Source organism: Bos mutus, chromosome 5 (assembly GCF_027580195.1).
Source record: "Bos mutus isolate GX-2022 chromosome 5, NWIPB_WYAK_1.1, whole genome shotgun sequence".
Taxonomy (NCBI): domain Eukaryota; kingdom Metazoa; phylum Chordata; class Mammalia; order Artiodactyla; family Bovidae; genus Bos; species Bos mutus.
In genome coordinates, this window is record NC_091621.1 from 93916197 (window position 1) to 93988285 (window position 72089).

The window sequence follows — 72089 nt, forward strand, 5'->3', positions numbered from 1 at the left end:
ATACAATATTTTAAAGTTTAAAAATAAAATAAAATTAAAAAAAAAGAAAAGCTATCTTTTCCCCAAATAAGAGGGAATTTCTCCTGCCCTCTTGACTTTAGACTTGAACTGGGACATCAGGTGCAGACTTTGGACTTGCAGCCTCCATAATTACAAAGGTCAATTCCTTATAACAAATCTCTTTCTATATATATTCTTTTTGTTTTGTTTATTTTCTGGTCCTCAGAAAGAATCTTTTTTAATAGAACACATCTTAGTTGATGTTTTCCTATTTATTGAGATATTATATCTAGTGTGTAAGTGGTGGCACTTTGGATTTTAAATAGAGATTATACTATATATCCCCTGGAGAAGGGAATGGCAACCCACTCCAGTATTCTTGCCTGGAGAACCCCATGGACAGAGGAGCCTGGTGGGCTGTCATCCATGGTATTGCAAAGAGTCAGATATGTCTAAAGCGACTTAGCACATGCTACATATACAGAACAGAATTGTTTTCAATGTTTTTTTTCACTTTACATTAGATCATGTTTTTTTTTCTTGTATAGTAGTTATTAGAAAAGAATTTTAAATGTCATGTATTATTTTATAATATAGATATGATTTTTCTATTATTGGACTTCAGATTATTTTTGCTAACATATACAAAACTCTAATGAAACTCTTTGAATACAAAACTCCCTCATCATTTCTGATTCTTTCCTTGTGGTAGATTCCTTGGAAAGGAATTATTTTGTCTGGTCCAGATTCTAGCTAGCAGTGTCTAGAAGTATTTGGGTCACCTGAACAATATATCAGGCTCTAGTAAAAGAATAACACTTCTAATAAAGAGGAAGATTAATTTAGATATAGTGAAGTGGCTTAAGCAAAGATGCTCTCCATCTTCAGAATCTGCTAAAAATAGAGCCCAGGTATCTGTATTTATGAGACCTCTGCAAGGGTTTTATGGTTGAACATGCCTGAGGACCTTCTGAAAGCCTCATACATGTTTTCGAAGTCTAGACAATATACATACTTGTCTTTTCTCATCAATTACAGCCAGCTACAATCAAATCCTTCAGTGACTCAGCTCTAAGATGGCTTCAGTCTGCCATTCATATTAAGCTTGCTTCTCTGACACTCCTGAACTCCAATACGCTCATTCTCTTCAACCTTTACTTTCCTTATAACCATGACCTTGATACTATTTTGCTCTGCCGGCTTATCCTTTTGGTGTTCATTCAGTGTCAAGTTGGTGACAGCATCCCACTGTCCAAAATCCTTTGGAGCCATATTGGACATGCCTTGCCACTCTGCTCAGAGGTTGAGTCTGTCTGTCTTAAAGAAAGACTCTGAGTCAAGACTCCCTTCTTTCTAAACTAACATGCCTTTCTTCTCCTTTCCTGTCCTATAATTTCCACTGTTGTGGTCATTGTATCATGTAAGACTACTCCAGTCCTTGTCTTGAGCAACATCTATTTAAGAACCTGTATCCTTCTCTTTACATTCTTATGAAAACAACTAATGGTCAGTATCTTTCTAGAGTCTTAATGAAGATTATGTCTTTTATTAATCAACAATAAAGTTATCTATTATAGTTAGAATTATTCTTTCCTCTCTCTTAGAGGTATTTGCATTTCAAAGAGGTGTTACTAGGGAAACACATCTTAAATCTAAGGAAATAAATCTTTACAGATGCTGTTTCACAAACTGTGTGGTGGTCTGGTAGGGATTTGGGGGAGATTTTTGATAAGAGTAACCCATGATATGTCATCAAAGAAATGGAAGCATTATGCAGTAATGGGTGAGAGGGTCTTGAATTACAGTCATACTATTCACATTTCTCTAAGCAACTTTCAACATTTGAATGCTATGCTTTCATGTAGTATGCAACTGAAAATTCAACAGCCCACCACATGACTGCAAGATACTAGGAATGGGAAACTGAGGGCAGTGGAACTTCAGATTTTTTTTTTTTTTTTGGTAAGGCTAAAACTGCCTTAAAAATAAATTCTATTAATTAATAAAAGTTCAATGATACTATGAGACAGAAAATTTCAACTGTATTTACAGAATCCCAGATCTGTGACTCAAAGCCTGAGGTGATAATAGCCACTGGGACTGCTTCATTTCCTCCCCTGTGGAAGGACAACCCCGAGCTTGCCTGTGTACACTTTTGCTTCATGTTCATCTTCAAGGACCTTGGACAAACTTGTCCCTCTTTTAGGAAAAAACAACAACAATAACAACTACCCAACCAAGAAACAAAACCAGGAAAAAAGTGGCCCCGTGAACCTGCAGAGGAAAATGCACAAGCTGCTAGAACCCGAATCTCCTTATATTTATTCTTTTCCTTCAAGGGCAAGAGCATGACAATGTTTTAGAGACTCTTATAACCCTGAGTTAGTTCTAAACTACTGAAATCTTGGTTTGAGACATTTTCTTATGCCAAGAATAAAGAAAACCATTTTTCTCAGAACCCAAAGGTGTAATCAGTGAAGAAGGCGCCAGCATCTGTGTTGAAAGATCCACCATTTGTGTTTGTGATGGCATGGGAGGCATAGAAAGCTTCTGAGAGCCTGTGATACTTTTAGCAGGCGCCTGGCATTTGAGGCAAGACCATTTACCCAGAAAACTGCCTGCTCTTTCAGCTTGGTAACCATGGACTCTAGCCAGAAGTGATTTTGGCTCATACTTGTTCTTTCTGAATTCCTCTAAAGAATGAGGAAGAGAAAGGAGAGATTTTTCCCCCCCCTTTTCAGCAAATTAAATTAGAGTAAATAGAAACATCTACTTATATAGTACAAAGCTCTGACTGTATGGATAGAAAGCTAGCTATTTGATAAATGCAAACACACACACGGAAAAACTTTTTTTTACTTTTTAAAATGGATTGCGACCTCATAGTTCTGAAGCCAGGGCACACAGACTTTCGCTTACCTTCTCTGGTCTGGCAACTTCCTTCTGCTGGCAATAAGTTTGGCTTGTACAGTGAGATTTTGAAGAGAGGTCTGAGTTTGATTAACTGTGCCTTTATGAATAACATCCTCAGAGAATTCCAGGCTATGTTCAGACTCTTAGCTACAGCAGCCATGGAGCACTGGTGTATGGTTAAGCTGTTTCTTGCAACAGAGGATTCTGACAGACCATAATTCTTCCAACCTATGGTAGTCATCACCTTTATGGTAGGATGATATTCCTAACATTTTCATTTTACTCACACTCTTCAGCTGATTTGTCAGTTTACTGGTAAGAGTCAAATCCATTTTGATATGCAGTTTGCTCCCTGCTGGGAAGTGGCTACTCAGAGATAGACTTAGGATGGTCTCAAAAGATGAAGAGATACCTCACAGGAGGGATAAGACAGATAATACAGAAGGGGAAAACTTCTAAATTTGTTTATAGCTAATGTATTTCCTATAGCTGTAAATAGTCTCCAGATAACACAATTTAGCCCTGGAGTCTGTGGACTCTTCAGATCATGGGGAATCAGAAGTGGTAGTAACATGCCAGGGCCATGTCTATGGTGAATAAGCTACTGGATGGAGGACCTTGACAGGTTGGTCTGTCTACTGGTTGGTAAATGCCACTGAGTGGAAAATCAACTGGCAACTAATGTTTTTCCTCCTTAACAGAGACCACCAAAGGAAGGGAAAAAGCCATTAATCTTTCCTGTGTTAATTGAGAACACTGGATGCCATTATGAAACCATTTCCTTTGGAGTCACACTGCTCATCTGAATCTTGGTTTGAGTTTGTTGAAACTGTAACGGTAGTAGGCGTTATCATGTCACAGGGTACCATATTACAGCATGATTGTTTTTCATTCTCTGTGGTCCATAAAGCAAAATAAATTTTGAATAATCAATGGTGAAGGTTTTAATTGGTATATGAGCATATATTTTCAGGAGAAGAAAATGTTCCAATTATACTATATTGCATTGGCAATTCAGTAAGTATTCTCTTCACTGTGCTAGTAAAGATGCAAGATATTCATGTTCTGATTTTCTACCTCTTTTCTGCAGAAAAGCGAAATGGTTCAATACTCTCATATATCACATGTGTTTTAGAGACTGAAGAGAATTTTGTCTTACTGATTAAAAAAATTCAACAATATCTCTATGAGAATCATTTCTAGGAAAAGAGCCATCTTTACATAGTTCAATATAGTGTGGGAATCCAGAGTGACTAAGGAATCATTGAACAAACCAGTTTATTTATAATTCCTACTCACTCTTCTTTCCTTTTAGAAATTTCTCTCCTCCTACCCTTCTATGCTACCTTCTGCACTAGTACAATATCTCCTGTCAGCTTTTTTTTAGACAGTATCTCTTGCTCTGAACCTTATTCTCTACCCCTTCATCAAACTGTATAAATTATAACAGGTATTAGTTACTTCAGAAACAGTAACCAGAAGAAAAAAACAAACAAACAAAAAACCCAGGATTCCATTAAGCAACAAACACCACACTAACAACAATGGATAAAGACTTCAGACTACTTATGAAATATTATCAACTCAGAATTTCATATTTTGCCAAGCTATCAATCAAATGGAAGGATATTTTAAAAGTCTTTTTCAGAAAGGCAAGGCCAGGACCCCAAATGTTTATCTTCCAGAGACCCTTTCTTTGAAATTTAGTTGGACATGTATATATATTGAAACAATTTTGTACCAAATTCCCAATTTGGGGGAGTAGGGTGCAATTTCTCATGCCACCAAGCACTTCTCAAACACAAATTGGGTACCCTACAACTCAACTCAATTCTGACACTTTCTACCAGGAGATGGCATCTGATTCCACCACACACACATACACACTTCAGATGCCTATCAGTTCAGTTCAGTTCAGTTCAGTTACTCAGTCATGTACGACTCTTTGTGACCCCATGGCCTGTAGCACACCAGGCTTCCCTGTTCATCACCAAATTCTGGAGCTTGCTCAAACTCATGTCCATCGAGTTGGTGAGGCCATCCAACCATCTCATCCTCTGTTGTTCCCTTCTCCCCCTACTTTCAATCTTTCCTAGCATCAGGCTCTTCTCCAATGAGTCAGTTCTTCCCATCGGGTTGTCAAAGTACTGGAGCTTCAGCTTCAGCATCGGTCTTTCCAATGAATATTCAGGACTGACTTCCTTTAGGATGGACTGGTTGGACCTCCTTGCAGTCCAAGGGACTCTCAAGAGTCTTCTCCAACACCACAGTTCAGAAGCATCAGTTCTTCAGCACTCAGCTTTCTTTATGGTTCAACTCTCACACCCATACATGACTACTGGAAAAACCATAGCTTTGACTAGACAGACCTTTGTCAGCAAAGTAATGTCTCTGATTTTTAATAAGCTGTCTAGGTTGGTCATAGCTTTTCTTCCAAGGAGCAAGCATCTTTTAATTTCATGGCTGAAGTCACCATCTGCAGTGCTTTTTGAGCCCAAGAAAATAAAGTCTGTCACTGTTTCCATTGTTTCCCCATCTATTTGCCATGAAGTGATGGGACTGGATGCCATGATATTTATTTTTTTAATGTTTAGTTTTAAGCCAACTTTTTCACTCTCCTCTCTCACTTTCATCAAGAGGCTCATTAGTTATTCTTCACTTTCTGCCACAAGGTTGGTGTCATCTGCATGTCTGAGGTTATTGATATTTCTCCTGGCAATCTTGATTCCAGCTTGTGCTTCATCCTGCTCAACATTTCACATGATGTACTCTGCATATAACTTAAATAAGCAGGGTGATAATATACAGCAAGTAAACAATATACTTGCTTTTTTGATGATCCAACGGATGTTGGCAATTTGATTTCTGGTTCCTCTGCCTTTTCTAAATCCAGCTTGAACATCTGGAAGTTCTACTGTTGAAGCCTAGCTTGATGAGATGCCTATGGAAAACTCAGATTGTTACTTGTAGTTCTGACTGACACATCATAAATCAGAGGGTTGGGTTTGAGACAGGAAGGAAGAGGACAAAACATAACCATTGAAAAAATGGCAGAGTCATTGAGAAAAACAGGATATAACAAAAAGTGATTAAAACCTACTAGGCCCAAGATGGTGGAAGATTCATCTTCCAGTAGACCTTGAGCCCTGGTACCTGTCTCTAATATGTTAGCATAAGCTGAGTGACATGCCCACCAGTGCCATGACAGTTCCTTCCAAAACTGACCATGAAAGGTCAAAAAGCAGGAAGTAGCCCAATTCCTGGAAATCCCTTCCCCTTCCCCCAAATATTTGGACTGGTCCTCCCACTCAACAGTGTGTAAAATTACCCAGCCCATAAAAACTTACCAGCTCATAACCCAAGGTTGCTCTAGTTGGACTGCATTTGGCTTGTGGAATGTATATCTCTCTCTTGAGTTCTTTCCTGTGCTAAACCAGGAATCCTCACTTGGCAGCCTGTCCTAGGAGCTCACCTGAGACCTGGGATGTGATCATTCTCTCACTGTCCCCTTCTCCTGCAACAGGTTATCTTGCTGATTTTCTCACAGGACTCACTAGATTTCTGGTTTATTACAAAGGATAAGAATCAATAGGCAAATGAAGTGATACATAGGGCAAAGTCTTGAACAAAGTGACTTCTGTCCTCAGGGAGTTTGTATTCCAGTACTGTGGTACATGGAAGCCTTCTGCTTTCCTAATCTGAAAGCTCTCTAACTCACTTCCTTAGGATTTTTGTGGAGGCTTCATTACATTGACTAATGGTAATAGATTCAATCCCTAGGCTCTCTCTCCTCCTTGGAAATTACCAGGTAGGAATGAAAGTTCCAAGTCTCTATTCAAGGTTTGTTCCTCTGGAAACTAGTTCCCATCCTTAGGTGCTTTCCAAAAGTCACTTCATTAACATAAACTGAGGTATGATGAAAAGAGGCTTGCTATGAACAACAAGACACCCATCTCACTTTTATGGCTCTGAACTGATCTCAGGAACCAAGGATTAGAGACCAAGTATTAAAACAGATGCTCTCATTGCTCCTATATCTTATAAATTAAAATACCACACCTATAAAACAAGGGAGCAAATCAAGAAAAACAAACTGTGGGTTCCAGGAACCATTGGCTCAAAAGCAGGAAAGGTGGCATCTTATCCTTTTGACTCATTGATTTGTAGCAGCTCTAGAAAATCCATGTTGGAACAAAAGTATAGAGCCCTCTAGCTATAGTAGGAAAAATCTGAGGTTCTCTTAAAGGCAAAAACATATTGTAAAAACAAAGACAATTCATTTCAATTGGGCTGCACCATCATGTTTGAGTGGTGAAGGATTATGATATTGGATTAGCTAGTTAAACGAAAGTGGGTCCCATCACATTCTGGTGGGGGAGGGGGTCATCTTTCCCTTCCCTACTTGGACACTGGTAATTAGAGCATGCCCAGAGATCCTTCTTCTTCTAGTCAAGTGAAAGTGAAAGTGTTAGTTGTTCAGTCATGTCTAACTCTTTGTGACCCCATGGACTGTAGCCTGCCAGGTTTCTCTGTCCATGGGATTTTCCAGGCAAGAATACTGGAGTAGATTGTCATTTCCTTCTCCAGGGGATCTTCCTGACTCAGAGATCGAACTCAAGTTTCCCACATTGTAGGCAGATTCTCTGCCATCCAAGCCAACAGGTCCTTCTAGTCAAGGACCACCACTAAATTGACAGCCTTAACAGTACTAAGTAGGATAAAACCAACAACACAGATTTGGCACAGGTGCACAAAGATAAGATCTAAAAGTGATTCAATGTAACCAGGACCCTTTCAGTTCAGTTCAGTTCAGTTGCTCAGTCGTGTCCGACTCTTTGCGACCCCATGAATCGCAGCATGCCAGGCCTCCCTGTCCATCACCAACTCCCGGAGTTCACTCAAACTCACGTCCATCGAGTCGATGATGCCATCCAGCCATCTCATCCTCTGTCTTCCCCTTTTCCTCCTGCCTCCAATCCCTCCCAGCATCAGTCTTTTCCAATGAGTCAGCTCTTCCCATGAGGTAGCCAAAGTACTGGAGTTTCAGCTTTAGCATCATTCCTTCCAAAGAACACCCGGGGCTGATTTCCTTTAGAATGGACTGGTTGGATCTCCTTGCAGTCCAAGGGACTCTCAAGAGTCTTCTCCAACACCACGGTTCAAAAGCATCAATTCTTCTGCGCTCAGCTTTCTTTATAGTCCAACTCTCACATCCATACATGACCACTGGAAAAATCATAGCCTTGACTAGACAGACCTTTGTTGGCAAAGTAATGTCTCTGCTTTTCAATATGCTATCTATATTTTTCAGTAATTATAATAAATTGGCATTAATTTTTTTGCTCCTCCCTCCCCCCCACCACCATGGGTTTCAATTGGGTGCTTATGGGTAAGTGCCTGCCTAGTAAGGGAAAGGTTATATAACCCAAACTAAAACTGTCAATCAACTTGTCGGTCAAATGACATAGGATACAGGGAAGGAAGGCCGCCACTGTTAAGAAACCCAACTCTACCCTCACTGCAGGATTGTTTCTGGTTTCCAGACCACTTAATTCTCATTCTTTTCTTGAGAGTGCAATTTCACTTTGCTTAATAAAACTGTCATACTAAAAACTGCTCTATGTGTCTTGACTAAATTCTTGCTCTTAAGAGGGCAAAAACTGAGGAATTGCCCTTTTGCTGGTAGCATATATAAGGCATATAAAAAAGAAATGTAAACATAGCACACTATGCTCTCAGAGCCAACTATTTTATATATGGGCACAATATAAAGACTGTTCATTGATTTCCAACTTCTAGAATCAACTTATAAACAAAACACAGAAGAGAGATATAATTATAGAATGAGATAGAAATATTTTTATTTTAGAAGGGAGGCAACATGGAAGCAAGTCCTGGAGTACTAATATCTTTACTTCACAAAATGGAAACTTGATGCACTTTTTGTGGGGGATAAAGACATGCTTAAACATGCTTCTTAAAGTTAAAAATAACCAGCAGAGAATCTGAGAGCAGTAGCGTTCTCTGTCTGGATTAGATAGTTTATCAATCAGGATTCTTATTTGTTAGCAACAGAAACCACCTTTGACTGACTGGAGAAGAAAAAGAAAGCCTCCTTTAGGGGACTGGCTTAGTGGCCAGGAGCAGTTTTAAAAATTCACAGAGAAAAAGTTATCTAGTGGCAGAATTCATTTGTTGGCTGAGCAAAGCATGACAGTTTGTACTTTAAACACAGCTGGCATGGGAGGCTGGTTGTCCTGATTAACACTGATGCCACTGCTACCCAGGAATTTAGTCTTACCATGAATGTGCCTCTGGGGCCTCATCTTACTTTCTGAGAACAACAGAAGATCTGGACTTTCTGAATGCTGATGTTTCTTGGTAGAGTACTGGCACCCTTGTGCCTGGCAGGGATGGGTGGAGCAGGTGAAGTCATCCTTGTGTTGATTGGGTGACGGATCTCAGGGGTGGAAGGAACTGCCAGTGCCATGCTTATGCTTTTCCAGTTTGGACCCCAGGGCTATGACTTTAGCTTTCTAACCTATCACTAGGGAACACTTCTCTCTTCTGTCACTCACCATGAGCTGAGCCATAGCCTGGGAGGGGAAGGTGCAAACTCTCTTTCATTAGAGCTAGGATTATGTAACCTCTTTTATCACCACAAGGGTGTGTCTCCTGAAGCTGGAAAGGAAGGCAATAAATAACTTTCAAGTGTTTCATTTTAAAAATCTCAAATAAATATTTTTTCTTTTATTTCTTTTGTGAGGCTTTTGAGATAGTTTTCTAACTTGGAAGCAGAACATTTAAACCCATAAGCACCAGACATCAGGAGAGACACATGATCTCATGTAAGTCATCTAATTTTTTTCTGGAACTCAGTTTTTCTTACTTGTAAAATGGAAAATTAATTGTATTTAGCATTCTATGATTCTATGATTGAATGCAGTAAATCAACTTTTATATTCCTGTGTATTGTCTGCATTTTTTTCTATCTTCATGAGAGATGTTATCAACAGCTTCAGGTTTTTGGTAAAAACAAAATTTTTAATTTTATGATTATCACCTCCCAACCTATAAAAGAATCTCTTGATTACATACATTTATGAGTCAGGGAGAAGGATGAAGAGAAAACTTGTTATGTTTTTAGTGGCTTAAAAATAAGCCTGAACATTATTCACAATAGCCCCAAAGTGAAATCAGTTCAGTTCAGTTCACTCAGTCAGTCGTGTCTGACTCGTTGCGACCCCATGGATTGCAGCATGACATGCTTCCTTGTCCATCATCAAGTCCCAGAGATTACTCAACCTCATGTCCATAGAGTCGGTGATGCCATCCAACCATCTCATCCTCTGCTGCCCCCTTCTTTTGCCTTCAATCTTTCCCAGCATCAGGGTCTTTTCCAATGAGTCAGTTCTTCACATCAGGTGGCCAAAGTATTGGAGTTTCAGCTTCAGCATCAGTCCTTCCAGTGACTATTCAGGACTGATTTCCTTTAGGATGGACTGGTTGGATCTCCTTGCTGTCCAGGGGACTCTCAAGAGTCTTCTCCAACACCATACTTCAAAAGCAGCAATTCTTTGGTTCTCAGCTTTCTTTATAGGCCAGCTCTCACATTCATACATGACTACTGGAAAAATCATAGCTTTGACTATACGGACCTTTGTCGGCAAAGTAATGTCTCTGCTTTTTAATACTTTGTCTAGGTAGGTCATAGCTTTTCTTCCAAGGAGCAAGCATCTTTTAATTTCATGGCTACAGTCACCATCTGCAGTGATTTTGGAGCCCAAAAAAGTAAAGTCTCTCACTATTTCCAATTTTTTCCCCATTTGTTTGCCATGAAGTGATGGGATGGGATGCCATGATCTTTGTTTTCTGAATGTTGAGTTTTAAGCCAGGTTTTTCACTCTCCTCTTTCACTTTCATCAAGAGGCTCTTTAGTTTTTCTTCACTTTCTGCCATAAGGGTGGTGTCATCTGCATATCTTTGGTTCTCAGCTTTCTTTATAGGCCAACTCTCACATTCATACATGACTACTGGAAATTGAAGTTTCCATCAATTGATTATTAATGGAAATTATTGATGTTTCTCCTGGCATTCTTGATTCCAGCTTGTGCTTCATCCAGCCCAGCATTTTTCATGATGTACCCTGCATGTAAGTTAAATAAGCAGGGTGGAAACATACAACCTTGACTTAACCCTTTCCCAATTTGGAAACAATCTGTTGATCCAAGTCCAGTTCTAACAGTTGCTTCTTGACTTGCATACAGATTTCTCAGAAGGCAGGTAAGGTGGTCTGGTATTCCCATCTCTGGAAGAATTTTCCACAGTTTGTTGTGATCCTCATAGTCAAAGGCTTTGGTGTAGTCAATAAACAGAAGTAGATGTTTTCCTGGAACTCTCTTGCTTTTTCAATGATCCAATGGATATTGGTAGTTTGATCTCTGGTTCCTCTGCCTTTTCCAAATCCAGCTTGAACATCCAGAAGTTCACTGTTCACGTACTGTTGAAGCCGGGCTTGGACAATTTTGAGCATTACTTTGCTAGTGTGTGAGATGAGTGCAATTGTGCAGTAGTTTGAACATTCTTTGGCATTGCCTTTCTTTGGGATTGGAATGAAAACTGACCTTTTCCAGTCTTGTGGCCACTGCTGAGTTTTCCAAATTTGCTGGCATATTTAGTGCAGCACTTTTAGGATTTGAAATACCTCTACTGGAATTCTATCACCTCCACTAGCTTTGTTCATAGTGATGCTTCCTAAGGCCCCCTTGACTTCGCATTCCAGGATGTTTGGGTCTAGGTAAGTGATCACACCATCGTGGTTATCTGGGTCATGAAAATCTTTTTTGTATAGTTCTGTGTATTCTTGCCACCTTTTCTTAGTATCTTATGCTTCTGTTAGATCCATACCATTTCTGTCCTTTATTGTGTCCATCTGTGCATGAAATGTTCGCTTTGTATCTCTAATTTTCTTGAAGAGATCTCTGGAGTGGGTTGCCATTTCCTTCTCCAATGCATGAAAGTGAAAAGTGAAAGTGAAGTCATTCAGTCGTGTCCGATTCTTAGCGACCCCATGGACTGCAGCCTACCAGGCTCCTCTGCCCATGGGATTTTCCAGGCAAGAGTACTGGAGTGGGTTGCCATTGCCTTCTCCAAAGAGATCTCTAGTCTTTCCCATTCTGTTGTTTTCCTCTACTTCTTTGCATTGATCGCTGAGGAAGGCTTTCTTATCTCTCCTCGATTTTCTTTGGAACTCTGCATTATGGTTATATCTTTCCTTTTCTCCTTTGCCTTTAGCTTCTCTTCTTTTCTCAGCTGTTTGTAAGGCCTCCTCAGGCAACCAATTTGCCTTTTTACATTTCTTTTTCTTAGGGATGATGTTGATCATTGCCTCCTGTACAATGTCACGAATCTCTATCAATAGTTCTTCAGGCACTCTGTCTATCAGATATAATTCCTTGAATCTATTTGTCACTTCCACTGTATAATCATAAGGGATTTGATTTAGGTCATATCTTAATGGTCTAGTGGTTTCCTCAACTTTCTTCAGTTTAAGTCTGAATTTGACAATAGAGAGTTCATGATCTGAGCCACAGTAATCTCCCAGTCATTAACTGATGAATTAATAATTTGTGACGTATATCCACACATTATTTGACAATAAAGATAAATAAAGTACTGATAAATGCTACAACATGGGTGAATCTTCAAAACATTCTGATTGAAAGAAGCCAGACACAGCAGACCACATAGTGTATGATTTCATTTACATGAAATATCAAGAATAGGCATATCTGTAGAGGCAGAAAGTAGATTAGTTGTTGTCAATGTAAAAATTAATAAACAGAAACCTCATTAAAGTAGAGTCAAGAGGCCAGAAGGGAAAGCTCTTATACTCTATGGTGATAACACAGTCCAACAGAGAGAAGAAAGATTTCCTCTCCTTGCCTGGCAAGAGCTCAGCCAATGAGAGACCATCACAACTCAGCCAATGAATAGCCTCTACATTTTGAACTTTCAATTCCAATCAGTTCTTTGCTTGCTAGAACCCTCCCAACTCCCCTTGCCATTCCATTCCAACTTTCCATTTAAATGAGCTCTTTCCTGGCTGTGCAGGGGCTAGCAGATGACATGCCATGGTGGCAGATCTCAAATTGCAATTCTTTGTTGATCCTGAATGAACCCATTTGAGCTGGAGCAATAACTGGCAATCCATCTGCTTTAGGTCAACATTTTGGTGATCAGTACTGGGATCCATAGAAACCCTTGACAACTCTGAGACTGGTGAGCAAACAGGCGCTATACCCAGAGTGAGTCCATTTTTGCTCACTGTTTTTCTCACCAACCTGGAGTTTCAGGGTGATTCTTAATCTTGAAACCAAGTTTCTTCCCTCTTTTCATTTTGAAACTCTCCAGGTTTTATTTGGGATCATCTTTAGAGCTTTGTCTTTCCCAGTTAAGGCCTTGTTCTGTGTTCAAGTACTCATTTGCTACTTTGACTTGACTGAGCTCATGCTGTTTCACTGGAACTGTGCCAACCTTCAGTTTGATCACTTTTGATACAGGGGCTGTTCCCACTAAAGTCTTCATCCTGCTCCTTCAGGACTAGACTGTTCTCTTAAGACTTTCACTCTAGAGAAAAACCTCTGGGAAAAAGAATCTCAGTTATCTAAATATTTTGAATGCACGCCCCTCCCCGCCCCGCCCCCCTCGCTACAGTGATCCCAGTTGATTTTAGCTTTAAAAATCATGATCCTTCCTCATGTGCATATCTAATTAAATGGATTAACTTAACCAAAGGCAATTTAGAACATCAATAGCTACTATGGAGAACTTCTGGATTGCCCAACTTATTTTTCATAAAACTGAATTGGACAATCACAGCTTTAAAATTTCCCAAACTGAATGAGATGCCTATTTTGATTAGTATTCTAAGGCTTCCAAATGTTGTTGTTTAGTCACTCAGTCATGTTCAACTCTTTTGAGACCCCATGGACTGTATCCCACCAGGTTCCTCTCTGCCCATGGGATTCTTCAGGCAAGAATACTGAAGTGAGTTGCCGTTTCCTTCTCCAGGGGATTTCCCCCACCCAGGGATCATTATTAGGAGACTAAAGTTTTCTTTCAGCAAAATAAAATCTTAAAACTAACTGAATCCAATAAATGATTAAAGAAAGATAAAATAGCATCCAAAGGCCCATCCTCCACTGTCCTAGCACCTCTGTCTCAGATTCTACCTCCAGCACCATCTTTTCCTTTCCTTCTATATCACCTATACCTTCTCTATATCCTCAATTCCCCCACAATGATTCTCTCACTGAACTTCCATTTTCCTTTAAAATTCTATCTACTCCCTTTTCTTCTGAACTTGTCAGAACCTGTCTCTTTAAAAATCAAGCCTTCAGAGGACCCAGAGGCTAAACCCTTCAGTTCAGTTCAGTCGCTCAGTCATGTCCTACTCTTTATGACCCCATGAATCTCAGCACGCCAGGCCTCCCTGTCCATCACCAACTCCCAGAGTTCACTCAGACTCATGTCCATCGAGTCAGTGATGCCATCCAGCCATCTCATCCTCTGTCGTCCCCTTCTCCTCCTGCCCCCAATCCCTCCCAGCATCAGAGTCTTTTCCAATGAGTCAACTCTTTGCATGAAGTGGCCAAAGTACTGGAGTTTCAGCTTTAGCATCATTCCTTCCAAAAAAATCCCAGGGCTGATCTTCAGAATGGACTGGTTGGATCTCCTTGCAGTCCAAGGGACTCTCAAGAGTCTTCTCCAACACCACAGTTCAAAAGCATCAGTTCTTCGGCACTCAGCCTTCTTCACAGTCCAACTCTCACATCCGTGCATGACCACAGGAAAAACCATAGCCTTGACTAGATGGACCTTTGTAATTTCTTAAAATTCCTGGACTAAGTCCGAACTACAAGTCATGCTCAAAGATTTCCCCCAAAGTAACTGAAGATCTTCACAGATTTGCTGAGCAATATAGTCATTTAAACTTATGACCAGATTTCTCTGGCTTATATCAGCTAATTAATACACTTGTTGGCAAAGGTCAGACTCAGTAAGCCACTCAGAAAACTGATAAATGGGAACATCCTGAAAGGTCTCTAGAATTACAACTGGGAGACCAGCCCACTAATTTATATAATCAGGCTCAAGCGGTCTTTAAGTGGACTTCACCGGGAAATTCCTAGAGCTTTTCCAGAATCTGTCAATTGAAACAGAATTCAGGCTTCCACACAAAAATTAGATGAACCTCTTCACAACTACTATATTCAATTTTAGGTTACTATTATCTCTAAACTCTGGGCTTCCTTTAGAGGTTGATTCCATCTAGGTAGCTTTTAACTTTGTTTATTAATGGACTGGAACATTTTCCTTCTAGTAAATAGAACCAGGGTTGAGTGGGAAACTGTGTCCTCTCCAGATTTAGTTAATCTGATTAATAGGCTCTCAGAGTCACCTAAAAGGAAAACTGCTAAAATTCTTCATCTTCAAGTTCAGCAAATGAAGGTCCTTAAGTATTACCAAAACCCTCCTAGTTTCTGCTTTTATTGCAAAGAGCCAAGATATTGGAAAAGGGATTTTTACAAATTTAAGCATCTAAGAATTTTACTGAGAGTTTTTATTTTTCACAAATCCTGAAAGCTGATCTGGTTGATATAAAGTTCCCAAGAGTTTCTCCTTTGTTGCAGTATGTGGGTAATTTGCCTTTTTTCTCTCCTCCTCAAGATTCCTCACAGGAACATAGCATCCACTTGTTAAAACTTTTAGCCTTAAAGAGACATTCAGTTTCCTAGCAAAAATTGCAGTTTGTCCAAAGCCAGGTTCAATATTTAGGGCATCTGATATCAAAATAAGGGATACACCTACATCCAGATAGACTGCCTGATGTCATAAGTTTCCCTAAACCCAAAACTAAGTGCTAACTGCAAGGTTTTCTTGGACTAGTTGGTTATTACCAAAATTGGATTCTAAACCTTTCTCTTATGGCCAAGCTTCTGGATGTTTTACTCAACAACAATAGCCCCCTCCCCAATTTTATGAAAAGAACACAACATAGGTTTCAAGACCTGAAAGGATAGTTTGATGAACTTATCTGTCCAGTTCAGTTCAGTCGCTCAGTCGTGTCCGACTCTTTGTGACCCTATGAACCGCAGGGCAACAGGCCTCCCTGTCCATCACCAACTCCTGGAGTCCACCCAAACCCATGTCCATTGAGTCAGTGATGCCATCCAACCATCTCATCCTCTGTTGTCCCCTTCTCCTCCTGCCCTCAATCTTTCCCAGCATCAGGGTCTTTTTAGATGAGTCAGCACTTTGCATCAGGTGGCCAAAGTATTGGAGTTTCAGCCTCAACATCAGTCCTTCCAATGAATACCCAAGACTGAACTCCTTTAGGATGGACTGGCTGGATCTCCTTGCAATCCAAGGGACTCTCAAGAGTCTTCTCCAACACCACACTTCAAAAGCATCAATTCTTCAGTGCTCAGCTTTCTTTATAGTCCAACTCTCACATCCATGACCATTGGAAAAACCACAGCTTTGACTAGATGGACCTTTGTTGGCAAAGCAATGTCTCTGCTTTTTAATATGCTGTTTAGGTTGGTCATAACTTTATTTCCAAGGAGTAAGTGTCTTTTAATTTCATGGCTGCAATCACCATCTGAAGTGATTTTGTAGCCCCCCAAAATAAAATCTGCCACTGTTTCCACTGTTTCCCCATCTATTTGCCATGAAGTGAGGGGACCAGATACCATGATCTTAGTTTTCTGAATGTTGAGCTTTAAGCCAACTTTTTCACTCTCCTCTTTCACTTTCATCAAGAGGCTCTTTAGTTCCTCTTCACTTTCTGCCATAAGGGTGGTGTCATCTGCATATCTGACGTTATTGATATTTCTCCCAGCAATCTTGATTCCAGCTTGTGCTTCCTCCAGCCCAGCATTTCTCATGATGTATTCTGCATATAAGTTAAATAAGCAGGGTGACTATACAGCCTTGATGTACTCCTTTTCCTATTTGGAACCAGTCTGTTTTTCCATGTCCAGTTCTAACTGTTGCTTCCTGATCTGTATATCTGTCCAAAGGCATCCCAATTATCTTTTTTTTTATTTTTTGTGTAGGAAAAAAAAGAGAATGCTAGTAGACTACTCACCCCCAAACATAGGAACCGCCATTAACCCACATAGAGTTATAACAGTAACTGAACCGTGTGGCACAAGAATGCACCCTTTGCCTTAGTGCTGTTACAATCACTGCCCTTTAGGTTAAAACCAGCAAGAAAACCACTGTGGGGCCCCCTTTAACTAATTTTGTACCTCTATTGAATTCTCATCACACTGAACATTTCTCAGCAAGCCACCTCACCTCCTTTGAAATCTTTTAGGTAACTTCCCCTCACATGACTCTTTTATTCTGTAATAACCTTAACCTTGCTACTCTTCTCTCTGTCATCAATGAAGTCCCTTAGGACTACTTCAAGCTGATGGATAAAATCCTGACTTCTTGTGATAATCTGCAGTAAATTCCTTTGAGTAATATTGACTTCTCATGATTCACTTGATGGTTCTTATTTAAAAGATGACAATGGCAAATATTGTACTGGTATGCTGTTGCAATTCCTTTTGATGTTGTTGAGGCAGTATATTTACCTATAACTACTTCAGTCCAACAGGTTAATTATATTTAACCCAAGTACAAAACTGTCCATATTTATACTGTAGTACACATGCTTTCAGAGTAGCTCATGATTTTGAATATTATAGAAGCAATGTGGCTTCCTTACTTCCAGTGGAAATGAAATTTAAAATGACCATGAAAAATGCCTACTTTACTCATGCCACTTGTCTAAATATAGCCCATGAAGACTGTTTGTACTGCTCTTGGACATTTTAAAGAGCCTAATGAACAATTTGAGATCTGGCAATTGTATTTCATACAACTTCTTTTATTTCATATGTGTGTATATATACACATATGAAATATATACATATATGTATATCTTTTAGTCATGGTATATGTTTTTACACTGAGTTGAAGCCTCCCCAACATATGGGTACTGCCTCTTTGGAAAAAATTATCCCTAACTGAATAATTTCTCTCAAACTTCATAATCAAGGAACCCATTTTACTGGTCAGATACTTCAGCAAGTCTGTGCTGTTTGGATGGTTTTACAACACTTCTACTGTGCTTACCAGTACCAGTCCTTTTTGACCCAGAACAGATAGAATGAGAGATACTTTAATATTGGAAAGGAGCAATTGCTTCTATTCAAAATAACCATGCTTTGGTGGAGCAATCTTTTCAAGTGATCTTTTGGAAGATGAAGACCTTAATATCACACCTTGCAATCTGAAGCTTTTGTCTACTGGAAATGATACCTCAAGAACTGTTTTCAATTTCTCTGGAGAAGGGCCTATCTGGTACTGATAATCAATACTTGTCTTGTCAAGCTCCAAGGAAACAGACTCTTGGATTCACATGACATACCTAAAGAAAGCACCACAGGACTTCCTTGGTGGTCCAGTGGCTAAGAATCTGCCTTTCTATACAGGGGATGTGGTTTCAATCCCTGGTTATTGAACTAAGATCCCACATACCTCAGGGCAACTAAGCTTACACACTGCAACTGCTGAGCCTACACACTCTAGAGCCCATGTACCATAACCAGAGAAACCCCACATGCTGCAATTAAAGAAAGCCCTCATGCTGCAAAGAAGTGCAAGGACAAAAAACAAAAAAGAACCCTGACTAGACCTGTACATCATTTTGTGACCTGAAAGTAAAGATTTCCTGGAATTTAGTAGGTGACAATTGATAAAGCTTTCCCAGGGCATCTGTACCAAACTTGTTGGATATTTGTCTGTTAACCTTTGATGATGATATAACAGTTAAGATGCTCCCCAGTGTCTGTGACCTTGATAACATAAGGATTTAAAATAAAAACTGCCTGAGAGTTCTCCCTCCTACCACTCCTTGTTGCTGCAATGGGACCCTAATAGGTTTTCATATGTGAATTTTCTCTCTGAAGGCTTTTCCCTCAGGAAAAGCCCTTCTTGACACAGAAGGACAAAAACTTCTGGAACTGAAAATCTGACTCAGTCAGTGATGTTTTCAGAGAAAGACTGATCAAAAGGGGGAAATGTAAAAATTAATGAACATAAACCCAAATTAAAATAGAGTCAGGAGGCCAGAAAGGGGAGCTCTCATACCCTATGGTGATAGCAGAGTCCAACAGGAAGAAGAGAGACTTCTTTTCCCTGGCAAGAATTCAGCCAATGAGAGACTGTCACAACTCAGTCAATGAAAAACCACTATGGTTTGAATTCTCAATTCCTCCAATAGACTCTTTGTTTATTATAGCCTTCCCAAAGTTCTTTTTCCCTCTTTGAGAGAGTTAGTTTCTCCTTGCTGTGTGTGTGTGAGTGGAAGGAGGGGACTTGCATATGGCTTGCCTTGGTTACAGACCACAAATTGCAATTCTTTGCTAATCTTGAGTAAAGCTATTTTTGCTGGAGAAATAGCAAGCACTCTATTTGTTCTATGTCAACATCCAGGACTAGGGGTAGAGAGGGTTGTGGATAATGTGGATAGACTGCTAATGTGTACAGAGAAGTTCTTATTAGGGTAACAAATATGTTCTAAGACTGATAGTGATTGTGTAACTCTGTGAGTATACTAAAAAAATCAGTGATTTATATAATATAAATAAGCGAATTTCTGGTAAGTAAATTTTATCTCAATAAATATGTTACATAAAGACAAAGAAAAAACAAACCCCCCACCCTCCACCACCACCACCACATCTTTAATCTCTCAATAAAGGGTTGGCTGCTGAGAGAAAGAAGTTAATATTTGAGGGCCTATGTGATGGAGCCTCAGGAATCGTCTCCTCAGATTTTTTTTTGCATCTCATTAAGTGGCAGCACATGTGAATTAAAGGAACTTTGACCAAGAGCTGTAATCCTTAGGGTTCAAGTTTGTTAGAGAGTGTCATTCTCACTGAGAAGTCACTGCAGAGGGAGGCTCTACTTTGACCTCACATAAGATACAGTGGGGTGAAGTTGTCCTCTGGGCATAGTCTCTGAGGCTGACTTTACTGGCATGACTGGATTTCTCCCTCTGAGATGTGTCCTGCCTCACAGAGATACCTCTGCCACTATGCTTCTGTGTGCAGAAGTCACGTATGCCCCAGACACAACAAATACCATATTTCCAAATCTTCTCACTTTGCTCAGTAGCATTGGATCTCTTGTCTTTGAAGAAAAACCGCAACAGGGACAAAGTCTCCCCAAAACTGTTACAGTTGTTTGGTTCTCATTCCACTTTCTGATATGACTCATTAATGTTGATTTCTACAGGATGGCCAGTGCCTCTGGGCTTTAAAAGAATAGAACACTGCACATTCATCAACTCTCAGGGCTTCCTGAATTTATACAGACTTGAAAGAAGTTAGAATGGATTTTACACATTGCTGCTGTCACTGCACACGACTGAGCGACTTCACTTTCACTTTCATGCATTGGAGAAGGAAATGGCAACCCACTCCAGTGGTCTTGCCTGGAGAATCCCAGGGACAGGGAAGCCTGGTGGGCTGCCGTCTATGGGGTCACACAGAGTAGGACACGACTGAAGCGACTTAGCAGCAGCAGCTGTCACTGGAATGGGGGGACATTGAGCACTGTACTCGGGGGCCATCTGGGGAATTCTGTTTGCTCTATAAAGTAAGTAGAAGTCTTCAGTTAGGCATTTCCTCTTTCAGTCATTTATTCAGTTAATTTTACTTGAAAACTTACATAATCTGCTACATTCAAGGGGGCCACAGGAAAAAATGTTTCACACATTGGAGCCTCCCAGGGGCTGCTCAGGGTCAACTAGGAGTTAGGCATGAACCTACACAGCTATAACAGAAAGCAGAATCTGGGACATTTTGGTTTGGGGGTAAAATGCTTACTTAGATAAGGTAATTCTTAGTTACTTAATGGTGAAATTAATCTGTACAAAGAATTTTTATAGACTATCAGTGACACGATGTGATGGCAAACACAACAGTATTTTATTTAAAAATTTCACAGACGACTCTAATGTATAGCCAAAGTTAAGAATTACCACTCTCGTCTATTTATTAAAAAGTAGAGAAATAATATCGCTATTAGTTCAGTTCAGTTGTTCAATCGTGTCCAACTCTTTGCGACCCCATGGACTACAGCATGCCAGGCCTCCCTGTCCATCACCAACTCCTAGATTTTACCCAAATTCATGTCCATTGAGTTGGTGATGCCATCCAACCATCTCATCCTCTGTCGTTCCCTTCTCCTCCTGCCCTCAATCTTGCCCAGCATCAGAGATTTTTCAACTGAGTCAGCTCTTTGCATCAGGTGGCCAAAGTATTGGAGTTTCAACCTCAAAATCAGTCCTTCCAATGAACACCCAGGACTGAACTCCTTTAGGATGGACTGGTTGGATGTCCTTGCAGTCCAAGGGACTCTCAAGAGTCTTCTCCAACACCACACTTCAAAAGCATCAATTCTTCGGTGCTCAGCTTTCTTTATAGTCCAACTCTCACATCCATACATGACCATTGGAAAAACCATAGCTTTGACTAGATGGACATTTGTTGACAAACTAATGCCTCTGGTTTTGAATATGCTGTCTAGGTTGGTCATAACTTTCCTTCCAAGGAGTAAGCATCTTTTAATTTCATGGCTGCAATCACCATCTGCAGTAATTTTGGAGCCCCCTGAAATAAAGTCAGCCACTGTTTCCCCATAAGTTTGCCACTAAGTGATGGGATTGGATGCCATGATCTCAATTTTCTGAATGTTGAGCTTTAAGCCAACCTTCTCTCTCTCCTCTTTCACTTTCATTAAGAGGCTCTTTAGTTCTTCTTCACTTTCTGCCATAAGGGTGGTGTCATCTGCATGTCTGAGATTATTGACATTTCTCCCGGCAATCTTGATTCCAGCTTGTGCTTCTTCCAGCCCAGCGTTTCTCACCATGTACTCTGCATCTAAGTTAAATAAGGGTGACAATATACAGCCTTGACACTCCTTTCCTGACTTGGAACCAATCTGTTTTTCCATGTCCAGTTCTAACTGTTGCTTCCTGACCTGCATAGAGATTTCTCAAGAGGCACCTCAGTTATTACATATTCTGCAAGCAAATTTGGGCTACATAGAGTAACAGAATTATTTTCTAACTTGTTAATTTGTTATACAGAAAAAAAATTTGTCAAGCAATTAATTTAAATCAGTAAGTTTCAAGCCATTTTATTTAGGACCCGTTACACTTTTATACATTATTGAGGATCCAAAGAACTTTTGTTTATGTGTGTTATATCCATGGATATTTACTGTATCACTGTTTTATAAATTAAAACTGAGAAAATTTAAATATACTTTGCATTAATTTATTTTAAAAAACATTAACAAACCCATTACATGCTAACCCCAAGAGCATAGTTTTATAAATAATAACTATGTTTTCAAAAACAAAACAATTTCATGAGAGGAGAGGCACTCTTTCATTTTGTAAATCTTTTAAAAGTCTGACTTAATAACAGACAGTTGGATTCTCATTTCTGCTTGGCATTCAATCTGTTGTGACATCTCACATGATCTAGGCTCTGAAAAACTCTGCTGAACTCTCAAGAGAGAATGAGAACAAAGCGAATGATGTTTTAGCATTATTATGAAAGTAGTTTCAGTGTTGGGGACTCCACTGAAAGGTTCTCAGGAATCCCCACATTATATTCATTCTCATAACAATTCTGTTGCTGAGGACAAATGAGGGAATTGAGGCTTGGGAAGGTAAGGAACCTCCCCAATATCACACAATGGTGACAGCAGGGCTGGGACTCTTTCCAGGTGGCTGGCTGTGAAGTGAGTGATCGCAGAGCTCTCAAATGTTCACTCAATACCTAACTTGATTTCTTCACTCATGTAATGCTGATGTTGATAGGATATTGTTCCCCTTAGACTTGTTCGAAGAGCTTAACAAACTCAAGAATAGCTTTGCTTTATTTTTTTTTCAAATATCTCAAAGCAACTTTCTAATTCTTTTGAATTAATAAGAGATATTAAACAAGTTATCAAATGACTTTTCTCATCCACACAAATTTTAAATCATTGGAAATGATAATACTGGCAACAAGAACTTGATTTATTTTATTTCTGCAGTTTTAAATACAGTCTGTTCTAACTCAACCATTTAATATCCTAATAAACTTTGGTTTAAAAAAAAAAGTTTCAATGAAGTGCAACCTAGAACCTAGAGAGTTTCAGATTCACAATAAAAGCTTTTTTTCATGCAGGGATTTGAATGAAGTTTTTTCAAACCACAAGTATATAACTGTAAAAGCTACAATTACTGAGCAAAATCAAGCTCTGATTACATCTTCCCTTCCTAGAAGAGAAATGTATGCGTGTGTGTGCTAATTCACTCAGTTGGGTTTGACTCTTTGCCACCCCATGGACTGTAGCCTGCCAGACTCCTCTGTCCATGGGATTTTTCAGGCAAGAATACTGGAATGGGTTGCCATTTCCTCACCCAGGGGATTTTCCTGACTCAGGGATTGAACCCACATCTCTTGCATTGGCAAGCAGATTCTTTATCTCTGAGCCCCCTGGGAAGCTCACGAGAACAAAGTCGTTACCTATTAACCATCAGCACCAATCAGTGTTTCTTTATTGCTTATAATTCTTTTTTTGTCAAGGTAAATAAAGCTCCAAATCACAAACAAAACAGCTATGTTGGATAACAGATTTTTGCGTGGATGTTTTTGTTTTTATACTTATTTTTGTTTTAGTCTTTTTCCCCCCTGAATGTCAGTTGCAAGTCCGAGATCCCTATTACCTTACAAGTAACAGAATGCCCTAAATAATGTAATTTGTGCTTATTATTAGGTCTAATTAAAAGTATTCAGTGGAAAAATAACTCCAGAAAGAATGAAGGGATGGAGTCAAGCAAAAACAGCACCCAATTGTGGATGTGACTGGGGATAGAAGCAGGGTCCAATGCTGTAAAGAACTATATTGTATAGGAACCTGGAATGTTAGGTTGATAAATCAAGGCAAATTGGAAGTGGTCAAACAGGAGATGGCAAGAGTGAATGTTGACATTCTAGGAATAAGCAAACTAAGATGGACTGGAATGGGGGAATTTAAATCAGATGACAATCATATCTACTACGTGGGCAGGAATCCCTTAGAAGAAGTGGAGTAGCCATCATAGTCAACAAAAGAGTCCGAAATACAGTACTTGGATGCAATCTCAAAACCGACAGAATGATCTCTTTTCATTTCCAAGGCAAACTGTTCAGTATGACGGTATTCTAAGTCTATGCCCCAACCAATAACGCTGAAGAAGCTGAAGTTGAACGGTTCTATGAAGACCTACAAGACCTTTCAGAACTAATACTCAAAAAAGATGTCCTTTTCATTATACGGGACTGGAATGCAAAGGTATGAAGTCAAGAAACACCAGGAGTAACAGGCAAATTTGGCCTTGGATTACAGAATGAAGCAGGGAAAAGACTAATAGCGTTTTGTCAAGAGAACACACTGGTCATAGCAAGCACCTTCTTCCAACAACACAAGAGAAGACTCTATCATGAACATCACCAGATGGTCAACACCAAAATAAGATTGATTATATTCTTTGCTGCCAAAGATGGAGAAGCTCTATACAGTCAGCAAAAACAAGACTGGGAGCTGACTGTGGCTCAGATTCCTAATTGCCAAATTCAGACTGAAATTGAGGAAAGTGGAGAAAACCACTAGACCATTCAGGTATGACCTAAATCAAATCCCTTATGACTAGACAGTGGAAGTGAGAAATAGATTTAAGGGACTGGATCTGATAGACAGGTTGCCTGATGAACTATGGATGGAGGTTCATGACACTGTACAGAGAGAGGGAGCAAGAACACCCCCAAGAAAAAGAAATACAAAAGCAATATGGGAGTCTGAGGAGGCCTTACAAATAGCTGAGAAAACAAGAGAAGCAAAAAGCAAAGGAAAAAGGAAAGATATACCCATTTGAATGTAGAGTTCCAAAGAATATTAGGGAAAGATAAGAAAGCCTTCCTCAGTGATCAACGCAAAGAAATAAAGGAAAACAATAGAATGGGAAAGACTAGAGATCTCTTCAAGAAAATTAGAGATACCAAGGGAACATTTCAGGCAAAGATGGGCACAATAAAGGACAGAAACTATGTACCTAACAGAAGCAGGAGATATTAAGAAAAGGTGGCAAGAATACACAGAAGAACTGTACAAGAAAAGATCTTCACAACCCAGATAATCACGATGGTGTGATCACTCAACTAGAGCCAGACATCCTGGAATGTGAAGTCAAGTGGGCCTTAGGAAGCATCACTACGAACAAAGTGAGTGGAGGTGATGAAATTCCAGTTGAGCTATTTCAAATCCTGAAAGATGGTGCTGTGAAACTGCTGCATTCAGTATGCCAACAAATTTGGAAAACTCAGCAGTGGCCACAGGACTGGAAAAGGTCAGTTTTCATTCCAATCCCAAAGAAAGGCAATGCCAAAGAACGCTCAAATTACTGCACAATTGCACTCATCTCACACAGTAATAAAGTAATGTTCAAAATTCTCCAAGCCAGGCCTCAACAATACATGAACTGTGAAATTTCAGATGTTCAGGCTGGTTTTAGAAAAGGCATAGGAAGCAGAGATCAAACTGCCAATATCCGCTGGACCATTGAAAAGGCAAGAGTTCCTGATAAACATATATTTCTGCTTTATTGCTATGCCAAAACCTTAAATTCTGAAAGAGATGGGAATTCCAGACCACCTGACCTGCCTCTTGAGAAACCTGTAGGCGGGTCAGGAAGCAACAGTTAGAACTGGACATGGAAAAACAGACTGGTTCCAAATAGGAAAAGGAGTACGTCAAGGCTGTCTATTGTCACCCTGCTTATCTAACTTAGATGCAGACTACATCTAAGAAATGCTGGGCTGGAAGAAGCACAAGCTGGAATCAAGATTGCTGGGAGAAATATCAATAACCTCAGATATGCAGATGACATCACCCTTATGACAGAAAGTGAAGAAGAACTAAAAACCTCTTGATGAAAGTGAAAGAGGAGAGTGAAAAAGTTGGCTTAAAGCTCAACATTCAGAAAACGAAGATCATGGCATCTGGTCCCATCACTTCATGGGAAATAGATGGGGAAACAGTGGAAACAGTGTCAGACTTTATTTTTTTGGGCTCGAAAATCACCGCAGATGGTGATTGCAGCCATGAAATTAAAAGACGCTTACTTCTTGGAAGGAAAGTTATGACCAACCTAGATAGCATATTAAAAAGCAGAGACATTGTTTTGCCAACAAAGGTCCGTCTAGTCAAGGCTATGGTTTTTCCAGTAGTCATGTATGGATGTGAGAGTTGGACTATAAAGAAAGGTGAGCGCTGAAGAATTGATGCTTTTGAACTGTGGTGTTGGAGAAGACTCTTCAGCGTACCTTGGACTGCAAGGAGATCCAACCAGTCCATCCCAAAGGAGTTCAGTCCTGGGTGTTCACTGTAAAGACTGATGCTAAAGCTGAAACTTCAGTACTTTGGCCACCTGATGCAAAGAGCTGACTTATTTGAAAAGACCCTGATGCTGAGCAAGATTGAGGGCAGGAGGAGAAGGGGACAACAGAGGATGAGATGGTTGGATGGCATCACCAACTCAATGGACATGAGTTTGGGTAAACTCTGGGAGTTGGTGATGAACAGGGAGGCCTGCCATGCTGTAGTTCATGGTGTCTCGAAGAGTCGGACATGGCTGAGCAACTGAACTGAATAAGTATTCATGTTGTAAAACACAAACTGTAGAGGAAATAAATTATTGTTTTATGTTCTTGTGCACACAAGAAAACATTAAAATGCATGTAAACACTCTGATAAATAAACATTTCCTCTTTGATCATTTTTTAGCAAGTAGTTTTTAAACTAAAACTGTGAACACAAGTTTATTTCCAAGATGACTGAAGAGAAAAAGGAAAATTCACTTAAAATATTTCCCTAAGAATATCCCATTTAGTCTTTACTTATTTATGAATCAGAATAAATGATACAATGAAGATTGTTTTTCCAAAGATTTAAAATTGGATAGAGTAGACAGTTTACACAGCAATAGTCTACAGGTTATAACAGGTCCAAATAGCTGTGCATACATTATTAGACATATTTACCCTAAAATCTTTTACTCTGAGTTGAACAGTTTTAGAATTTTTTCTTTCTTCTAAATTTTTGTATGAGAATTTATTTTGCATAGACTTTCCATTTTGATATCATATTATACTTTGAAAATAGCCCCATGGAAGATATTGGTAACATTTTAAGAATTGGAAGGAAAATTTTAAAATATAATCTTCAATAACTCTTAATAACGAGGGTGTTTCAACTACAAAAAAAGACATATAAGGATTTGATCATTGTTAGTTTCCTGTCAAATGTGGTCAAGTTTCTCAGAAACCATATGTTTACGGAAAATGTTGCCTGTATTTTGCTTGAATAAAATTTTTAAAAATGATTTATGTATTTCTTTTAGTATAACTATATTTGAATATTTTTCACATTTAGTAGCATAATAAATGCAATTAGGTTTACACAATTTTTAAAATATAAACCATCTAGTTTCCATTAAAGTATAATCACAATTAATCATTTTTTTAAGAGAGCCTCAGAACCTTAATTTTTGTTTCTTGAGCTCATCATTATTAGTGGGTATGCTAATAATTATATCATCATGTCTACTATTTCTTAAAATGCCAGAAAGCAAAATCTTTCACCTTGCAGGGCATTGCATTAATTCCAGAAGTTTTATAGAAATATCTCAGCAAAATAAGAAAAAATGGACCTTTTATATTTGTGGCAAATGAATATGACAAAATAGTAAAACTTAGAGTTTTTTCCCTAATGGGCTTCCTGTGTAGCTCAGTTGATAAAGAGTCTGCCTGCAATGCAGGAGACCTGAGTTCAATCCCCGGGTCAGGAAGATTCCCTGGAGAAGGAAATGGCAATCCACTCCAGTATTCTTGCCTGGAGAATCCCATGGACACAGGAGCCCGGCAGACTACCATCTATGGTGTCACAAGTCAGACACAGCTAATGACAAGTAGTGACAAAACCACCACCACCAGAGTTTTTTTCCCAATCCTTGTTGCCAAACTGTTTGGGCTTCTATAACATCATGAACAATTATTTCAATTTTTGTTTGAGTAAAGTTCTCAAAGTGAAAATTTGCTGGTGGGTCAATCTGTATATATGAATTGGTAAGCAGGCTTACTGGCAAGATATGCAACTTTGGTTTTATCTGCCACTACTTTTAAATAGAAGTATTAATCTAATTATCTTCACTGAATCAGTCAAGAGAACTGAAACTGAGCAAATATTTGTAGCATATCATATGTGCTGCTGCTGCTGCTGCTGCTAAGTCACTTCAGTCATGTCCGACTCTGTGCGACCCCATAGACAGCAGCCCACCAGGCTTCCCCGTCCCTGAGATTCTCCAGGCAAGAACACTGGAGTGGGCTGCCATTTCCTTCTCCAATGCATGAAAGTGAAAAGTGAAAGTGAAGTCACTCAGTCATGTCCGACTCTTAACGACCCCATGGACTGCAGCCTACCAGGCTCCTCCATCCATGGGATGTTCCAGGCAAGAGTACTGGAGTGGGTTGCCATTGCCTTCTCCAATCATATGTGCTGGTAAATTCTAAATAGATTTCAAACATAAGGAGCTGTTTACTTACTAATTTGAATGTCAGTGTTACCTGGGGGCTATTACATTTCTTTTTAAAAGTAAAATTTTTTTATAGCCTCATGTACATAATATGAAAAAGAATATATATGCATATATATATAACCTGAGTCACTTTGCTGTACACCAGAAACTAACACAACATTGTAAATGAACTTCACTTCAATTAAAGTAATAAAAATATAATATACTTAAATTTCCCTTAGCACTTATTTTGTCACTAAAATATATGCTTACCATTAATTTCAAACATACCTCAAACAATTGCAAACCACTGGCAAAAATTTGCCTTAATGCCTAGAAACACACCATCATTTTGTCATCCCATCAGATTTGCCTTCTTACAACTGCATAGTCATTTATCTTTTAAAGCAAAAAAATCTCATGTCCTTATGCTTGGAAAAGTGAAAGTTATTCAGTCATGTCCGACTCTGGGACCCCATGGACTGTAGCCTGCCAGGCTCCTCTGTTCATGGAATTCTCCAGGCCACTGTCCTACTCTCTGCTTCCAAGTATTCAACTTTTTTAGATTTCACATATAAGTAAGATCATGTGTCTTTTTTCTGTATCTGGCATATTTCACTTAGCATAATGTTCTCTAGTTTCACTCATGTTGTTACAAATGGCAAGATCTCTTATTTTAGGGCTGGATACTTTTCCACTGTGTTTCTTTACCCATTTAAACATTAATGCACACATCCATATCTTGACTATTGTGAATAATGATGCAATGAACATGGGAACACAGATATCTATTTGAGGTACTCAAAAAGATTCATTTCTTTTGGTTAGATACCAGGAGAGAGATTGATGAATCATACAGAAAGTCTATTTTCAGTTTTTTAAGGAACCTCCATACAATTTTCCATAATGACTGTACTAAGCAGTGTATGAGGGTTCCATTTTCTCTACAATCTCACCAACATTTATCTTTTATTTTAATATTTTTAAATAATAGCCACCCTAACAGGTGTGAAATGCTACCTCATTGTGATTTTGAGCTGCATAATCTTGATGATTAGTGATGTTGAACACTTTTTCATATATTTGTTGGTCTTTATATGTTTTATTTGGAAAACATGTCTAATCAGGTCCTTTTCCCATTTTTTAATTGGTTATTTTTTATATTAATCTCTTATGAGACATGTAGATTGCAAACATTTACTATTATCCCATTATTTGTCTTTCTATTTTTTTGTTGTTTATTTGGTTGTTTGCTATGTATAATTTTTTCTAGTATTATGTTGTCTCATTTGTTTATTTTTGCTTTCTTGTCTGAGCTTTGATGTCATTCCAAAATGTTATTGCTAAAACTAATATCTAGGAGTTTTCCCCCTGGGAGTTTTATGACTTCAAGTTTTATAGTTAAGTCTTTAATCTATTTTGAGTCAATTTTTGTCTGATATACAAGTTCAATTTCATTGTTTTATATGTGTATCTTTGTTTTTCCCATCACTATTTTTTGAAGAGGCAGTCCTTTCCCCATTGTGTATTCTTTGAATGCTTGATAAAAATTAGTTGACCATATGTGCTTGGATTTCAGGGCTCTCTTTGTTCCACTGGTGTGTGTGTATGTGTGTATATATATATATTGTCAGTACCATACTGCTTTTATTGCTATATCTTTGTAATTTATTTGAAGTCAGAAAATATGGAGCCTTGAACTCTGGTTTTCTTTCTCAAGATTGCTTTAGCTATTCAGAGATTTTTGTAGCTCCATATAGATTTTAGAGCTGCTTTTTTTTTTTTTTTTTCTATTTCTGTGAAGAATAGCTTTGGAATTTTTATAGAGGTGGTATTGAATCTGTATATTGCTTTGAGTAGCATGGGCATTTTCACAATATCAGTATCAAAAGGTTATACACCAGGATCAAGTAGGATTCATCGTGGGATGCAAGGTTGATTTAACATTTGCAAATCAATTAATGTAATATACTGTATTAACAAAATGAAAGATAAAACCACATGATTATTGAAATAGATACAGAAAACGCAGCTAACAAGGTCAAGTGTCCATTCATGATAAAATCGCTCAGCAAAATAAGTATAAAACGACATTCTCTCCTTAACACATAAAAGCTGTTTATGAGAATCCCATATCTAGCATTGTAATCAATAGGGAAAATTGAAAGTTTTTCTTTTAATACAAGGATTTGCTACAAGACAAAGACATCCACTCTTGCCACTTTTATTCAGCATAATACTGGAAGTAGTAGCAAGAGCAATCAGATAAGAAAAAGAAATAAAAGCTATCAAAATCAGAAAGGAAGAAGTAAAATTATTTTTGTTTGCAAATGACATTATTTCTGTTTGAAAATGCCTACATGCATAGGCATTTATTTTAGCATTGTATTTGAGGTCCACTGATTCAGTGATTTCAGTGAAAACTGAGGGGGGTTGGTCACATGGCAATATTTATATGTTGTCTTAAGACATGTAATTCTTTGTATTAACTTCCTACTTTTTATTTTATTTTTGCTTTGATTTCCTTTTTTTATTTTATGTTACTGTGTTATAGCCAATGCTTGTTGTGTGTTTACTGTAAGCCACGTTCTGTGCTAAGTGCTTAACTCTCATGTACTTGCAAAATTTTCTGAGATGAGTAATTATTTTATTGTAAGTCATTTTATAAGCATCCTCAAATCTTATGGTATGGGTTAAAGATACAAATACAAAAATTAATCTCATAGGCCCATTTATTTCATTCATAAGTTAAGAATAGTCACAGTCTACAGTACAAATAGTGACACAAGATAGTCCATAACTATTTATTGATCTGGTTTGCAGAGCAAACTGATATCTAACTATGTTCATGACAGAACCCTCATATAATTGAATGCTACATCTTTTTTTTTTTAATGAGAATCATTCAGCCTTTCAACTTTTAGAATTACTAAGGAGAAGGATTTCTTGAGACAAAATGTTAAAAGAAAAGACAGTTTAATTTAGATGAATCAGGATTGTCTTAATACAATCTTAAAATAATTTCAGGAAATAAAGGAGCCTAGATTTTTAAAAGGCATTCACAAAGTGAATGTTACATGGCAAAAAGGAGAACATTACAAGGGGGATGCCTTTGGGACTGAGTCCGAGAGAACAAATGCACCCATAAAAACTGACCAGATTTTATGTAAACTATATTTTAGAAAGGCTAAAGGATGTCTACCAGTTTCAAAGAGGTTCTTTTCACATAAAGTAAGGATCAACACCATAAGCCACATTTAAACAGTCCCGGGGCTTATTAGTCAGTTTGATACAGCAGATGACCTTTTGCCTTTCCTTGGGTTCTTGAAGTTCAGCCTGCTTCATTCATTCTTTTAAGGACCTACTCCCTAAAAGCAGAAAGAGAAGTTTATAAGAAGTGAAGCATATGGGCTTTTCAGACAGGATGGTACCTTTCTCCTTCCTTTTCCTTTACTTTTCCCTTCAATCACACCCCACCACTGGCTGCAGTTTCTATGGGTCTATCAAAATTCTATCTGAGTAATGAATATATGAATAATCAGTCCTTTAAGAAGGGAAACAAAAGAAATATAAATACCCTGCATATGTGTATACTCAATTAATAGCATAGAAATGCCAAGGAGATAATAATTTTACCAATCAGATTGGCAAAGTTGGAAAGAAATGATAATCCTCAGTGTCCATGTGAGTGCAACCATAAAGGTACACACTTTTACTGCTGAAGAAATTGATACAAGTATCTAGAAGGCAGACTGGAACTAAATGACAAAATCCAGAAAAAAATGCAAACTTTTTATCCTAGTAATACCATTTCTAGGAATTGATGCTCAGAAGTAACTAAAGAAGACAGAACACTTGACCATAGCAAGTAGCAAGTAGTAGAGACTGTAGAAAACAGTTATATCTAAAGGTTTTCAAGTTGAAAAAAAATGCTGTAAGGAACAAATTAAATATCATTTTTCCACAATTTGTTTATTACAGCCAAAACAATTGCCAAAGAAATCTAAATATCTAAAATATCTAAATATCTAAAACTATGTGAATATGAAGAATTGATGCTTTTGAACTGTGGTGTTGGAGAAGACTCTTGAGAGTCTCTTGGACTGCAAAGAGATCCAACCAGTCCATCCTAAAGGAAATCAGTCCTGGGTGTTCATTGGAAGGACTGATGTTGAAGCTGAAACTCCAATACTTTGGCCACCTGATGCAAAGAGCTGACTCATTTGAAAACACCCTGATGCTGGGAAAGATTGAGGGCAGGAGGAGAAGGGGACAACAGAGGATGAGATGGTTGGATGGCATCACCAATTCTATGGACATGGGTTTGGGTGAACTCCGGGAGTTGGTGATGGACAGGGTGGCCTGGAGTGCTGCAGTTCATGGGGTCACAAAGAGTTGGACACAACTGAGTGACTGAACTGAACTGAACTGAATTACAGTGCAACTACCCAGCAGAGAACTACTTATGTGTAAAGTGGAAATTTGTTGTAGTTGCTCAGTCAGTCATGTCTGACTCTGTGACCCCATGGACTGTAGCATGCCAAGCTTCCCTATCCTTCACTACCTCCTGGAGTTTGCTCAAGCTCAAGTCCATTGACTGGATGTTGCCATCCAACCATCCCATCCTCTGTTGGTCTCTTCTCCTGTCCTCAATCTTTCCCAGCATCAGGCTCTTTTCTAATGAGTCAGCCCCTCACATCATGTGGCCACAGTATTGGAGCTTCAGCTTAACTGTATGCCTACACAAGGGGCTGAACTTCAAGTATGGATGTATCTAGACTTTTATAATAACAACATTTGTCACAACATGGATGGACCTAGAGATTATTGTATTATGTAAAGTCAGAAAAAAACAAACATCATATGATATCATTTATATGTGGAATCTAAAAAAAAATGATACAAATGAATTTATTTACAAAACATCAACAGAATCATAGACATAGAAAACAAACTTATAGTTACCAAGGGGAATAATGGTGAGAACGGCAAGTTGGAGGGGAGATAAATTAGGAGTTTCAGATTAACAATTTCACACTGCTACATATAAAATAGGTAAACAAGGACCTACTGTATGGCACAGGGAACTATACTCAATATCTTGTAATTATATATAATAGAAAAGAATCTTAAAAAGAATAACTGAATCACTTTGCTGTACACTTGAAACTAACACAACTTTGTAAAGTAATTATGCATCAATTTTTAAAATGTTTTTTAAAAAAGAGCACAAGTTTCTCTCTTCCCCAGTTCTGTTTCCTCTTTCTGTTGGCTTTATTCTCAGGCAGGAGCTTTCCACGCTGTAGTGAGGTGTCCAGGTGTAAATCCTACCGGTTTTGCAAACTTCTGTGAAATTAAATGACACTCCCTGTTTCTACAAATATCCTAAGTATGCCTCTTCATTTGGAAGAGGAAATAGCAACCCACTCAAGTATTCTTGCCTAGAGAATTGCATGGACAGAGGAGCCTGGCAGGCTGTAGTCCATGGGGTCACAAAGAGTTGGATATGACTGAGTGACTAACACACACATCCGTGGGTGCACACACACACACACACACACACAGCTCTTCATTGGCCCAGCACTTGGTCACATGTTAACTCTGAACCAATCACTGTCACTCACATTGGCCAACCTTGGGTCAAGAAACCAAACCTGGAGGTAGAAGTTCTAGCAGCTAAAGCCATGCCACGACAGTGGAGGATTTCCCTAAATAAAATCAGAATGTTGTATTCGGGAAAAGAAAGGCAGAATGCTGGGTAAAAATAGCAGATGTTGACTGTAGCAGATATCAAATCATCTCTTTAGCCTTCTGACAGAATCTGATGTATTGTTTTGAACACATGTACACAGAAGGGTCTCAATGAGCAGGTGTTTTCTCATGTTTAAATATTGCCAAGAGCCCACAAGTACGTCTTTTTTTTTTTTTTTTTCACCCTGTAGGTGGATGTCATTAATACAGGTGTGCAAAGTGCAAACCTGAATGTTAACAGAAAACCTCTTCTTGGCCCCCTTGTTTATCCCTACAGCACTATTGCAAATTGTTGCCATGAGAATATGGGTGTTCTTTAAAGTCTGTTATCATCACCTGTTGGTTGCACAATATTCAGTAATAAATATCATCCTAATTGAAGTCATAGAGTGCAGTAAATGCTTACAGCAGCCTCTCCAAATAGATATAAATCGTTAAAGATGAAAACATATTTTTACATGGACATATTTAAACCAAATCACAGTCATATTTTAATAAGGACAGAGCAGACACTTGCCTCAATCCAACTAATTGCTAGGCTGACTTAAGTACATACATGTTCAATATAAAAGGAAATAATATTCTTGTATGGAGAATACTCTAGGCAATACTTTTTTCTTTCTTTTTTGGAACATAACTTCATTCTGTGGTATATTTTTCTAGTAGTATAATGAGCCAATTTTAGGGGAGATGAAAGCAGGGAGAATGACAGGATTGGCTCTGAGGACTTCATTCTTGCAGATTTCCATCATTTCTACCATGACGTTCCTTTTGTTAACCTCAAAAGATCATGCATGATCCAGTTTGGGGGCGGATGTTTTTGCTCCCTTGCATAGTCTACATAATGAGGCATTTGTGTCATGAATTTCTCGTCCCATCCTCCCACCCAGTATGATTTAATGACTTCTTTAAATACTAACCTTAGCAACCCTTATTGTGTACAGGAGGAAGGAATGCCCCTTTCTGGCATCTGGTGAAATTAAAGTCTTTGAGGCCTTAGACAATGAGTTCTACCTTTTAGCAACAAAAAGCAAATAAACATACACACATATTCAAAGCCCAAATAAAAGCCCTAGGAATGTTCTTTGTGCTAAAAGAAAGTCCCTCTGAGCCCCCTTCCACTTGTCCCCAACAATTCAATTAAATTTTCTTCTATACCAGCTGGTTGTGGCCTTGTGCTTAAGTTCTTTTTGTGGCCTCCCCCTTTTTTTCATTTCCCTGCCTGCCTCTGGAATAATGAAGATTTGAGGGTGAGCCATTGGACCAGGCAGAGAGGAAAAGACTTGAGCAATGGTGGAGAAACAGTCAGAATAAGCCTGGGTCTTCACAGCATCATAGAGCAGAGATCCCTTATCAGTTTGAATTTATATATGAAAGAGAAACTCTCATCTTCATTCTTCTATGTTTCTTTGTATCCGTGCTTCACCAAAGCCCATCAGATCAGATCAGTCGCTCAGTTGTGTCCGACTCTTTGCGACCCCATGAATCGCAGCACACCAGGCCTCCCTGTCCATCACCAACGCCCGGAGTTCACTCAGACTCACGTCCATTGAGTCAGTTATGCCATCCAGTCATCTCATCCTCTGTCTTCCCCTTCTCCTCCTGCCCCCAATCCCTCCCAGCATCAGAGTCTTTTCCAATGAGTCAACTCTTCGCATGAGGTGGCCAAAGTACTGGAGTTTCAGCTCTAGCATCATTCCTTCCAAAGACATCCCAGGGCTGATCTCCTTCAGAATGGACTGGTTGGATCTCCTTGCGGTCCAAGGGACCCTCAAGAGTCTTCTCCAACACCACGGTTCAAAAGCATCAATTCTTCGGCGCTCAGCCTTCTTCACAGTCCAACTCTCACATCCATACATGACCACAGGAAAAACCATAGCCTTGACTAGACGAACCTGTGTTGGCAAAGTAACGTCTCTGCTTTTGAATATGCTATCTAGGTTGGTCATAACTTTCCTTCCAAGGAGTAAGCGTCTTTTAATTTCATGGCTGCAGTCACCATCTGTAGTGATTTTGGAGCCCAGAAAAATAAAGTCTGACACTGTTTCCACTGTTTTCCCATCCATTTCCCCTGAAGTGGTGGGACCGGATGTCATGATCTTCATTTTCTGAATGTTGAACTTTAAGCCAACTTTTTCACTCTCCACTTTCACTTTCATCAAGAAGCTTTTGAGTTCCTCTTCACTTTCTGCCATAAGGCAAGGACTCACATAATCTAATCTATCACTAGAAAAGGAACTGGAACATAGTAAGCACAAAATATTATTGTTGTTTAAAATTACTAGGGGAATTCATTTCAGTCAGCACCTACACTTGCCTAATAATACGTAAAACAATAATGAAATTAATTTCTGATTGAAGATATGTATTTCTGTTTGATGTTCCTTCAAATCTTCATCAAATAAAACTCAAAGTCCAGCTAAATGTTGCATTTTGCTTTAAAGTTTGCCAAACTACATATATCTAAACTTATTCCTCAGGGAAATTACTGCCTTGTGGTTTAAGATACAAATTAAAGCAATGGTTCAAAAGGGTTCTTTCTTATCCACGTTACCAATGTCAGTGTGGGTCACCTTGCCCTTAAGAAGTATGACGCCCTTCCAAGATTTGTTCAGTCTGTAAGGTGTTTAGTGTCAGTTACATCTGGCTCTGGTTTCTGGCATCTACCAGGGTTGTCCAATCTGTATCTTGCAGCTAGGTCATTATCTCTTCCCTGTACAATGCCTTTCCCTGGATTTCCTCCCTCCCAAATACAACTCTCAAGTAAAGCTGTGTGTGTCACCTAGAGATAAAGTGACAATGGTCAAAGGATATAGAACAATCTAGCTGTTAATTTCAAACTGTATTAGACCACCCTGTTCTTTAAAACCTTCCTGGCCATTCGTCCTAACTTACATTCCAGCCAGATAGCATTTTGTCTGGACTTTACTTCATTCTCTCTTATTGTTTTACCCAACTTAACTTACAGATACCTTCTTGGACAGACTGGTTTAGTTTTATCATTGTCAGGAGTATATAATCCCTATTCTCAGGGTCATCTTTCTTTATCTAAATATTTCATCACAATATTTTCCTTAAATGAGTACACTTTCCCTAAAGTGAACTCTGGTGCCAACTGACAGCATTTGGATCCATCAGCTCTTCTCATGCATCTATGCTCAGTTGCTTCAGTCATGTCTGATTCTTTGTAACCCCATGGACTATAGCCTTCCAGGCTCCTCTGGGATTCTCCAGGCAAGAATAATAGAGTCGGTTGCCATGCCCTCCTCCAGGGGATTTTCCCAACTCAGGGATCAAACCTCTGTTTCTTACATGTCCTTCATTGGCAGGTAGGTTCTGGGTTCTCTCCCAACAGTGCCACCTGGAAAGCCTAGCTATTCTCATGGGAGACATGAAATTAAATCAACCTTATTTTGTGGTTAGATAGTTATTTTTTTGGTCTGTGACTTCATAGCTTATATTTTAGGAAAATTCTATAATGTTCTAGATTCTTTTAAAAGTTAGAATAGAATCTACTGAAATATATTAAAGTCTCAAATTGCTATTTCACTGTCTTAATATTATTGCTTTTCTTTCATGTACAGTCATGCTTGTCAACTCTTCCTGCTGTCTGTATTCTCTGAAGGATCATTTTTATGAGTGATAAAAAGTCTTCAAGATCTTAACCTTGAGTGCCCCTGTAGCCTCAGGCTTAGATTTCCTTTATTATTATTATTATTATTTATTTTATTTTATTTTTAAACTTTACAATATTGTATTAGTTTTGCCAAATATCGAAATGAATCCACCACAGGTATACCTGCGTTCCCCATCCTGAACCCTCCTCCCTCCTCCCTCCCCTACCCTCCCTCTGGGTCGTCCCAGTGCACCAGCCCCAAGCATCCAGCATCATGCATCGAACCTGGACTGGCAACTCATTTCCTACATGATATTTTACATGTTTCATTGCCATTCTCCCAAATCTTCCCACCCTCTCCCTCTCCCACAGAGTCCATAAGACTGATCTATACATCGGTGTCTCTTTTGCAGTCTCGTACACAGGGTTATTGTTACCATCTTTCTAAATTCCATATATATGTGTTAGTATACTGCATTGGTGTTTTTCTTTCTGGCTTACTTCACTCTGTATAATAGGTTCCAGTTTCATCCATCTCATTAGAACTGATTCTAATGTTTTCTTTTTAATGGCTGAGTAATACTCCATTGTGTATATGTACCACTGCTTTCTTATCCATTCATCTGCTGATGGACATCTAGGTTGCTTCCATGTCCTGGCTATTATAAACAGTGCTGCGATGAACATTGGGGTACACGTGTCTCTTTCCCTTCTGGTTTCCTCAGTGTGTATGCCCAGCAGTGGGATTGCTGGATCATAAAGCAGTTCTATTTCCAGTTTTTTAAGGAATCTCCACACTGTTCTCCATAGTGGCTGTACTAGTTTGCATTCCCACCAACAGTGTAAGAGGGTTCCCTTTTCTCCACACCCTCTCCAGCATTTATTGCTTGTAGAATTTTGGATCGCAGCCATTCTGACTAGCGTGAAATGGTACCTCATAGTGGTTTTGATTTGCATTTCTCTGATAATGAGTGATGTTGAGCATCTTTTCATGTGTTTGTTAGCCACCTGTATGTCTTCTTTGGAGAAATGTCTATTTAGCTCTTTGGCCCATTTTTTGATTGGGTCATTTATTTTTCTGGAGTTGAGCTGTAGGAGTTGCTTGTATATTTTTGAGATTAGTTGTTTGTCGGTTGCTTCATTTGCTATTATTTTCTCCCATTCTGAAGGCTGCCTTTTCACCTTGCTAATAGTTTCCTTTGTTGTGCAGAAGCTTTTAAGTTTAATTAGGTCCCATTTGTTTATTTTTGCTTTTATTTCCAATATTCTTGGAGGTGAGTCATAGAGGATCCTGCTGTGATGTATGTCGGAGAGTGTTTTGCCTATGTTCTCCTCTAGGAGTTTTATAGTTTCTGGTCTTACATTTAGATCTTTAATCCATTTTGAGTTTATTTTTGTGTAAGGTGTTAGAAAGTGTTCTAGTTTCATTCTTTTACAAGTGGTTGACCAGTTTTCCCAGCACCACTTGTTAAAGAGATTGTCTTTAATCCATTGTATATTCTTGCCTCCTTTGTCAAAGATAAGGTGTCCATAGGTGTGTGGATTTATCTCTGGGCTTTCTATTTTGTTTCATTGATCAATATTTCTGTCTTTGTGCCAGTACCATACTGTCTTGATAACTGTGGCTTTGTAATAGAGCCTGAAGTCAGGTAGGTTGATTCCTCCAGTTCCATTCTTCTTTCTCAAGATAGCTTTGGCTATTCTAGGTTTTTTGTATTTCCATACAAATTGTGAAATTATTTGTTCTAGCTCTGTGAAGAATACTGTTGGTAGCTTGATAGGGATTGCATTGAATCTATAAATTGCTTTGGGTAGTATACTCATTTTCACTATATTGATTCTTCCAATCCATGAACATGGTATATTTCTCCATCTATTAGTGTCCTCTTTGATTTCTTTCACCATGTTTTATAGTTTTCTATATATAGGTCTTTAGTTTCTTTAGGTAGATATATTCCTAAGTATTTTATTCTTTCTGTTGCAATGGTGAATGGAATTGTTTCCTTAATTTCTCTTTCAGTTTTCTCATTATTAGTGTATAGGAATGCAAGGGATTTTTGTGTGCTGATTTTATATCCTGCAACTTTACTATAATCATTGATTAGTTCTAGTAATTTTCTGGTGGAGTCTTTAGGATTTTCTATGTAAAGGATCATGTCATCTGCAAACAGTGAGAGTTTTACTTCTTCTTTTCCAATTTGGATTCCTTTTATTTCTTTTTCTGCTCTGATTGCTGTGGCCAAAACTTCCAAAACTATGTTGAATAGTAATGGTGAAAGTGGGCACCCTTGTCTTGTTCCTGACTTTAGAGGAAATGCTTTCAATTTTTCACCATTGAGGATAATGTTTGCTGTGGGTTTGTCATATATAGCTTTTATTATGTTGAGGTATGTTCCTTCTATTCCTGCTTTCTGGAGAGTTCTTATCATAAATAGATGTTGAATTTTGTCAAAGGCTTTCTCTGCATCTATTGAGATAATCATATGGTTTTTGTTTTCAATTTGTTAATGTGATGTATAACATTGATTGATTTGCGGATATTGAAGAATCCTTGCATCCCTGGGATAAAGCCCACTTGGTCATGGTGTATGATTTTTAATGTGTTGTTGGATTCTGATTGCTAGAATTTTGTTAAGGATTTTTGCATCTATGTTCATCAGTGATATTGGCCTGTAGTTTTCTTTTTTGTGGCATCTTTGTCAGGTTTTGGTATTAGGGTGATGGTGGCCTCATAGAATGAGTTTGGAAGTTTACCTTCCTCTGCAATTTTCTGGAAGAGTTTGAGCAGGATAGGTGTTAGCTCTTCTCTAAATTTTTGGTAGAATTCAGCTGTGAAGCCGTCTGGACCTGGGCTTTTGTTTGCTGGAAGATTTTTGATTACAGTTTCAATTTCTGTGCTTGTGATGGGTCTGTTAAGATTTTCTATTTCTTCCTGGTCCAGTTCTGGAAGTTGTACTTTTCTAAGAATTTGTCCATTTCTTCCACGTTGTCCATTTTATTGGCATATAATTGTTGATAGTAGTCTCTTATGATCCTTTGTATTTCTGTGTTGTCTGTTGTGATCTCTCCATTTTCATGTCTAATTTTATTGATTTGATTTTTCTCCCTTTGTTTCTTGATGAGTCTGGCTAATGGTTTGTCAATTTTATTTATCCTTTCAAAGAACCAGCTTTTGGCTTTGTTGATTTTTGCTATGGTCTCTTTTGTTTCTTTTGCATTTATTTCTGCCCTAATTTTTAAGATTTCTTTCCTTCTACTAACCCTGGGGTTCTTCATTTCTTCCTTTTCTAGTTGCTTTAGGTGTAGAGTTAGGTTATTTATTTGACTTTTTTCTTGTTTCTTGAGGTATGCCTGTATTGCTATGAACTTTCCCCTTAGGACTGCTTTTAAAGTGTCCCACAGGTTTTGAGTTGTTGTGTTTTCATTTTCATTAGTTTGTATGCAAATTTTGATTTCTTTTTTGATTTCTTCTGTGATTTGTTGGTTATTCAGCAGGGTGTTGTTCAGCCTCCATATGTTGGAATTTTTAATAGTTTTTCTCCTGTAATTGAGATCTAATCTTACTGCATTGTGGTCAGAAAAGATGCTTGGAAAGATTTCTATTTTTTTGAATTTACCAAGGCTAGATTTATGGCTTAGGATGTGATCTATCCTGGAGAAGGTTCCATGTGCGCTTGAGAAAAAGGTGTAATTCATTGTTTTGGGATGAAATGTCCTATAGATATCAATTAAGTCTAACTGGTCTATTGTATGGTTTAACGTTTGTGTTTCCTTGTTAATTTTCTGTTTAGTTGATCTATCCATAGGTGTGAGTGGGGTATTAAAGTCTCCCAATATTATTGTGTTATTGTTAATTTCTCCTTTCATACTTGTTAGCATTTGTCTTACATATTGCGGCGCTCCTGTGTTGGGTGCATATATATTTATAATTGTTATATCTTCTTCTTGGATTGATCCTTTGATCATTAGGTAGTGACCATCTTTGTCTCTTTTCACAGCCTTTGTTTTAAAGTCTATTTTATCTGATATAAGTATTGCTACTCCTGCTTTCTTTTGGTCTCTATTTGCATGGAAAATCTTTTTCCAGCCCTTCACTTTCAGTCTGTATGTGTCCCCTGTTTTGAGGTGGGTCTCTTGTAGACAACATATGTAGGGGTCTTGTTTTTGTATCCATTCAGCCAGTCTTTGTCTTTTGGTTGGGGCATTCAACCCATTTACATTTAAGGTAATTACTGATAAGTATGATCCCGTTGCCATTTACTTTATTGTTTTGGGTTCAAATTTATACACCATTTTCATGTTTCCTGTCTAGAGAATATCCTTTAGTATTTGTTGGAGAGCTGGTTTGGTGGTGCAGAATTCTCTCAGCTTTTGCTTGTCTGAAAAGCTTTTGATTTCTCCTTCATACTTGAATGAAATCCTTGCTGGGTACAATAATCTGGGCTGTAGGTTATTTTATTTCATCACTTTAAGTATGTCTTGCCATTCCCTCCTGGCTTGAAGAGTTTCTATTGAAAGATCAGCTGTTATCCTTATGGGAATTCCCTTATGTTTTATTTGTTGTTTTTCCCTTGCTGCTTTTAATATTTGTTCTTTGTGTTTGATCTTTGTTAATTTGATTAATATGTGTCTTGGGGTGTTTCGCCTTGGGTTTATCCTGTTTGGGACTCTCTGGGTTTCTTGGACTTGGGTGATTATTTCCTTCCCCATTTTAGAGAAGTTTTCAACTATTATCTCCTCAAGTATTTTCTCATGGTCTTTCTTTTTGTCTTCTTCTTCTGGGACCCCTATGATTCGAATGTTGTAGCGTTTAATATTGTCTCTGACGTCTCTGAGATTGTCCTCATTTCTTTTAATTCGTTTTTCTTTTATCCTCTCTGATTCATTTATTTCTACCATTCTATCTTCTAATTCACTAATCCTATCTTCTGCCTCTGTTATTCTACTATTTGTTGCCTCCAGAGTGTTTTTAATTTCATTTATTGCATTATTCATTTTATATTGACTCTCTTTTATTTCTTCTAGGTCCTTGTTAAACCTTTCTTGCATCTTCTCGATCTTAGTCTCCAAGCTATTTATCGATTCCATTTTGATTTCAAGATTTTGGATCAATTTAACTATCATTATTCGGAATTCTTTATCAGGTAGATTCCCTATCTCTTCCTCTTTAGTTTGGTTTGGTGGGCTTTTATCCTGTTCCTTTATCTGCTGGGTATTCCTCTGTCTCTTCATCTTGTTTAAATTGCTGAGTTTGGGGTGTCCTTTCTGTATTCTGGCAGTTTGTGGAGTTCTCTTTATTGTGGCGTTTCCTCGCTCTGTGTGGGTTTGTACAGGTGGCTTGTCAAGTTTTCTTGGTTAGGGAAGCTTGTGTCGGTGTTCTGGTGAGTGGAGCTGTATTTCTTCTCTCTGGAGTGCAATGAAATGTCCAGTAATGAGTTATGGGATGTCTATGGTTTTGGGGTGACTTTGGGCTGCCTGTATCTTGGAGCTCAGGGCTGTGTTCCTTGCTGCTGGAGAATTTGCTTGGTATGTCTTGCCCTGAAACTTGTTTCGCCCAGAGAGGTTTACAGCGTTATATGGAGAAGAGAAGAGTGAGGAGGGAGTTAGAGGCGACCCAAATGAGATGAGGTGGAGTCAATAGAGGACAGAGTGGGCTATTCAGTAATCTCTTCCTTATGTTCACTCCACAACTGGACCGCTCAGAGTTGTTCACAGAGTTATACAGAGAAGAGAAGAAAGAAGAAGGTGGCATAGGTGGCCAGGAGGATAAATGGGGGGAATGAAAAGGAGGGAGACAGATCCAGCCAGTAATCAGTTCCCTAAGTGTTCTCCACCGTCTGGAACACACAGAAATTCAGAGTTGGGAAGAGTAGAGAGGGGTTAGGGAGGAGACACAGGCGACCTAGTGGAGAAAAAGGAGAGTCCAAAGGGAGAGAGAGCAGTTAAGCCAGTAATCTTGCTCCCTAGTGAAAAATGGGTACTGAAGATTGGGTTCTTAAAGGTACAAAATTGGTAACAAATACATAAAAGCAAAAATTTAAAATCTAGAGTAGAGTTTGGAATTTCAAAAATACGATGTTAAAGAAAAGAAGAAGGAAAAGAAAGAGAGAAAAATCGAACAAACAAAAACAAACAAGGTCGCAAAAATTATAAAGAAAATATAGGTATAAAATTGATAACTAATACCAAAAAGCAAAAGTTAAAAATCTAGAGTAGAGTTTGGAATTTCAAAAATACAATGATAAAAAAAGAAGAAGAAACCGAAAGAGAGAGAAAAAAAAAAAAAAACAAACAAACAAGAACAAACAAGGTCGCATAAATTATTAAAAAATATATATACAGGTACAAAATTGATAACAAATACCAAAAAAGCATAAATTAAAAATCTAGAATAGAGTTTGGAATTTCAGATATACAATGTTATTTAAAAGAAAAAGAGAAAGAAACAGAGAAAAAAAAAAAAAATAAAAAGCGTCACAGAAATTATATAAAAACAAAAACAAAAAAAACTATAGGTACAAAATTGATAACAAATACTAAAAAGCTAAAATTAAAAATCTAGAGTAGAGTTTGGAATTTCAAAAATACAATGTTAAAGAAAAGAAGGAAAAGAAAAAAAGGTCAAAAAATTATTTAAAAAAATATATATGAAGTTTGCTTAAAAAAAAATAGGGTCTTCTTTTTTTTTTTTTTGCAAAGTAATCGGTTATAAAAGTGGAAATTAAAGGAATAATAGAGGACTTAATTTTTTTTTTTTTTTTTATAGGCTCACTTGTTCAGTCGCACTGAGGGGAGGTAGGGAGGGATGCTGCAAACAAATAACGCTGGCGTGTGCTCACAGTGCCTCAGCCACACTGGGTCTGCCCCCAGTTCACGGCGCGTGTAGCCTCTCTGCCCACGCTGCTCAGGCTCTAGGTTGCTCCGCCGCGAACCATCCGCGGCCTGCCCTGGGCTGCCTGTACTTCCCAGGTCCAAGCCGCTCAGGTTCAGGCACTCGGGTAGTCCTCAGAGGCGCAGACTCTCAGTTGGGCCTGCGTTTTGTGCCCTTCCCAGATCCGAGCAGCTCAGGTGATGAGGTGTTTTGCTCGCGCGATTGCTGCGACTTATCGCCTCCCCGTTGCTCGGTTATCTAGTTGTGTACCGGCACACCTCCTCAGGCAGATGTTGACCGTCCAGACCCCCAAGAAGTTTTAGTTAGCAAAGAAGCCTGCTTACAGTTTTATAGATAATGTCTCTCTGGGGCTGCGATTGTCCCCTTCCGGCTCTGGCTGCCTATCACCGGAGGGGGATGGTCTGCCGCCGGCTATCTCTGTTCAGTCCTTTATTCCATGGGCGGGCCTGGCGGTGTCATAGGTTAGGGCTGGCTTTTCGCGTGGTAGATATCCCACAGTCTGGTTTGCTAGCCCAAATTATTTCGCTCAGATAGTGCTCGGGGGTATTCAGGCCAGATTCTTGCGATGCAGCCCGCTCCGCGCCTCCCTGCCCAGCCCCCGCTTGCTAATGGCGTATGCAGGCGTCTGCGCTGCTTCTCCGCTGGGGGAGTTACCATAGGGCTCGCAATGTGCGGGTTTTAATTATTTATTTTTCCTCCCTGTTATGTTGCCCTCTGTGCTTCCAAGGCTCGGCACAGATTCGGCTGTGAGAAGGTTTCCTGGTGTTTGGAAACTTCTCTCTTTTTAAGACTCCCTTCCCAGGACGGAACTCCGTCCCTCCCTCTTTTGTCCCTTTTTTTTTTGTCTTTTATATTTTTCCCTACCTCCTTTCGAAGACTTGGGTTGCTTTTCTGGGTGCCTGATGTCCTCTGCCGGCTTTCAGAAGTTGTTTTGTGGAATTTACTCGGCGTCTAAATGTTCTTTTGATGAATTTGTGGGGGAGAAAGTGTTCTCCCCGTCCTACTCCTCCACCATCTTAGCTCCTCCTCCCCCAGGCTTAGATTTCCTACATCTCTCATGTCCCAGGAATATTGCTGTGTACCTCATCTGTTACTAACCACTAGCTCTCCTTTTCCATTCCCTTATGTCCACTTTTATCACCTCTTTATCAAGCCTTAACTTCATACATTTATTGAAATGCATTTAGTACAACCTCAAAATTTCTTGCTCCTTAAAACACTAGAAACATATTCTGTTTATTGCCTCCCATGTCTCCTGTAGTAGTGGCTAGTACAAAATATCCTTCAATAAATATTTGTTATATTAAAAGAAATATAAAAAGCATTTTTTCCAGTGCTAAAAAATACTTTAAGTATCAGTTTTTAACTTCTGGAAGAATGCAATTTTTTTTTTTCCCCTGCCTAGCAGATCCCCAGAGAATTCAAGGCCAGATCAGAGAGTTTCTGGCTATAGAATACTGTTAAGTGTAAAATCTATTTCTCTCTTCTAGCCAAATTTCAGTTCAGTTCAGTTCAGTTGCTCAGTCGTGTCTGACTCTTTGCAACCCCATGGACTGCAGCACGCCTGGCCTCCCTGTCCATTACCAACTCCCGGAGTTTACTCAAACTCATGTCCATTGAGTCAGTGATACCATCAAACCATCTCATCCTCTGTCCTCCCATTCTCCTCCCACCTTCAATTTTTCCCAGCACCAGGGTCTTTTCAAATGAGTCAGCTCTTTGCATCAGGTGCCCAAAGTATTGGAGTTTCAGCTTCAACATCAGTCCTTCCAGTGAACACCCAGGCATGATCTCCTTTAGGATGGACTGGTTGGATCTCTTTGTAGTCCAAGGGACTGTCAAGAGTCTTCTCCAACACCACACTTCAAAAGAACCAATTCTTCGGTGCTCTGCTTTCTTTATAGTCCAACTCTCACATCCATACATGGCTACTAGAAAAACCATAGCCTTGACTAGATGGACCCTTGTTGGAAAAGTAATGCCTCTGCTTTTTAATATGCTATCTAGGTTGGTCATAACTTTCCTTCCAAGGAGTAAGAGTCTTTTAATTTCATGGCTGCAGTCACCATCTACAGTGATTTTGGAGTCCCAAAAAATAAAGTCTGACACTGTTTCCACTGTTTCCCCATCTATTTCCCATGAAGTGATGGGACCAGATGCCATGATCTTCGTTTTCTGAATGTTGAGCTTTAAGCCAACTTTTTCACTCTCCACTTTCACTTTCATCAAGAGGCTTTTGAGTTCCTCTTCACTTTCTGCCATAAGGGTGGTGTCATCTGCATATCTGAGGTTATTGATATTTCTCCTGGCAATCTTGATTCCAGCTTGTGCTTCTTCCAGCCCAACATTTCTCATGATGTACTCTGCATATAAGTTAAATAAGCAGGATGACAATATACAGCCTTGACTTACCCCTTTCCCGATTTGGAAATAGTCTGCTGTTCCATGTTCAGTTCTAACTGTTGCTTCCCGACCTGCATGCAGATTTCTCAGGAGGCAGGTCAAATTTAGGTACTTATATAAAAATGTGAGGAGCCAACTCATTAGAAAAGACCCTGATGCTGGGAAAGATTGAAAGCAGGAGAAGGGGACAACAGAGGACGAGATGGTTGGATAGTATCACCAACTCAATGGACATGAGTCTGAGCAAGCTTCGGGAGATGGTGAAGGACAGGGAAGCCTGGCGTGCTGCAGTCCGTGGGGTTGCAAAGAGTTGCACATGACTGAGTGAATGAACAGCAAATATGTTTCTTGTATTCTCAATAGAACTTGAGAGATTTATTTTATTTTCCTTCTCATTTTCACTTGGCCCTCTGAGGAAGAGATCAGATTTAGGATAGAATGTTAAGCCTGATTTTTTAACATGTTCAAAGAATTAGTTTATTTCTTACTTTTACCCTTCCCAGACCCCAGTGGTCTATAGGATCCTATCAGTCCTGAATTCTTTCTTGAGTTCTGTCATGTTTGATTTTGGAGGACAAAGAATTTTAGAGGGTAGATTTTTTTTTCAGCATTCTGGTATATGTAGGGACTTTAAAATTATTAATATTTTATTAATCTTAATAAAGATTTAATAACCTTAAATGGTTATTAAAATCAAATATTTAACTGATAATGGGTTTTTCTTATTTACTTACTTTTCCAGGTAAGAATTGAAAGAAGAAATTATTTTGTCCAATCCTTTGCCAAGAGCCACCTCCCTCCCCCCACCACAAACACACACACACACTCCCAGGGTACCTTTGAAGGCTGAAGTGTGTCCCATTGTGCTTGTAATCACTCAGAGAAACACTTCTGTCAGTCTGCAGTCCAATTACCAACAGCAAGTGGATTTTTAGCAGTTGCATATATAAAGAAAAAGGAATTATAACTCAGTGTTTCGTGGATATGCTCTCTTTATATCCTCAATTCTGAAGCAGAAAACAGCACAGCTTTGCTGTAGACTGTGGGATTTATAGCGACCTTCACAGGAAAGGCTTTAAGTGTCAATCTTCGACACTAGTTTGGGTTACTTAGTTCTTCTTCCAGTCAATCTTTCAGTCTTTTCTGAAGAATTTAGCTGGCGCTAGACTCCCTTTTTCTGAATTTCTATAGTTATTTTAGTCTACCACATGATTTAAACCTCAATTATATGCTTTTTGTGTTAATATTGTTATAACTGTGTAGTGATAGGGGTTTTCATGACATTGGAAAGAGAACAGAAAAGCTTAAATTTGAATGTTGACTTACTATTTACTATGCATTTAAATTTGCCCAAATCACATCCTCTCTGAACCTTTGTTTCTCATGTGAAAAATGGAAAAAGATGCTTACTTTGCTGAATTTGGGGAATGGTTGTGTGCAAACACACCTTTAGTAAATAAGTAAGTAAATATTAGTTGCTCAGTCGTGCCCGACTCTTTGCAACCCCGTGGACTGCAGCCCACCAGGCTCCTCTGTCCATGAGATTTTCCAGGCAAGGATACTGGAGTGGGTTGCCATTTCCTTCTCCAGGGGATTTTCCTAACCCAGAGATCGAACTCGGGTCTCCTGCACTGCAGGCAGATTCTTTACCAACTGAGCTACAAGGGAAGCCTACCTTTAGCAAAGTATTCCCTAAATAAATATTAACTGTTATTATAAGTTACCATATATTTTATTTTTTACATCCTCCAATATATATGTAAATGGTTACATTCAGCAAGTATGTATTAAAAATCATGAAAGGCTTGAGATTTTACCATACTTGCAAACTATTTAGTCTATCACAATTTCATGGATGCTAATAGAAGACATCATACTCTTGGGTCAGAGACAAAGGACAATTTACTATTGATAGCAATGACCATAGACAGGACATGGGCATTTTAGCACTAGTTTTTCAAGCTACAGTTCCTATAGTGAAGAGGGCCAGAAGATGCCTGTAAATGTAGTTAGTTGCTTTAAAAGACACAGGCCCTGAACTTAAGGAACTCAGTTTTTTGTGATTTTTTTTTAAAGGTAAGTAAATGTGTCTGCCATTTGTTCCAGGGGAAAAGTGAAAGTGAAAGTCGCTCAGTCTATCCAACTCTTTGTGACGCTATGGACTATACAGTTCATGGAATTCTCCATGCCAGAATACTGAAGTAGGTAGCTTTTCCCTTCTCCAGGGGATCTTCTCAATCCAGGGATCAAACCCAGGTCTCCCACATTGCAGGCAGATTCTTTATCAGCTGAGCCACAAGGGAAGCCCAAGAATACTGGAGTGGGTAGCCTATCCCTTTCCCAGTGGATCTTCTCAACCCAAGAATCAACCCAGGAATCAAGCCAGGGTCTCCTGCATTGCAGGCAGATTCTTTACCCACTGAGCTATCAGGGAAGCCCCTGATACGTCCAGGGGAAGGTATCTTCCAAAGCTGTAAGGAAACTTGTCCTTTGTATGAGGAACATTAAGTTTATATTTTAAGACTGTTTGCTACACAAACACCCTTAAAAATACAGTTGAGAACAAAGAGCAATCAATGCCTGCTCACAGGGACATACAAGAAATATCAGGGACTTATGGAAAATTGTCTTCCAACAATATAACTTGTGGGATAGAATCAAAAGACAGTTTTAAGGTTTAATTAGTGATTTTCAGCTATGATGATAGAATAATTGGGATTGGGCTTATTTCCCTAAACAATTAGAAATATGGAAATGGTTTTGATACATTGGACAACAGATAATAAAAGCCTCTGGTTCCTGAAAGAAGAAAAGTGAATGAAGGGAGAGCTCTGGAATAGCCCTGACTTTCTGCTTAGGGGCTTTTCCTGGACCTGAGTGTGGCTGGGGAGATTCTAAGCAAAGCATAGTAGACTTGCTGAGTTAGGGTGATAAAGAAAAGAGTTCAGAGAAGCTGAAGCATCTGGCATTTTTAGGAGAGACTGTCCAAAAGAAGGGAGATAGGTAAAGAGAAAGCTCCAAAAATCTGCATGAGTCCCTTTTAGATGGTGTCCGAATATTATGCATTTGCATAATGCAAGCCCTGTTAGACTAGGTAAAAAAAAAAAATATTGAAAAGATCTAATATACACAGGTCCTAGAATTTACACAGATCTCGGAGACATTCAAGTCCAACTACCCAAAAGACAGAATCCTTGTTAAATACCCGAGCCATAGGTAGAGATACAAGAGGAGCTATGCTTTATTAGTGGTGCTACACTATCATTAGATCAAAGCTACTCTGGATGTTCTCTTAAAAACTTGAAAACAAGCCTCAGAAGGATACATTGATCACAGAAATTTACTATTTGCTGAAACAAAAGTCAATATTTTTAAGAAATAAAATCCAGTACTTGAAAACATAAAAATCACACTTGAAAAAAAATTTACTATACATAGAAAGAAGCAGGAGAATGTGACATAATAACAGGAAAAATAGAAACAATGTAACATATTACTAATCAATATAAATATATCCAGAAATGACAGAGATGATGGAATTAAATGAAAAGAACTTTAAAGCATCTAATATAACTATTTTTAAATGTTCAAGATTTTAAAAGAAAGCATAATGATAGAAAAATGAAAATTTTTTTAAGTTCCAAATGAAACTTCTAGCTAAAGATGAAAAATATAATATCTCAAATTAAAATTTCACTTTAAAGGACTAAAAGTAAGCTAGAAACTGTGAAAGAAATGATCAGTGAACTTGAAAACATAACTGTAGTAACTATCCAAGATAGACCAAAGAGGAAAAAAGGATCAAAAGTTTTAGCAGAGTATCTGTAACCTGTAAGAGGCAATATAATGTAATTGGAAATCCAAAAGAAGAAAGAGAGAAAAACTATTTGAAGAAACAATAGCTTAAAATTTCTCAAATTTACTGTAAACTAAGCACTTACAGATTCAATACTCTCAACAGACTCAAGTAGGATAAACACAGAGTTTTGAAAGCTGCTAAGAAAGGAAATGGAGAAGGCAATGGCACCCCACTCCAGTACTCTTGCCTGGAAAATCCCATGGATGGAGGACCCTGGTAGGCTGCAGTTCATGGGGTCACTAAGAGTTGGACACGACTGAGCGATTTCACTTCACTTTAAGAAAGGAAAAAAAAATTAAACGCTATCAGTCAGAATAAAAGCTACATTATACACAAAAAAATAAGGTTAAAAATTAGGGCACATTTCTTGCCTGAAACTATGCAGGACAGAAAACAATAGAAATTTTAAAATGATCAAGTTAACCTAGAATCCAAGCCAGCAATTATGTATTTTAGAAATTAAAAGTAAAATGAAAAGATTTTCAGATTCATAAAAGTTGGGAAAATCAGCTTCAGTAAACTTACACTATAAAAATATTAAAATACTTAGAAGGAAAATGGTATTATTTGGAGATTTGTTATTATTCGTTAAATTGTGCCTGACTTTTTTGTGACCCTATGGACTGAAGTCCGCCAGTTTCTTCTGTCCATGGGATTTCCCAGGCAAGAATACTGAAATGGGTTGCCATTAACTTCTCCAGGAGATCTTCTTGACCCAGGAATCAAACTTGTGTCTCCTACTTGGCAAGCAGATTCTTTACTGCTTTCCCACCCGTTAGAAATTTATAATCTATAGAAAACAGAAGAGCAAAGAAAATAGTAAATAAGTGGGTAAATGTAAGGAAATTTTACCTTACTTTTAAAATTTCTCTCAAATATAGTCGACTAGAAATTTCCCAGGTGGTAAAGAACCCATCTGCCAATGCAGGAGACATAGAGATGCAGGTTCTGGATCTTGGTCAGAAAGATCCCCTGGAGGAGGGGAGGGCAACTCAGTCCAGCATTCTTGCCTGGAGAATCCCATGGACAGAGGAGCCTGGCAGGCTACAGCCCATAGTGTCTCAAAGAGTCAGACATGATTGAAGGGACTTGGCTCTTGGCACTCAGAACCTCCAGCACATTTTGTAGCTTTCAGTGTACATGTCTTGCATATCTTATTTAAATTAATTTCTAAGTATTGTTTTGTTTTGGTGTTATTGTAAGTGGAATTACTTTCTTAATTTTATTTCAGACTGTTTATTGCTAGTGTGTCCATCACCAACTCCCGGAGTTCACAAACTCACGTCCATTGAGTTGGTGATGCCATCCAGCCATCTCATCCTCTGTCGTCCCCTTTTCCTCATGGCCACAATCCCTCCCAGCATCAGAGTCTTTTCCAACGAGTCAACTCTTCGCATGAGGTGGCCAAAGTACTAGAGTTTCAACTTTAGAATCAGTCCTTCCAAAGAACACCCAGGACTGATCTCCTTTAGGATGGACTGGTTGGATCTCCTTGCAGTCCAAGGGACTCTCAAGAGTCTTCTCCAACACCACAGTTCCAAAGCATCAATTCTTCGACGCTCAGCTTTCTTCACAGTCCAACTCTCACATCCATACATGACCACTGGAAAAACCATAGCCTTGATTAGATGGACCTTTGTTGGAAAAGTAATGCTTTCTTTCCTTCCAAGGAGTAAGCGTCTTTTAATTTCATAGCTGCAGACCATCTTTATTTGAGGATAAAATTATTGTATATGTTATATATACATAAAATAATTCTTGGACTGCAAGGAGATTCAACCAGTCCATTCTGAAGGAGATCAGCTCTGGGATTTCTTTGGAAGGACTGATACTAAAGCTGAAACTCTAGTACTTTGGCCACCTCATGCGAAGAGTTGACTCATTGGAAAAGACCCTGATGCTAGGAGGGATTGGGGGAAGAAGGAGAAGGGGATGACAGAGGATGAGATGGCTGGATGGCATCACCGACTCAATGGACGTGAGTCTGAGTGAACTCTGGGAGTTGGTGATGGACAGGGAGACCTGGCGTGCTGCGATTCATGGAGTCACAAAGAGTCAGACGTGACTGAGCAATCGAACTGAACTGAACTGAAAGATGGTCTTACTATTTCCTTTTCAATCTTATTCCCTATTATTTATGTGTTTTTTATTGTCTGAGCTAGAACCTCCAGTACCATGTTGAAAAGAAGAGGGAAGAGCAGAATCCTTGTTTTGTTTGTGTTCTGCAGGGTAAATTTTCAGTTCCCACTATTACGTGTTATGTTAGCTGTGGGTTTTTCTCTAGATGCCCTTTGTTGGGTTAAGGAAGTTCACTATTCTGTTTCTGGTTTGTCGTGTAATTTTGTCATGAAAGATTATTGGATTTTGTCAAATGCTTTTCCTATACCTATTGAGTTGATTGTATATTGTTTGACTTTTATGCTAATATGAAGAATTACATTTATTTATTTTCATATGTTGAACCAACCTTGCATTCTAGGGATGAAGCCCACTTAGTCATAGTATATAATCCTTTCTATATGCTATTGAGTTCAATTTGCCTGTACGTTGTTGAGAATTTTTTAAATTTGTAAAAGATATTAGTCTATAGTTTTTATGTGATGTCTTTGTTTTTAGTCTCAAAGTAGTATTACTTCATGGAATAAGTTAGAAAGTGTTACCCACTCTTCTCTTTTTGGAAGATTTTGTGAAGAACTGACAATAATTCTTCTTAAAGCATTTGGTAGAAATCACCAGTAAGGTAGTCTCTTCTTGGGCTTTTTTTTGTGGGAAATTTTGTAATTATTAACTCAGTCTGTTTGCTTATTATAGATTTACTCAAATTTTCTATGTTGTGAGTAATTTTTAGTAGTTTATGTCTTCCTACAACTTTGGCCATTTTATCAAGGCTATCTAATTTCTTGGCATATAATTGTGCATTATATTCCATATTTTTGTGAGGTCAGTGGTAGTCTTCCTTCTTTCACTTATGATTTTTCTCCCATGGTTTATGAGACACTTTTCTACCTAGTTCTATTTATGTTTATTTCTTTTAAGTTTCTAGATAACTTCTCTTTTCCGTCTGTTTCTTAAATATTGGTGTTCTCCAGGACTCTGACGAGGCTTTCTTCTATTCTCATTCTACAAAGCTTTTTCTACTAAGTATCTTCTACTGCCATTGTGTAAAATATTACCTATGCTGACAGTTCTCAAGGCTTTATTATCAGAAGAAATCTTTCTTCTGAGTTGTAGACAATGTTTATAACTAGAATATTTACCTTAAAGTGCTAAAGTCACCCCAACATATCTAGAAGTAAAGGTATCTAATGCTCCTCACACTAAACTCGATCTGTGTTAGGTGATTCAGTTAATAATGTGACCATCAAGCCTAGCACCTAAGATAAAGGCCTTTAAATTTCAGATAATTTCTCATATAACCCAATCACCAAAATCTAATAATAGTACTTCCTTATATCTCTCTTGGCTGGAAAATCCCATGGATGGAGGAGCCTGGAAGGCTGCAGTCCATGGGGTCGCTGAGGGTCGGACACGACTGAGAGACTTCACTTTCGCTTTTCACTTTCATGCATTGGAGAAGGAAATGGCGACCCACTTCAGTGTTCTTGCCTGGAGAATCCCAGGGACCAGGGAGCCTGGTGGGCTGCCGTCTATGGGGTCACACAGAGTCGGACATGACTGAAGTGACTTAGCAGTAGCAGATCTCTCTTAATACTCCTAAAGTCTTTTCTGCCTGGAATTCTCTCCTTTTATCTTCCCCAAGGTCCATTTGGTAAGCACATTCATTTTTTGGAAGCAACACCTGATTTTTCTCTTTCCAATCCATCAGATAGCATTCATCACTCCTTCCTTTCAGCCCACATTTTATTCTAACCTCATTTCAATATTTCTAACACTTTATTGAATGTATTGAATTACATTTATTTGTCTCTCTCCTATAATGTAAGATACTCAGGGGCATAGGATCTAATTCACCCCTGCATTCTTGTTGTTATTGTTGTTTCTCAGTCACTAAATCATGTCCAACTCTTTGTGACTCCATGGACTGCAGCATGCCAGGTTTCCCTGTTCTTCACTATCTCCCAGAATTTGTTCAAACTCATGTCCAGTGAGTTGGGGATGCCATTCAAACATCTCATCATCTGCTGCCCCCTTATCCTTTTGCCTTCAATCTTTCCCAGCATCAGGGTCTTTTCCCATCAGTAGGCTCTTTGCAGAAGGTTGCCAAAGTACTGGAGCTTCAGCTTCAGCATCAGTCCTTCCAAAGAATGGTCAGAGTTGATTTTCTTAAAAATTGACTGGTTTGATCTGTTTATTACTGCTGATGGTGACTGCATTCTTATCTGGGAACAAACAAATGTTTGAAACATATTTGTTGAGTGAATTAATAAGTCAGTGAGTGCAATATTAATAGATCCCAGTCCTGTCAGACTAGCAAGTTATGGATCAAGATTTCAAAGTGTTTGGAAGGAAGACATTCAAACTGAGAGAACAGAGTGTGCAAGATCTCAGAGCCATGAAATCATATGGAGGATTGTAGGAACTACAAGTTTAGAAAATTAATGACAGAAAGAAAGTGACCTAACAAAACAAGGTCTTCTGCATCATATTGAAAGCTTTGAACTTTATTCTAAAAGCAGTGGAGACATATTTCAAGGAATTCTATCTAAGACATCCCAGGTCCTCCAGGACATGTCCTAGAGGAGTTCCATCCATCTTATACTAAAATCATTAAAACTTTCTTTAAAAGCTATTATTTGCACAGTATAACAACCAAAACTTGCTAACCATAAAAGTCCTGAAACAGAGGATATCTATTCTAAAACTAAGCTATTTCAATTATGATAGAGCTAGATATCACTGCTTATTGTTAACTGAACCTTGTAAATCTGAAGTAAATGTGAAGTAAAGTGCATTTGTCTTTCTTCTCTTTCTAGACACCAATTCCTCTACATATGCATATACTTTTAAAACTCCATTGTTAGTGGTTCTTGATGAAATCACATCTTCTTCCATAATTTCAAGTTCAGTTCAGTTCAGTAGATCAGTAGTGTCCAACTCTTTGAGACCCCATGAATCACAGCACGCCAGGCCTCCTTGTCCATCACCAACTCACAGAGTTCACTCAAACTCATGTCCATCAAGTCGGTGATGCCATCCAGCCATCTTATCCTCTGTCGTCCCCTTTTCCTCATGGCCACAATCCCTCCCAGCATCAGGGTCCTTTCCGATGAGTCAGCTCTTTGCATGAGGTGGCGAAGTATTGGAGTTTCAGCTTTAGTATCAGTCCTTCTAAAGAACACCCAGGACTGATCTCCTTTAGGATGGACTGGTTGGATCTCCTTGCCGTCCAAGGGACTCTCAAGAGTCTTCTCCAACACCACAGTTCAAAAGCATCAATTCTTCGGCACTCAGCTTTCTTCACAGTCCAACTTTCACATCCATACATGACCACTGGAAAAACCATAGCCTTGACTAGATGGACCTTTGTTGGCAAAGCAATGTCTCTGCTTTTGAATATGCTATCTAGGTTGGTCTTAACTTTCCTTCCAAGGAGTAAGCGTCTTTTAATTTCATGGCTGCAATCACCATCTGCAGTGATCTTGGAGCCCCCCAAAATAAAGTCTGACACTGTTTCCACTGTTTCCCCATCTATTTCCCATGAAGTGATGGGACCAGATGCCATGATCTTCATTTTCTGAATGTTCAGCTTTAAGCCAACTTTTTCACTCTCCTCTTTCACTTTCATCAACAGGCTTTTGTGTTCCTCTTCACTTTCTGCCATAAGGGTGGTGTCATCTGCATATCTGAGGTTATTGATATTTCTCCTGGCAATCTTGATTCCAGCTTGTGCTTCTTCCAGCCCAGCAGTTTCTCATGTTGTACTCTGCATATAAGTTAAATAAGCAGGGTGACAATATACAGCCTTGATGTACTCCTTTTCCTATTTGGAACCAGTATGTTGTTCCATGTCCAGTTCTAACTGTTGCTTCCTGACCTGCATATAGGTTTCTCAAGAAGCAGGTCAGGTGGTCTGGTATTCCCATCTCTGGAAGAATTTTCCACAGTTTATTGTGATCCACACAGTCAAAGGCTTTGGCATAGTCAATAAAGCAGAAATAGATGTTTTTCTGGAACTCTCTTGCTTTTTCCATGATCCAGTGGATATTGGCAATTTGATCTCTGGTTCCTCTGCCTTTTCTAAAACCAGCTTGAACATCTGGAAGTTCACAGTTCACATACTGTTGAAGCCCAGCTTGGAGAATTTTGAGCATTACTTTACTAGTGTGTGAGATGAGTGCAATTGTGCAGTAGTGTGAGCACTCTTTGGCATTGCCTTTCTTTGGAATTACAATGAAAACTGACCTTTTTCAGTCCTGTGGCCATTGCTGAGTTTTCCAAATTTGCTGGCATACTCAATGCAGCACTTTCACAGCATCATCTTTCAGGATTTGAGATAGCTCCACTGGAATTCCATCACCTCCACTCGCTTTGTTCGTAGTGATGCTTTCTAAGGCCCACTTGACTTCACATTCCAGGACATTCACATTCTGGCTCAAGGTGAATGATCACACCATTGTGATTATCTGGGTCATGAAGCTCTTTTTTGTATAGTTCTTCTGTGGACTCTTGCCACCTCTTCTTAATATCTTCTGCTTCTGTTAGGTCCATACCATTTCTGTCCTTCATTGAGCCCATCTTTGCATGAAATGTTCCCTTGGTATCGCTAATTTTCTTTCCCATTCTGTTGTTTTCCTCTATTTCTTTGCGTTGATCGCTGAGGAAGGCTTTCTTATCTCTCCTTGCTATTCTTTGGAACTCTTCATTCAGATGCTTATATCTTTCCTTTTCTCCTTTGCTTTTCACTTCTCTTCTTTTTCTTACCTTGGACTTTTCTTACCTTGGACGTGGGGCATCTCTTCACTGCTGCTCCAGCAAAGCAGCCGCTGCTCCTTATCTTGGACAAGGGGTATCTCCTCACGGCCGCCCCTCCTGACTTGGGTGTGGAGTAGCTCCTCTCGGTCTTCCTGCACCCGCGCAGCTGTCGCTCCTTGGACGTGGGGTTGCTCCTTCGGCCGCCTCTCCTGACCTTGGGCATGGGGTAGCTCCTCTCGGCCGCCGCCCTAACCTCGGGCGTGTGGTCCATAACCTCAAAGTTATCATCAAAAAGTTGGTGCTTGACTACTCAACATGAACCTATGCATAATTTTGTAAATAGTGCTTATATAGTCACTAAACTGTAACTGAATGTTTTTTCTTCTTTTTTTCTATGTGTTTAAAAAAAACTTGAAATATCTTGTTTTCTGTTCATCTATCTATATATCTGTCTATCTATCATCTATCTATCTACCTACCTGTTTATCAACACACCCATTCATTCACAGAGGGAAGAATTCACTTAGAAATGTTCTGGGTGTCCCAAGAAGAATATCATCTTGGAATTTTGTTAAATGTCCACCTGTCTACTCTTGGGCTGTCATTGAACAATAGCAAGGAAAGGAACCCAGTACAATCGGCACCTTTAACATTTAGAAAAATCGAGATCTGAAGAGGTAGCATATCTTCTTTGAGATAAAACAGTAAGTCTGGAGCAAAGCTGAGACTGGATGGCCAATATACTTCTCCATTGCTGTATTCACTTCACTATACATAGTAGAATGATTTTAATTGTATGATGTTTCATTTCATATTTCATACTTTATAATAGCTCCAGAAGAAATAGTGGGAATTCCAAAAAAGATAAAAGATGTTTTAACCAAATTTTAATTTGATTTAAAAATGATCAAATTATTTATTTTGTATTTTGGATTATAAAGTGTGGGTCAGTTGTTTAACACTCTTCTAGATATGGGCAACTTAAAGCAGCAGCTCTCTGGTATCTAACACTGTGGTTAGAACAAGAAGAAATTAATCTCATACTAGGGGATTTGGGCTGCAAGTAAAGAGCTTACTCATTCTAAGCGATGGAGAAAATACTAGTTTCTTTAAGTAAGATCATTGAAGTCCATTCTTTGGAGCTTTTTACAGAACAGGCTACCATATCCACCATGCAGCCCTATGCAGAAGGATAAAGCTGGATTTGGATGACCTCCTGAAGACACTGGTTTTATTATTCTGTAACATTGCCAGTTACAAAGAGTAAATTCCCATGTAGAAACTTTCAGGCAACAGCTGAGCCATGACTAAAGTTATGAAATACTGCCAATAGATTGCAAGCCATCTTATTCAATTTTTTTGGTATTATTTTTTAAAATTAAACACTTTTTTACATAGGAGGATAAAATTATCATCCAGTAGGTAAAAATAAATAATATAAATTTACATCTCTCTTTTAGTTTTTAGCCTTTGTGTGTTTTAAAGGCTGAAATAAAATGATCATATGCAGAATTATAAAAATATGTGAGAAAAATAAAAGTAATTCTAATAATTTTAAGTGACATGTTACTATTTACAAAATGCTGTCGTCTATACCAGAATGTGTTTTTAATCCACATGGGTACTTATGTGGAAGGTAGGGTAGATACTATCCTCAGTTTCCAGGTGGGAAATAGGATCAGTGTGACAATGGTGATTTTTCCAATTTCCAGAGTAATAAACCATTGAGTTGCTACATCTGATTCCACACTCCCCAAATTTATACATTCTAAATAATTTACTGGTTCTCTGAGGCAGATACTCCCAGCCAACTGAGTGTTCCTTAAAATTTTAAATTAATTCTATATTCTTAAAATATTTGTAGGCTCAGTTATATCCAACAAGATTTTTAGTAGACACCTAACCTATGGGAAATACTGGCATTATAAAGATGAATACGATACAGTCCTTGTCTTCCAGAAACTAGCTGTGTAGAAGAGGAAAGAGATGCATATGCACTGTTACTGAATCTAATGGAAAGAAAAAAGAAAAGTGGGGGAAGTTTGGAGAAATACATAATCTTGATTGGGTCATGAGGTCATTGTAGAAAGCTTTACAGAGGGGATGACATTTGATGTGGACATTTGAGACTAAGAGGGATGTCACAGGCAATACAATATACTATTTTCCTTCACTAAAACAAGAAAAACTTGTATGAAAACAAATTCTAATGAAGGAAAATGATTTTACTACTTATAAGGGAAACATAGCTACAAGCTAAAGGTCCCCTTCCTTCATCCCAAAGTGAATTTGCCTAACATCTATCACAGACCATTCTTTGGATATTCTCTTTCTTATTATGCTTCATCTGGGAATTCAAGGAGCTAGGAACTGTACTGAATATTCAAATTAGTTTAAAGAGTTCCCTTTATTCTAGAGAGGGTGCTAAGTGCAGAAAGAAGAAAGCCTTTGGAGGGTTGGAAACCTGTCACATAATGCAATGTAGGGAAATCATTTATAAGAATGGAAGAAACTTCTTATAGGTGCACTGCTGCTGCTGCTGCTAAGTCGCTTCAGTCGTGTCCGACTCTGTGCGACCCCACACACGGCAGCCCACTAGGCTCCCCATCCCTGGGATTCTCCAGGCAAGAACACTGGAGTGGGTTGCCATTTCCTTCTCCAGTGCATGAAAGTGAAAAGTGAAAGTGAAGTCGCTCAGTCGTGTCCGACTCTTAGCGACCCCATGGACTGCAGCCCACCAGGCTCCTCCATCCATGGGAATTTCCAGGCAAGAGTACTGGAGTGGGATGCCATTGCCTTCTCCGTAACGGTGTACAGGGTCACTATATTTCAGAGTGAGTTCAGACATATTATTCAGATTTTAAATGAGAAGAAATAAGAATCTGTTGAATTTAAATGTCATATCCTTAAGTAAAGTGGTTAAACTGACTGGCACAACCTGCTTCAATAGTCTGGAGTACTTACAATGCCATCGGGCAGTGACATCCCAAGAAGACCATTCCTCTCTCCCACCTGCTTTCTCCAACACACCCAAGAATCTCCTTAGGTTCTTACTCATGTCCAAAGAGCTAGCTCAGATTGCTGACACCTAATTAGAGGAGATGAAAATATGATGACCTCTTTGAGACTGGAAGAATCCATCTTTACCACCCATACTAGGTGATCCATATGCCCTGCTCACCTATAATTGCTGTCACTTAAGTCAGAGACCAGGGGACACCACTGAAATTCATGGTCTAAAGAGATGCCCCCTTCCCACTCATTACTGGCACCACTGATAAGATCAAAGCTTGTTGTTGCCTCCTAAAATTCTAGCATTCCTGGGTCTGCAACCACAAGTTCAGAGAGTCCCTGGCACCCACTTGCTGCGGTTGTGAAAGCTAAAGCCACAGCCTGGTGTGGTGCTTCCACTAACCTTGGCTGCCCTCAGAAATGTGGTTCCATAGCAGTCCAGCACTCAGGTCATTGCCATTGAAAAAGAACTCTGCTCAGTGTGTAGTTGTTCCCTACAGTGTTGGGAAGGCGGCTCCTTTTCTCTGTGGTACGCTAAGCTAGGCACATTCTGGATCAAAACTGTCCTGGATTCCATGGGTTCCACAGCCCGGCCACTTCCCCAGTACAAGCTGACTCAAGAATGGCTGGGCCAGAGATGCTGGTCTGTGCGGCTGTCTTCTTTCCAGGCCTTGGATGTCAGCCTTCTCTATCGCTGCCCCATCATGGTAGACTGTTTCTCAGGTGAATTCTGTCTCAGTGACCTCATCTCCCTTTCTGCTTAACCTTAAACAGGGTCACTTCAGCTGAACCTGTATGTTTTAATTACTTTGGATTTTAATGAAGAGGATCTCAGTACTTTTCCTCCTCCGAGTGTCTCGATAATCTTCTATAAATTAATTTCTCTCTCTCTCAGAAACTGAAAATCCTATATATAAGTGGCTGTGTCAGGATTAAATTAAAGAAGCCATCCACACACTAAATGTCTTTTTATAGACAGAAGAACTATTTTCTGTAAATCTCTAATGAAGTGCAGTTATGTTAAAAATAGCTTGCCTGGCATGTTGTGTGTGTGTGGTATGTGTGTTAGCACTGAAAAGGAGAAAGGTCAGCACAGGGTTCCTAGTTTGGGCTGCATCACTAACAGCTGCTGACTTTGGATAATTCACCCTAAAAATCTCTGTGCCTTACTTTTCTCATTAAAAAAAAAAAAATGGAGGAGTGGAACTTCATAGCTGCTCTGGTTACTTCTAGCTCTAGATAATTCTATAATTCTTTGGGATGATCTAAACATAATTTGTAGGCAAACACACCCTCATGTGTTGTTACAGAAGCCTCATTCCTAACCATTAGGTTCATGTTTGGTCATCAGCTTGATTGAGCCAACTCCTGCTTACCCATCCACAGATGCTAGTGGATTATCCATGGGTGGTCTGGGTCTTTACAAGCAATAGGTTAGATTGGGGGTTGCCCCAGGGCCCACTGTAGGCCAGATTCATCTAATTGCAGAGATAGAAATAAGGCAGCCTCCACAGGCTCCTGGGACAAGGTACTCCCAGTCCTGCTTCAGCATGTTCATGTCAAACTGTCTAAAAATTGTCCACAAAAACACAAATTGCTATGGCAACCGAGCAAAAAAGGATCAAAAGAAGAGAGAAGGTTTCATGAAATTCCTCTAGGCCCTGGATAGGGACTGCTTTGCTGACTGTCCTAGGACTGAAGGCAAGGGTGTAGCCCTTTTGTAAAATTACCCAGCACTGTTTGTGTTTTCCTGATGTATGGTGCTCGCGTCAAATCAGAAATAAATCCAAACCTTCACCCTCAGACACAACGTGAGTGTTTTGGGAGGTTCCAAATATCTTTGGTTTGTTTTTCAATTTTAATAAGTTCAGTACTTCCTGGGTTTGGCCAGGCCAGACACACCACAGGACGTTTCCAGCCTGAAACCAGAAAGCGTGCAGGCACTCACAGAGGATACTGATGCAGCGAGCTTTCCGTCTCACTTGCCAGACCTGAAAACATCTCGTGTGGTTAGCTGCCTCGTGGTTGTCCCTACCCAGAGCACATAATATATGAAGGGAGAGTTTATGTATTGGCTGAGAGCTCGTGCCCTATGTGTGCGCTAGCCCTGTGTGTTCACTACCCCTCATAACATTTTAAGGGAGGAAGGAAGACTGGTCTTTTCATTAAAGAGACGAATGTGAAAATTCTTGACAGCAAGGACAATGTTTCCATGTTCAATTTACTATTAAAAGAACTCAAATAGTAATTGCTGCTGATGAGCAGGAAATGGAGGCACTGACATTTTGAATAATCCAGTTCAGTGTTGTGAGTCACCTATCCACAGTATTCAACAACTATTTAATTGAATGCTACTGCCTCAGTACCAGGATAATTATAGACACTGTGGAGGATTAGAAACTTGTAAAATTTTAGGGCTTCGAGAACCAAGTGGTCATCCAGGAAACCACGACACAGTATCTGGCCTCGAAGATGTTACACTTCACTGTGAGAGACAATATTGACTCCCATGAATGCCGGCAAAATAAAAAGTGCAGTACAGGTGCCTCTTGTAGCCACCGATCAGCTTGTCCACTTTCTTTCACAGCTAAGCTGCCTTCCAAGGAAGTTCACATTATACTAACAGTCACTGCTTTCTTCTTCTCAGCTTCTGGGAGGAACACCCAAAGCTAACTGCTAAGTTAAAAATGGGCACTTTTCAGGCTGCCTCTGACTTTCCTCTCTGCAGCATTTGATGTTCTTGACAGCTCCCTTCTGGAAACTTTCTACGTGTCCAATAAGGAGTGTACTGTCTCTCCTTTCATCCTCATTGCCCAGCAATCTTCTGAACAGATCTTCCTGTATTTCCTATCTTAGTAAAGAATCTTACCATGCACCCAACTGGGCAAGCCAGGAATGCTGGAAAGTAGAAGATTTGAGGGATTGGGGAGATCACTCACTAGGTGTTCCTTTTATTCACCATCATGTTCTGTCAGTCCCCAAATCTTGTATTTCTTTATTAACATTATATGTGTCTTTTCCTCTGGTTCTCAACACTATTGCATAGGCTCAAACCCTTATTGTATATTACCTGTATTATTGAACCATCTATTATTAATCTGGCTTCTGGCTTCTAGGCTTATGCTCTGTCGATCCATCCAGCAGACTAATGCCAAATTTACTTTCTTCCCTGCCCCCAAAATTGTAATCAAGCTACTGACACCATAATCCTATAGGAAAAACTCAAAGTCCATAGCATGATCTTCAAGAGCATGTGTGATCCCAACCCTGTTCATGTCTCTACCGTCACATACACCTTTGTCATATTCAATGACTTGTGGTACTGGAACAGCAAAACTGCTCTTCCATACTTCTGTGCCTTTGTTTATTCTGCCCAAACTCACCTTTCTATTCTCAAGAATCCTTCTTTGCATTTTAATCCACTTTGTCCATACCTGTATCATAGCCCTTACCAAGCTGTACAACTTTTACAAAGGCAAGTATTAAAACAGATAAATAACAAAAACAATAAGGCATGTTTAAGAGACCATGAATAGTTTCACTTGATTGAACTCAGGTTCTTGACAGACCTTGAAGGTATGGAACACAAAATGAAATGGGTAGTCATTTACAGATTTTTATTAGGGAAGTTAATTGGTCAGACTCACATTTTAAAATCTTTATTCCTGTGATCTGTAAGATGCATTACAAAAAGGGCATAATTTTTAGAGGCTGAATGAGGGCAGGCAATGTGGTTGAAGAAAAGAAAAAGAAATCATTCCAGAGATACTTACGCAGAAGAATTAGCAAGTCTGATATATCAATTAACTGAAGTAGACAATTTATCTATTGAATCAATAATTATTGAGCACTAAGGAAATTCTTTAGAAGATGGAAATACCAGACCACCTTACCTGCTTCCTGAGAAATCTGTATGCAGATCAAGAAGCAACAGTTAGAACTGATGGAACAACAGACTGGTTTCAAATAGGGAAAGGAGTATGTCAAGGCTGTATATTGTCACCCTGCTTATTTAACTTATATGCAGAGTACATCATGAGAAATGCAGGGCTGGAAGAAGCACAAGCTGGAATCAAGATTGCTGGGAGAAACATCAATAACCTCAGATATGCAGATGACACCACCCTGATGGCAGAAAGTGAAGAGGAACTAAAAAGCCTGTTGATGAAAGTGAAAGAGGATAGTGAAAAGGCTGGCTTAAAACTCAACATTCAGAAAATGAAGATCATGGCATCTGACCCCATCACTTCATGGAAAATAGATGGGGAAACAATGGAAACAGTGACAGACTTTATTTTGGGGGCTCCAAAGTCACTGCAGATGGTGACTGTAGCCATGAAATTAAAAGATGCTTGGTTCTTGGAAGACAAGCTATGACCAACTGAGACAGCATATTAAAAAGCAAGAACATTACTTTGCCAACAAAGGTCGGTCTAGTCAAGGCTATGGTTTTTCCAGTAGTCATGTATGGATGTGAGTGTTGGACTATAAAGAAAGCTGAGCACCAAAGAATTGATGCTTTTGAAGATTGGAGAAGATTCTTGAGAGTCCCTTGGACTGCAAGGAGATCCAACCAGTCCATCCTAAAGGAAATCAGTCGTGAATATTCATTGGAAGGATTGATGCTGAAGCTGAAACTTCAATACTTTGGCCACCTGATGTAAAGAACTGACTCATTGGAAAAGACCCTGATGCTGGGAAAGTTTGAAGGCGGGAGGAGAAGGGAACAACCGAGGATGAGATGGTTGGATGGCATCACTGACTCTATGGACATGAGCTTGAGTAAGCTCCAGGAGTTGGTGATGGACAGGGAGGACTGGTGTGCTGCAGTCCATGGGGTCGCAACCAAGTGACTGAACTGAACTGAACTAAAGAGTTGTTATATTCCCTAGAAATACAAAAAAGTTATGACAATGTTCCTACTCTTGTTGTAAATCAACATAATGCAATACAAAGTTCAGAAGTAAACTCAAATATAGATAATGAAGTATGAAAGCGAAAGTGTTAGTCATTCTGCTGTGTCTGACTCTTTGCGACCCTGTGGACTTTAGCCTGCCAGGTTTCTCTGTCCATGGAATTCTTCAGGCAAGAATATTAGAGTGAGTAGCCATTCCTTTTCTCCAAGGGATCTTTCTGATCCAGGGATCAATCCTGGGTCTCCTGCATTGCAGGCAGATTCTTCACTGTCTGAGCCACTAGGAAAGCCCCAAATATAGATGAGTTTAGTAAATGAAAACATTGTAGCTCTAGAACAACTGACTAGACATTTAGGAAAAACATAGGTAAAGTTATATTTTCCCTATGCCCTACTCACCAAATTCAGTTCCAAATAAACTGAATTTAAATGTAAAATAATAAAAACAATAGAATAATCAGAGGTTAATATATATATAATTCTCTGGCATTTAAACCTTTCTAAACAAAGCATCAAAGAAAGTAAATAAAAGGCAATGAATTTGACTACATAGGATTGAAAATATGTTCATCACAAAAATACAGCAATAGAAAAATTGTTGCAATATAAGGGTAAAGGATTAATGTGATATAGACACTTTTGTTGTACCATTTTGGCTTTGGCCTGTTTCAAAGTCTGTCAGGAGAAAAGCCTGAGGACCTATCTGATTACTTGATTTTTGAGACTATTAGTTGAGTACCCCTAAATTGGTAACTGCTTTGCCCAAAGAACTCTAGAAACTATGAAGAAGCAGAGAGATTAGACTGCTCCATCACACTCCTTCAGAAAAAGGAAAATACTTGAGCCTTATCAAACATTTATACCCTGAAGTTTTCTGATGATATACCTTTGTTTCCTGATACTTAGTTTCAGGAGTCAAATAATTTCCATGCATCCAATAAGCACATCATGAGAAGCTGGTATGTTCTAAGGCACTGTGTCAGATGCTGTCCTTTACTCAGGCAGAATTATCTTCTCAAAGATGCATAAGACAATGCCCTTGTCCTCAAGAATTTCATGGACAGACATTTAAAGAAGAAACAATGTTTACAGTGCAACCTACATTTACTGATACCCAATGCATTTGAATTCTTCCATAAGCCCAACCTGGCTGGGTTGAGTACATTGTGGAGGACATGGGGGAGACAGCATTTAACAGCTCCAGCACAGACTTTCCTTTTTGGTTAGATGGAGCCTCAGTTTGTGGGGCTGTCAGCACAACCCTTCTAAAATGTCACATTCCCCTTCCATGATGTTTAAGAAGCAAAGGGATGTGGATTTAAGAGATGAAGAAAATGATGCTTATTAGTTTGAATGAGGTCATCTGAGTTACTCTGCAGGATACTTAAAGGAAGAGAACAGACCCATGCTAGCTAAAGCAGCCTCAATAAAGTCAAGCATCTATATAATATATAGAATGTTATTATGTTTTCCTCATGTTCTTTTACATGATAAGCCCTAGAGACTTCCGATTTTTGACTTGAGTACATGAAACATATACTATGGCAAGAAGGCCATAACCACCTCCACATGGGTGTCTCACTGCCATGCAAACTTCACATTCCTGAGCCCATAACACCCCGCCAACTCTTCTTCTTGGTTTCCGTTTGCCAGGTTTGCCCCCTACCCCCTGATTTTCCAATGTCCTCTGAGCCTTCTTATTTGGGGATTCCTCTCCCAGATTCTTTTTCAAGCGTACCTTTAGGGCTTGATGAACTGTGTCCTGGCTTTTGACCAACTTCCTTGCAGCTTCTTTACTTCACCCCCTCCTTGTGCTCCCCCCACCCCATTCCCAGGCTGCTGTGTCAGCTCCAAGGTTATGTTCTACAAACATATTTTGAAATGTTCCTCTTTTACTCTTCATTCAGAAATTCTCTCAAGACTTACCTCTTTCTGAGACTAACTCTCAAAATGTTTGGTAAAGTAAAGCAAAACAAAGTTAAAAAATGTCAGCCATCTGCAAGTCTTTCAAATGAGGGAAAGGGCCCACACTGCAGCTCTGTCTTTAATTGGCTTCATGGCTAAATGCTGAACAGAGACCTGTAAGCAGCATTTGGGAATACATACTGTGCTTCCTCTCTCATTATCTCTCCACCCCTTCCAGATTGGAGGTAAGCTAAGGACACAGATTCTGGGATGCTTGTGGGTTCTCTCTGACCCTCAGTGATTATTAAATAGCATATTTGGGCTCAGTTTTTCCCCTGCATTGTGGTTTCTGTGATTAAGTGATGCGCTGAATAATGTTCTTGCAACTCCAACTGGCTAACATATTTTCACTATTTATGTATATTCATTTTTTATTTTTCTGCAGAAAGAGAAAAAGTGGTATTTGAAAAGCAGATAGATATTTGTTCTTCCCTTTCTTTTCTCCTTTGTGAAGATTTGACAAAATCTTGAAAGTTCTTGATGAGATTTTTTCCAAGAGACCAGCACCACTGTAAGATATCAAAGGGAAACTATCTTTCTATTGTAAATCATCGTATACTCACTGTACCAGGGAATGAAACAGAATTTCCAAATTTTGCTGACTGGCAAATATGAGGGGAAAAGGAGAGGGAGGAAGAGGAGAAAGAAATGAGCAATGAGAGCAAGAAAAAGAAAGATAAAGAGAAGGAAAAAAGGAGGAGGTGACAAGGAAGCATTTGTGTATTGAATGAGTTTGAGTTAACTGAACATCTTCCTTCACATGTTGGCTCCTAGGTTGGAAAGGTGGCTAATTTCCTTCTTGCTCTCAGTCACAATTTTGTTTCACATTATACCTATTACTTTTTTATTTTGAATTTTAAAACAACAGTGATGGTAAATATTTTGACACTGAGCTTTGAAAAAAAAAAAAAAAGACAGAGCTAGAACTTTTTTTTTTTTTTTTCACAATGGTCAATTTATATGATTCCCAGTACAATTTAAAGTGGTTCAATTTCAAAAGGGTAGACGTTCAAATAAGCATGGTCTAATTCAAAATATGCTTTAAAATATACAGATCTGACTGTAAGAAAAGACCTCTTCAAGGTGATATATTTTGCATTAACATTAAAACAAAACCAGGCAGGGCCTTTTCTTCAGAGATAATTGAAGAAAAGAGAGTTTTGCCAAAACTAAACAAAACAAAGAATCATTTTTGAACCTGAGAATTCTCCCACGCCCAAATATGATTAAAACGCATCTTAGTTAGGCCATTTCGATCACTGTGCCTGTTGCAAAATCTGTTCAGAGTCCCTGGCAATTTTATGATCTTATTTGTGTTGTCCTTTTCTTCAATCCTAAATGGCTTTGACCATCTAGTATGATGCTGTCCTGCTGGAGCTCAAGTAAGTGCTTACAGAGGATGTGATGTGGAGAGCTCAAAGCCATTTGAGAATGATGCCATACACACACCCATGTCCCCCAGTAAACCCATTATAACTTGGCTTCTTATCTCTCTACAAAAGGGACTTTCTGAGAAGAGAAAGGGAAAGACTGGAAGGAAATTAAGTGAGTAACTCCAGGACAGCATAAAGAAATATGCAGACAGATGCTTGGCATTTTTGGAGTTTTCTTTATTAAAGACTTTAATTGAATTTCTTTGACTGCAGTTCAGAGCCATGTCTAGAGCACACTGAAGATCTGTTACTTTCCTATTCTATTTATATGTCTATGAAGTAGATCATTGTAATGAATACAGATGGGCAATAAGTACAAAGTTATTGCATAATTTTTCAAAATTTTATGATTGCTTTTCCTACTTCCTCTTAGAATAATGGCCCCTCTGTGTAGCCTGGAGACCATTCACTATATCTTCAGTATATTTTACCATTTCAGCGGATTTTAATTTATTAGAGACACACAAGAAGTGGTGTGTAAACAATCCACAGAATGAAACTGATTTGTAAGACATGGATGACCTGAAGCAGTATTAAGTTACTTCTGAGATCACTTGGTGAATGCAAGTGCATATGTATTTTTTCCCCTTCATCCCCTCCCTGCCTGCTTTTTGATTTGGCAAGGGTTGGTGATTGGAGACTGGAGGGAAAACCAAATTAAAGCCACACACCAGCCCATAGCAAACAGAACAGAAAATGTCAGCCTTATGATGGGATGTGTAACAAGATGGAAAGTTTCTCCATGGCTTTGCATCTCTAAACCCTGCTTAGGCAAGAATGCAAAGCTGCCAGTTCTGTCTAAACAAAAACGGCTTTACAAGATGAGGTATGCTAATGGCTGCTCCAGCATCTGTGGGATTGCTCTGAATGGAAAACTGTTCAATTCCTATTCCTTTTGCATCATTACTCTTTTCTCTTTGCTTGAGCTTCTCTCGAGATATGATCACCATGGGAAAAGTTTTCTGACATGACAATGCCAGGACCTGCCAAGCTGAGCCTGCATCAACAACCATTCTTTGTCAAGTTGTGTCCAGGACTGTGGTCTTTGCCTCGCAGGCTGTTTCCTCCAGTTTAGGTTTCCCAATGACTTTGAACTCACAGCCACAGTGACTTTGATCAACTGTATATTTACTGCTCTAGACCAGAGCGTGATGGATGAGGGGATCATATACTATGGAAGCTCCTTAGTAAAAATGATTGACTTTGCCTGAGAGCGCAGGAGAAGGTTTCATAGAGGAACCTCATTTGCACTCATCCTTGAAAAATTAGTTTAGGCTATAGAAACCAGAAGCCAGAATATTGTAGCTGATGGACAAGCATACACTCATTATGAATCGCCACATAGACAGAGCTTAAAAAGTGTGTGTGTGCTTTGATGGGGATACCGATTGTCTATGAATTTGCCATCTGCAATTTTAAATATGAATATTCACATAAAAGGGGAATATAATATGGAAAACTAGGATTAATTGCAGGAAATACATGCTCTCCATATTTCTCTTGGCTTAAAGAGAACAGTTTAAATCTACAGTGCAAAGAATTTAAAATTTTAATTTAACAAAATTTTATAATATAGATTTAAAACTACCAAGGCTGCAGTGAAAGACTAGGGAAACCCACAGTAAATTGGGCCTGTGAAGTGAAGCAGTAGTTCTCAATCCATTTTTCTTATTCACTCCCTAAAAGTACTTGGAAAAACCATGTACCCTCAGACACATTTTCAAGTTGACATCTAAAAAATTTCAACATAAGTTTTAATAGTTTCCAAGAATTTAATTTATGATGCTTTTCACATTGATCTTTTAGATGATGTTTAAATTAATCAAATGGAATCTAAAAAGCTTAGTTGGTTGATAAATACTATAATTTATTAATTTTTTTTCTCTTTTCTAATGAACAAGTGGCTTTTCAGTAGTGGAAATTTTCTCTCCTTGAATTTATATTTCTATTCCATGTTTCTCACAGTCTTTGTTTTCTAATGTAATTTTTTAGACTTAATATAATTTTATTGGTCACTCTATCATATGTCTTTGTAACCAAAAAGTATATAAATCTATTTTAAAAAATTTACTTTGACATAAAATTCTAAATTCAAAATGCTTTCTTTTGGACTGAGTTACTATAATTACTTTTATTACAAAATTGAGCAAACTACAAATATATTATAAATTTTGGAAAAATTGTTGAATGTTAAAATGTTATTGAAAATGCATTTCTATTTGAGATGGATAGGGCTTTTTGTTTTTCCAATAAGTTTATGTGTGCTATTATGTACTGTTAAAATGAGCAGTGTTCAGCATCTCTTCTATTCCTTCCTTTTTATTATTATAGCTGCTTTAAGTGCCGAGAAAAGTTGTTCTCATAGAAAAGAAAATGAAAGAATTTAGTACAGCAGCATCATTCATTTTAAACTCATGAATTTAATGCCAAATATCACATGGTGATATATCACAGAAGTACTTTCTGATAACCATGTGAAGTGAAGTGGCTCAGTTGTGTCCAGCTCTTTGCGACCCCATGGACTGTAGCCCACCAGGCTCCTCCGTCCATGGGATTCTCCAGGCAAGAATACTGGAGTGGGTTGCCATTTCCTTCTCCAGGGGATCTTCCTGACCCAGGGATCGAACCCAGGTCTCCCGCACTGCAGGCAGACACTTTTACCTCTGAGCCACCAGGGAAGCCCCTAACCATCTGAAGGCTGAGTACCAAAGAACTGATG